This window comes from Camelus bactrianus, chromosome 29 (assembly GCF_048773025.1).
Source record: "Camelus bactrianus isolate YW-2024 breed Bactrian camel chromosome 29, ASM4877302v1, whole genome shotgun sequence".
Classification (NCBI taxonomy): Eukaryota; Metazoa; Chordata; class Mammalia; order Artiodactyla; family Camelidae; genus Camelus; species Camelus bactrianus.
Window position 1 is genome coordinate 26,667,674 of NC_133567.1, and position 72,089 is coordinate 26,739,762.

Consider the following 72,089-nt stretch of genomic DNA (forward strand, 5'->3'; position numbering starts at 1 on the left):
AGAGCTGCGGCCGGCAGGGGGCTGTGCGGACCCAAGGCGGCTGCGGTGGCGCCGGCCTGTGGAAAATGCCACCAGGCGGCGCTTCGGTTCGTTGCTCGTGTGACGGCCGTTCCCCGCCCCCCCATCCCTGAACCCCCTGCGACCGCCGGGGAAGAACCGGCCCGCGCAGTGAGTACCGCACCGAGACGCTTCGGCGGGAACGAGGCCGACGGCCGGCTGTGCCGGTTGCGCCCCTGAGGTGAGTGCGGGCGGCGGCGGCGGCGGCGGCGGGGCGCGGGAAGGACGGGGGTTGCGGCGGCTGCCACCCCGGGTCCCCGCGGCGGAGGGAGGCCGCGCGGGCCTCTGCGGGGCGGGGAGGGCCGGCGCCGTCAGTGTTTAGTCTCAGCTATTCTGATGTCTAGTTTTGTGCCCTTTGCTATGTCCAATCCTATATGAATTTCTGTTTTTATCTGATCCAATGGGACTAGCCCAGTGGTTCTCCAATTGGCTGGACATTCAAATTGCTTGGAAAACTTTTTCAAAACATAGGGGCCTGCAGCCTTCCCCAGACAAGTTAATTCAGAATTTCTGAAGGTGGGGCTGAGGCATTAGTATTTTCTTAAGCTCCCTGTGTGATTATAATGAGTCCAACAATCACTCCCAACTCTAATAAAACGTTCTGACATTTTATAAAACTTGCCGATTGAGAACCTCAGCATGTGTTTCAAATGAGTTCAGAGGAGAGAATTTCCAGTGTTAGGTGTTGGTGTTTGTTCTATCAGTTGCATTCACAATGTAGGCTGACAAGGGGAAAAAAAAAAAAAAAAAAAAAAAAAAAAAAAAAAAAAAACCAAGAAAAAAAAAATTCACAGGGAAGGTAGACAGGCCATGCAAACGAGAGCTCAATCACAGAAGAGCTGTCTCCAGGAGGCCAAAGTCATGCTCTTTAACATTCTAAGTGATTGGTTTGTGCAGTGAACCAAGTCTGAGCAGTTCCAATGTTTGAAAATGTACTGACTGAAATAGAAATAGTAATATACCCTTCAAGGTCATGAAACAGTTCCTTGGCCTTAGGAAACATGTAACTTCTGTGAGCTCATGTAGGTCAATTTGATGGGCCTCTTATAACCTTAAGATTCATCTTGCTCCTTATCTTTCCTCTGCATTAAAATATGTTAATACCAGTTTTGGAATCAAATCAATTCTTTTCTTTTAAATCTGCCTTTTTAAAACTTCCTTTGTATTTGCAGAATTACAAAGGAGGTGTTAAAAATTACCATATTTTCTACCTCTGAATGAAATTAAGCAAAGACCGAAGTACGAAAAGGTCTTCGAAACAAGAGACTATAAAAGAAACCTGAGAATAGCGGTACCTTGCTAATGATAGCCTAAAATTTAATTTAAAGTCAGTCCTGAAAATGTGTAATGGTTAAGGATTGAGTTTCTATCCTCATCCACATGTTTAAAGAATCTTCTGTATTGGCTATCTCTAACCAAATTAGTGGGAATGGGAGAGGGCGGGGAACAGCTCACTAAGAATCTACTCATCTATAGTCCTTTTATCTTTTCATTTAGAAGGGTAAGCTACAGAATGTCATATATATAATGCGGTACATAAAATGTGATAAATGCTGCACCTAACACACAAAGTCTACAATAGACCATAGATCTACAAAGGACTATGATCTATGGATCAGAACTAGCAGAGTTAACATCAACCCAGTTCCTAGCAAACGTTGCTAACTTATGGCCATAGCTATCATTTCAGGCCCAATACCCCCGTTATAAAAGCAAATATTCTGTAGACCCCCTTCCCTTCCAAATGAGGCACTCTATCTTCAACTATAATTTTTAAGTAAATTTAAATCAATTTAGAATAATGGAATATATGTTATTGTACATTCATAACTATACTATATTCCTATTCCTACACCCCGCTTAATTATAATAAGTAAGTTAGGATCAGGGAAAGCAATATGAGAAATTATCCCACACGGGAAGTTCAGGAAAAATGAAAGAGCAAAGGCAGAGATGGACTCTCAGCTACTAGCAGGCCAGTTTTCTCTGTAGACGATCACAGACAAAGGGGGAAAAATACTTAACTGGAGTATGTATAACATGCTAAGATAAATTACAATCTGTCAATGTTGACCAAGAGTGAGGAAGTTTGATATTCCTGTGAATGAGCTATTTCTAAACGTACTTATAAAACAATTCAGTGTGTTATGACACGAGTTAAGAGTGCCAATGAAGTGCCCTGGAAACATTTCATCCCAGAGCCAGCCACATGTCCAAAGATGCATTCAGTCTGTGGTGGGAAAGAAAAGTGGGCCGGGGACTCCAGATGAGGGGAGCCGTGTAGCAACTTGGGGCAAGGACGCAGATGCCAAAGCTGGGCCTGTCCGACAGGGAGCTCAGGAGGGACTCAGCTGCTGCTTTGGGAGGTGGCAGGAGGTGGGGGGAGGGGATAGCCCGACCCTGGCTCCTGAAGCACCCCTCCCCTCCCTTCCTACTTGGGTCCCACACAGCGCCCCTCACTGCATCCTGCCTTGGCCTACCTGTGCCCCACATACACCCCGATGCTTCCCTCCCCGTTGCCTGACCACGAGCCTCCCTGCCTGCCTTCGACCATCCCCAGTACCCCCATCGTGCCGTGACCTACCTGCACCTGGGGCTCCATCCTGCTTCCCTGCTGGGGACTGGCCTTCTTGGACATGTGCGTCTCCTGGCAAGCTCTGGAGCCCTGAAGTACCTGAAATAACCTTAAGTTCAGGAAAAGAATAAAGCTCAATGATAAAGAAAATCTCTATCATTTTATTCATTGAATCATGTTGTTTATGTTTACATATAAAATATGCATATCTGTGTGCATATGCATGGCTATATTTTGGGTTTTTACGTAATAAAATTACATATTAACATTTTATTTCTTTAAAACATTGACGCATTGTGGCAAAACGTTAGCATTTAAAAATCTTTCTTTTCAGAAATCAGATCGTATACAAATGCTTGAAGTTTCTTTTTCACCTTTCCTTTATCCCATTCCCTTCTTTGCATCCAAAGAGGTAACCGTTATCCTGAAGTCAGTGTTGTTTTACTTTCCCAGCTGTTTTTTTTTTTCGCCAGTCCCGCGGCCTGGGGAGGGTGGGGCTCCGGCGAAAGGACGAGGGGCGGGTTCCCCTCCCGATCTCAGAGAAGCTCCCAAAAGGGCAGCGGCGTGCCCACCTGCCGCCACCTCGGGCGGCCGCGAACCATTCAAATCGCCCGCGCCAAGAGGTACCCGGCGCTCGCGATTGGCTGAGCCGGACCAGCGCCCCTGGGCGGGGCCGGCCCCCTCGCAGCGGCCGCGGGTCCCGCCCCCACGCAGGGTCCGCGGGTCCCGCCCCGCTGGTGCGCATGCGCGCAGTCCCCAGAGGAAAGAGTCTGCGCACACCCCCGCCCGGCCTCCGACTCGCGCCGCGGCTCCCTCCCTTGTCCGCGGAGGCTTGTCTGCTCGGCGAGACAGCAAGAGCTGCGGCCGGCAGGGGGCTGTGCGGACCCAAGGCGGCTGCGGTGGCGCCGGCCTGTGGAAAATGCCACCAGGCGGCGCTTCGGTTCGTTGCTCGTGTGACGGCCGTTCCCCGCCCCCCCATCCCTGAACCCCCTGCGACCGCCGGGGAAGAACCGGCCCGCGCAGTGAGTACCGCACCGAGACGCTTCGGCGGGAACGAGGCCGACGGCCGGCTGTGCCGGTTGCGCCCTTGAGGTGAGTGCGGGCTGCGGCGGCGGCGGCGGCGGCGGCGGCAGGGCGCGGGGCGCGGGAAGGACGGGGGTTGCGGCGGCTGCCACCCCGGGTCCCCGCGGCGGAGGGAGGCCGCGCGGGCCTCTGCGGGGCGGGGAGGGCCGGCGCCGTCAGTGTTTAGTCTCAGCTATTCTGATGTCTAGTTTTGTGCCCTTTGCTATGTCCAATCCTATATGAATTTCTGTTTTTATCTGATCGCATGGGACTAGCCCAGTGGTTCTCCAATTGGCTGGACATTCAAATTGCTTGGAAAACTTTTTAAAAACATAGGGGCCTGCAGCCTTCCCCAGACAAGTTAATTCAGAATTTCTGAAGGTGGGGCTGAGGCGTTAGTATTTTCTTAAGCTCCCTGTGTGATTATAATGAGTCCAACAATCACTCCCAACTCTAATAAAACGTTCTGACATTTTATAAAACTTGCCGATTGAGAACCTCAGCATGTGTTTCAAATGAGTTCAGAGGAGAGAGTTTCCAGTGTTAGGTGTTGGTGTTTGTTCTATCAGTTGCATTCACAATGTAGGCTGACAAGGGGAAAAAAAAAAAAAACAACAACAACAAGAAAAAAAAAATTCAAAGGGAAGGTAGACAGGCCGTGCAAAGGAGAGCTCAATCACAGAAGAGCTGTCTCCAGGAGACCAAAGTCATGCTCTTTAACATTCTAAGTGATTGGTTTGTGCAGTGAACCAAATCTGAGCAGTTCCAATGTTTGAAAATGTAATGACTTGAATAGAAATACTAATATACCCTTCAAGGTCATGAAACAGTTCCTTGGCCTTAGGAAACGTGTAACTTCTGTGAGCTCATGTAGGTCAATTTGATGGGCCTCTTATAACCTTAAGATTCATCTTGCTCCTTATCTTTCCTCTGCATTAAAATATGTTAATACCAGCTTTGGAATCAAATCAATTCTTTTCTTTTTAAATCTGCCTTTTTAAAACTTCCTTTGTATTTGCAGAATTACCAAGGAGTTGTTAAAAATTACCGTATTTTCTACCTCTGAATGAAATTAAGCAAAGACCGAAGTACGAAAAGGTCATCGAAACAAGAGACTATAAAAGAAACCTGAGAATAGCGGTACACTGCTAATGATAGCCTAAAATTTAATTTAAAGTCAGTCCTGAAACTGTGTAATGGTTAAGGATTGAGTTTCTATCCTCATCCACATGTTTAAGGAATCTTCTGTATTGGCTATCTCTAAGCAAATTAGTGGGAATGGGAGAGGGCGGGGAACAGCTCACTAAGAATCTACTCATCTATAGTCCTTTTATCTTTTCATTTAGAAGGGTAAGCTACTGAATGTCATATATATAATGCGGTACATAAAATGTGATAAATGCTGCACCTAACACACAAAGTCTACAATAGACCATAGATCTACAAAGGACTATGATCTATGGATCAGAACTAGCAGAGTTAACATCAACCCAGTTCCTAGCAAACGTTGCTAACTTATGGCCATAGCTATCATTTCAGGCCCAATACCCCCGTTATAAAAGCAAATATTCTGTAGACCCCCTTCCCTTCCAAATGAGGCACTCTATCTTCAACTATAATTTTTAAGTAAATTTAAATCAATTTAGAATAATGGAATATATGTTATTGTACATTCATAACTATACTATATTCCTATTCCTACACCCCGCTTAATTATAATAAGTAAGTTAGGATCAGGGAAAGCAATATGAGAAATTATCCCACACGGGAAGTTCAGGAAAAATGAAAGAGCAAAGGCAGAGATGGACTCTCAGCTACTAGCAGGCCAGTTTTCTCTGTAGACGATCACAGACAAAGGGGGAAAAATACTTAACTGGAGTATGTATAACATGCTAAGATAAATTACAATCTGTCAATGTTGACCAAGAGTGAGGAAGTTTGATATTCCTGTGAATGAGCTATTTCTAAACGTACTTATAAAACAATTCAGTGTGTTATGACACGAGTTAAGAGTGCCAATGAAGTGCCCTGGAAACATTTCATCCCAGAGCCAGCCACATGTCCAAAGATGCATTCAGTCTGTGGTGGGAAAGAAAAGTGGGCCGGGGACTCCAGATGAGGGGAGCCGTGTAGCAACTTGGGGCAAGGACGCAGATGCCAAAGCTGGGCCTGTCCGACAGGGAGCTCAGGAGGGACTCAGCTGCTGCTTTGGGAGGTGGCAGGAGGTGGGGGGAGGGGATAGCCCGACCCTGGCTCCTGAAGCACCCCTCCCCTCCCTTCCTACTTGGGTCCCACACAGCGCCCCTCACTGCATCCTGCCTTGGCCTACCTGTGCCCCACATACACCCCGATGCTTCCCTCCCCGTTGCCTGACCACGAGCCTCCCTGCCTGCCTTCGACCATCCCCAGTACCCCCATCGTGCCGTGACCTACCTGCACCTGGGGCTCCATCCTGCTTCCCTGCTGGGGACTGGCCTTCTTGGACATGTGCGTCTCCTGGCAAGCTCTGGAGCCCTGAAGTACCTGAAATAACCTTAAGTTCAGGAAAAGAATAAAGCTCAATGATAAAGAAAATCTCTATCATTTTATTCATTGAATCATGTTGTTTATGTTTACATATAAAATATGCATATCTGTGTGCATATGCATGGCTATATTTTGGGTTTTTACGTAATAAAATTACATATTAACATTTTATTTCTTTAAAACATTGACGCATTGTGGCAAAACGTTAGCATTTAAAAATCTTTCTTTTCAGAAATCAGATCGTATACAAATGCTTGAAGTTTCTTTTTCACCTTTCCTTTATCCCATTCCCTTCTTTGCATCCAAAGAGGTAACCGTTATCCTGAAGTCAGTGTTGTTTTACTTTCCCAGCTGTTTTTTTTTTTCGCCAGTCCCGCGGCCTGGGGAGGGTGGGGCTCCGGCGAAAGGACGAGGGGCGGGTTCCCCTCCCGATCTCAGAGAAGCTCCCAAAAGGGCAGCGGCGTGCCCACCTGCCGCCACCTCGGGCGGCCGCGAACCATTCAAATCGCCCGCGCCAAGAGGTACCCGGCGCTCGCGATTGGCTGAGCCGGACCAGCGCCCCTGGGCGGGGCCGGCCCCCTCGCAGCGGCCGCGGGTCCCGCCCCCACGCAGGGGCCGCGGGTCCCGCCCCGCTGGTGCGCATGCGCGCAGTCCCCAGAGGAAAGAGTCTGCGCACACCCCCGCCCGGCCTCCGACTCGCGCCGCGGCTCCCTCCCTTGTCCGCGGAGGCTTGTCGGCTCGGCGAGACAGCAAGAGCTGCGGCCGGCAGGGGGCTGTGCGGACCCAAGGCGGCTGCGGTGGCGCCGGCCTGTGGAAAATGCCACCAGGCGGCGCTTCGGTTCGTTGCTCGTGTGACGGCCGTTCCCCGCCCCCCCATCCCTGAACCCCCTGCGACCGCCGGGGAAGAACCGGCCCGCGCAGTGAGTACCGCACCGAGACGCTTCGGCGGGAACGAGGCCGACGGCCGGCTGTGCCGGTTGCGCCCCTGAGGTGAGTGCGGGCTGCGGCGGCGGCGGCGGCGGCGGCGGCAGGGCGCGGGGCGCGGGAAGGACGGGGGTTGCGGCGGCTGCCACCCCGGGTCCCCGCGGCGGAGGGAGGCCGCGCGGGCCTCTGCGGGGCGGGGAGGGCCGGCGCCGTCAGTGTTTAGTCTCAGCTATTCTGATGTCTAGTTTTGTGCCCTTTGCTATGTCCAATCCTATATGAATTTCTGTTTTTATCTGATCGCATGGGACTAGCCCAGTGGTTCTCCAATTGGCTGGACATTCAAATTGCTTGGAAAACTTTTTAAAAACATAGGGGCCTGCAGCCTTCCCCAGACAAGTTAATTCAGAATTTCTGAAGGTGGGGCTGAGGCGTTAGTATTTTCTTAAGCTCCCTGTGTGATTATAATGAGTCCAACAATCACTCCCAACTCTAATAAAACGTTCTGACATTTTATAAAACTTGCCGATTGAGAACCTCAGCATGTGTTTCAAATGAGTTCAGAGGAGAGAGTTTCCAGTGTTAGGTGTTGGTGTTTGTTCTATCAGTTGCATTCACAATGTAGGCTGACAAGGGGAAAAAAAAAAAAAACAACAACAACAAGAAAAAAAAAATTCAAAGGGAAGGTAGACAGGCCGTGCAAAGGAGAGCTCAATCACAGAAGAGCTGTCTCCAGGAGACCAAAGTCATGCTCTTTAACATTCTAAGTGATTGGTTTGTGCAGTGAACCAAATCTGAGCAGTTCCAATGTTTGAAAATGTAATGACTTGAATAGAAATACTAATATACCCTTCAAGGTCATGAAACAGTTCCTTGGCCTTAGGAAACGTGTAACTTCTGTGAGCTCATGTAGGTCAATTTGATGGGCCTCTTATAACCTTAAGATTCATCTTGCTCCTTATCTTTCCTCTGCATTAAAATATGTTAATACCAGCTTTGGAATCAAATCAATTCTTTTCTTTTTAAATCTGCCTTTTTAAAACTTCCTTTGTATTTGCAGAATTACCAAGGAGTTGTTAAAAATTACCGTATTTTCTACCTCTGAATGAAATTAAGCAAAGACCGAAGTACGAAAAGGTCATCGAAACAAGAGACTATAAAAGAAACCTGAGAATAGCGGTACACTGCTAATGATAGCCTAAAATTTAATTTAAAGTCAGTCCTGAAACTGTGTAATGGTTAAGGATTGAGTTTCTATCCTCATCCACATGTTTAAGGAATCTTCTGTATTGGCTATCTCTAAGCAAATTAGTGGGAATGGGAGAGGGCGGGGAACAGCTCACTAAGAATCTACTCATCTATAGTCCTTTTATCTTTTCATTTAGAAGGGTAAGCTACTGAATGTCATATATATAATGCGGTACATAAAATGTGATAAATGCTGCACCTAACACACAAAGTCTACAATAGACCATAGATCTACAAAGGACTATGATCTATGGATCAGAACTAGCAGAGTTAACATCAACCCAGTTCCTAGCAAACGTTGCTAACTTATGGCCATAGCTATCATTTCAGGCCCAATACCCCCGTTATAAAAGCAAATATTCTGTAGACCCCCTTCCCTTCCAAATGAGGCACTCTATCTTCAACTATAATTTTTAAGTAAATTTAAATCAATTTAGAATAATGGAATATATGTTATTGTACATTCATAACTATACTATATTCCTATTCCTACACCCCGCTTAATTATAATAAGTAAGTTAGGATCAGGGAAAGCAATATGAGAAATTATCCCACACGGGAAGTTCAGGAAAAATGAAAGAGCAAAGGCAGAGATGGACTCTCAGCTACTAGCAGGCCAGTTTTCTCTGTAGACGATCACAGACAAAGGGGGAAAAATACTTAACTGGAGTATGTATAACATGCTAAGATAAATTACAATCTGTCAATGTTGACCAAGAGTGAGGAAGTTTGATATTCCTGTGAATGAGCTATTTCTAAACGTACTTATAAAACAATTCAGTGTGTTATGACACGAGTTAAGAGTGCCAATGAAGTGCCCTGGAAACATTTCATCCCAGAGCCAGCCACATGTCCAAAGATGCATTCAGTCTGTGGTGGGAAAGAAAAGTGGGCCGGGGGCTCCAGATGAGGGGAGCCGTGTAGCAACTTGGGGCAAGGACGCAGATGCCAAAGCTGGGCCTGTCCGACAGGGAGCTCAGGAGGGACTCAGCTGCTGCTTTGGGAGGTGGCAGGAGGTGGGGGGAGGGGATAGCCCGACCCTGGCTCCTGAAGCACCCCTCCCCTCCCTTCCTACTTGGGTCCCACACAGCGCCCCTCACTGCATCCTGCCTTGGCCTACCTGTGCCCCACATACACCCCGATGCTTCCCTCCCCGTTGCCTGACCACGAGCCTCCCTGCCTGCCTTCGACCATCCCCAGTACCCCCATCGTGCCGTGACCTACCTGCACCTGGGGCTCCATCCTGCTTCCCTGCTGGGGACTGGCCTTCTTGGACATGTGCGTCTCCTGGCAAGCTCTGGAGCCCTGAAGTACCTGAAATAACCTTAAGTTCAGGAAAAGAATAAAGCTCAATGATAAAGAAAATCTCTATCATTTTATTCATTGAATCATGTTGTTTATGTTTACATATAAAATATGCATATCTGTGTGCATATGCATGGCTATATTTTGGGTTTTTACGTAATAAAATTACATATTAACATTTTATTTCTTTAAAACATTGACGCATTGTGGCAAAACGTTAGCATTTAAAAATCTTTCTTTTCAGAAATCAGATCGTATACAAATGCTTGAAGTTTCTTTTTCACCTTTCCTTTATCCCATTCCCTTCTTTGCATCCAAAGAGGTAACCGTTATCCTGAAGTCAGTGTTGTTTTACTTTCCCAGCTGTTTTTTTTTTCGCCAGTCCCGCGGCCTGGGGAGGGTGGGGCTCCGGCGAAAGGACGAGGGGCGGGTTCCCCTCCCGATCTCAGAGAAGCTCCCAAAAGGGCAGCGGCGTGCCCACCTGCCGCCACCTCGGGCGGCCGCGAACCATTCAAATCGCCCGCGCCAAGAGGTACCCGGCGCTCGCGATTGGCTGAGCCGGACCAGCGCCCCTGGGCGGGGCCGGCCCCCTCGCAGCGGCCGCGGGTCCCGCCCCCACGCAGCGGCCTCGTGTCCCGCCCCCCCCAGGGTCCCAAACTGGGACAAGAAGCCTGCCAAGGCCTCGAGCGGCAGGGCCAAGGGCCGGGGTGGGAGGCGTCTCTAATTCTAGTCCTCACACCCCTGCCTTTGTCCATGTGGAAGACCAAGCACCCGACAGGCGATGGGGCCTGCGGTCAGCTTCTCCCGCCCAGCCCTCGCCCCTGCGTGCAGTCTCAGGACAGTGGGAGGAACTGAGAACAAGTTAGGGTTGTCGGGCGCTGTTTCCCCAGAACCCGAGTGGAAGTGGGGGCTGGCAGCCTGTGGAGCTGTGGGCCCCCTGTGCGGACCCTGGGCAGCGGACTCCCTCCGAGAGGATGCTCTGGCCCTGGCTGGGGGGCTGGCAGGTGCCCGGAAGAATGAAAATCCTCAGGGGCTTCCCGGGGGCTCTGGGCTCAGAAGAGGGTGGCCTGGCTTCCACTGCTGCTCGGAGCCGGCCCTCAGCCTGGGGAGGAAGTCACCAGCTCTCGGGGTTACGTCCCCAAAGTGCCTGGATCTGAGGGGTTAAACAGGCGAGAGAACAGCTCTGTCCAGCTTTTTATTCAAAATTCTTCTACTCAATTAAGGAGATCATAAAAATGCTAAGCATGTCCCTTTCTTCCCGGGAGCTCAATGGACCGACCCATTGTGGTTTCATATGGGGAGCCCGTGGCCTGGGGGGCTGCCGAGGCCCTGAATTGGCCTTTGTGCCAGACTGAGCTCATGGCCGGGCTGCGCTGTGGCCAGATGCCCGGTCCAATCCCCTCCCTGCTCCGTTGGCAAGAGTCCCCGTGACCGTGGCCCTCATCCTGCCCACAGACTCTGCGGAGTGCTTGTCAAGGGCCCTGTTCTGGAACGTTCTCAGCAGACCCTCCTACGGGTCTGCGTGAGCTCAGCCCGTCATCCCAGGGCGGAGGGCTGGCCTGCCCCATTTTGGACTGGGACTCAGAAGAGGCAGGTGTGGCTGGCATTTGCCTGGCGGTTCCTGCCTGGGGGGGCCTGGGGAACAGTCCTGGGCAGAGGGCACCTCCTTGCTAGCCCTGCTGGGCACACAGAGGGTGGTGGAGTTACTGTGGTCGTCATTCTGAGCCACAAATTTAAGAACATTTCTTCTGGGCCGTCCCCCCACCTCAAAATAGCTGATATGCGGCCTGGGCATTGATTTTTTCCAGCTGAACCCCAGGAGCGGAGCTTCCTCTGTTTCCTGGGTGTTTTGTATGGACCCCTACTTGTTCTGTCGGGGGTGCCACTTCTCCCGACGGAAGAAAGCCACCAGAGGTTCTATTGTAACCTCTGGAATGTGCCTTTTCCTGGAAAAGCTGCAGTGAAATTTCAGGGAGGTGGAGGAGGGGAAAGGCCCCGGGGCTGTTTTCAGGCACAGCTGGTCACATGACTGTGGCACTTAGGGCCTTGGCATTTTTTAAAGGTGGACATAGAACTGGCGGGAGGTCAGGGCTCTCAGCCTCTGCTCCCCATCCTTAAACGCAGCAGCTGCAGGGAGACAGGTGGTGAGGGCGTGTCTTCTGCAGCCTGGCGGTGCCCTGGTGGGTGTGAGCTCCTGCTGCTTCAGGAAACAGTGAGTCCAGCCCAGACCTCAGGCTGCCCTCCACATGTGGCCCCCGTGTCCCAGGCGGCCTGGCCTCTGGGGAAGGGGCTGGGAGCCGGGAGCCGCCCGGAGCAGCCCCAGCTGGCCATCTCTGCCCCCCACAAGTCTGGGCTGCTTGTCTCCACCCCCGAGGGGTGGAGTCACGACTTAGAAAGGCAGAGCTAGTGAGGTTGTCACAGTGGAAAAAAATACGACTTCTGTGAGTGAGATTCCCTTACTTAAAGAATAACAGTCATACACGTTCAGCCCCAGATCTGGAAAACAGCCTGTGACCCAGACCCTGCTCCGTCCGGTCCCCAGTGCAGGTGGGAGAGGCTGCCGGTCCCTCCGCCGTGTCAGGGTCACCCCAGGCCCGGTCCCTCCGCCCCTCCCCACATGCTGTGTGCAAGCCCCCACCTGGGGGCCCCGTCCCGCCTGCGGGGCTGGGGGCAGCCCCACGGAGAAGTGCAGAAGGAACCCCGTGTCTCGCCAGGCCAGGAGGTTGGGGCTGGAGTCGGTGCATACGGGGCTGGGACAGGGCGTTTCCCAAGATGAGACAGGCTTCCTGCTCTCCCGGGTTTGTGTCCCGGGCCCTGACCCGCTGCAGACAGGGCTGCAGGCTCCACAGAAAGGCGGTGTTACAGCTGCCGTTCTGCACTGCATTACGCTTCAGATTGCTAGTTGTCTTTCTATAAAAGGTGCAGGTCTGTGAAGGAAGCTCTGGGCTCTGCTCCTCTCTGGGCACCATCAGGGTTGCCTGAGGTTACCACCGCCCTGACCCATCGCTCTTTCTTCCTGTGTCATCAGTGGAAGGCCTGCGAGAGCCAGGCTTCAACCCAGAGGCAAGGCAGGGAGGGATGTTCTTGTTAAGTGACAGCGCTCACCTGGGGCGGGTGGAGAGCGCGGGGCCAGGCTCAGCCCTTGGCCCTGACCAACAGGTGACCACCACACCGAAAAGGGGCTCACAGCCCCACCTAGGTGGGAACCGCTGACCAGAGCAGCCACATCTTCCCCAACCACCGGATGGAGGGCCACCCGTGGCCACATCTTTGCCGTTCCCTGGGGCAGAGAGGGAAATTTGTAGTAAACATGCAGTGACTTTGGGGTCACATGCGCAGACTTGGAAAGTGCGATCAGAAACTTCTTTCCTTCTGTTGAAAGTTGACAGTGTCCTTTCTAATATCGCAAGAAATGCCAGGCCGGGAGACGGCCCAGGTGGCCTCCCTTGGTGCTGGGCGCCACTGCTTGTGGGGACATGCGGTCTGGGCGTGTGTGCCTGTTTCCTGGTGGGGGTGTCACGGGGGCTTTGCAGGTGCTGTGGGGTTGACGGGGGTCATATGTGTACTATGTGTGTGTACATGAAAGCCGCACCTCTGTCTGGTGACCCTGCAGACCCCGGCCATCACCGGGTGTGGCCGTCGGAGAGGCAGGCCATGGTCCCCGCTGCGCACACACTCACACCTCTTTCCCTCCTGCAGCCATCGCCATGCTGAAGGACAAGGAGCCCAGGGCCTTCATCGTCAGGGACAGCCACTCCTTCCGGGGCGCCTACGGGCTGGCCATGAAGGTGGCCATGCCCCCGCCCTCCATCCTGCAGCTGAACAAGAAAGGTGGGTCCCGGACGGCTCTGCTCAGCCCCACCTGCTGCTTAACCTTCCCGCCCATGCGGCCCTGGGGACAGGAACAGCCCTCACGGGTCTTCTCAGCATTTCCTGTCTCGGCTCTGTTTTAGGAAGTGCTGCCCAGCTCAAGAACGGAGGTTAATTGTCAGCTTTATTTTTCTGATTGCTCTGAGCAGGTGACCCAGCCCATGGGTCAGATGCCGGACACGGTGCCCACTCTCAGCCTGTCTGCCTCAGTCCCTCTGACTTCCGAGCGTAAACGTCTAATAAGTTCCCCTGTCTTCTCCCTGGCTCTCTGTCCAGTGCACACAAGCACACGTGTCCTCCCCTCTTACACCAGAGGCGGCTCACCACATGCCTGGCCTTCGTTCCTCCTCCCAGCCGAGCGTTCTGGTGGATTGAACGCGAGCCGGTGCGGGCCTGGTGTCACCAGGTCACCCCTCGGGGGAGAGGACGGAGCCTTCCGCCCTCCGGGCCAGGGCTTCGGCCGGTGCCGAGGGCCAGCGGGTACCACGTGGTTCACTCGGGCCTCTTGCTCTGTAACGGGCGCTCCGTGGCTTGACATCGTCAGGCCCAGGGAAGTGCGTGGTGCCTGCGCACAAGGCGAGCGTTGTCCTGCACCTGGTGGGTGTGCAGTGGACCCAGGCCGCGGGACTGTGGGGAGCCCGCCATGCCCTTCCCTCCCTGGGCATCGTAACCCAGCACCACTGTTCCTTCGGGGCCCCAGGTCCCCCGGCTCCGCCCCGCGAGGCCCGTCCAGCTGGCCCCGTGTCCTGTTGGTGGCCCCCCGGGAGCCTGCAAGCCACCAGCTCCCGGGAACAGCAGACACGCTGTGCTCGGCCTGGCCTCTTCCCAAGAACCCTGGTTCTCTGCCGGGAGCAGTGCCTAGAAACCGAGCTCCAATCACCAGGTTGCCCTTCGCTTCTGACTCTTGGCTTCCCTCCAGACCAGAGCTGGGGAAGACACCATTTTTAAAAATTCCTGAACTAAAGCTGATGCCACCAGCTCGCATACAGGGTCACGAGGTCCTTCCTCGCCTTCTCCCTCGGGGACAGGCTTGGCTTCCAGCAAATCAGTTTACGTCCTCCCTTCTCTGACCCCTAACACTTACTCTCATTTTTCTTTTTCTGTCACCCTCCTCTTTGCCTTTTTTTTTCTTATCGTTATGCTGCAAACGCTAAAGAATGGGAGTTTTTTTTTTTTATGGGAGTTTTTTTTTACCTCTCTTTCCCCCTAAACGGAGATTGTGGATGTCAGCACGTCACATGGCTCTTCCGGGGGGCACCTGGGCTCGCCTGGGGGCAGCGGGCATCAGAATAAGCAGGTTCTGAAGCCCCGGTGTTTAAAAAAGGTGCCGCTGCCCGCTTCCCTCAGACTCATGCCCAGCACCCAGTCCTTGGGTGAACTCTTTGCTTAAAGCTTCCTGGTGGAAAAGCGCCTGGAGTGAGTTACACCCTGCGGAATGTGAGACTCGGTGGCCCAGGGGTTATCAGGACGCAGGTGTTGGATGTGTGCACAGCAGCGGGGAGGGGCTGGGAAGGGGTGAGCCCGGGGCTGTGGTTGGAAGTGAGGGAGGGAGATGCTGTGTGCACACCAGCCAGGAGAGGGGAGCCTGGGACGGGAAGGAAGGAAGGAAGGAGGGACCACCACACACTCACTCCTGAGTGGAAACCAGGGCTTCTGGAGCTCAGGAGCTGCGTCGGCTTGACTGGGGGATGCAGGCGCTGGGCTGCAGGGAAACCCGTGGCTGACAGTTACAGCAGGAGTCTGGAGGCAGGAGTCAGAGCCCCGCAGCTGCCCAGCTCCTCTGTCTCCGCTGAGGCTTTTAAAGCGAGGCCACCTTTACCCCTCCTTCGTGCATCGCCTTTCAGGGAACACAGACGTTGGTGTGTAACTGTCCCCTCCAGGTGTGCAACCCGCCCATCTCTCAGGCTGACCTGCCTCAGCCTTGAGGCAGAGGCCACAAATAGGGGCTCTTGCAGGGGCAGACATCGGTGCTCACCGGCTTCGCCCGGCCCCTGGATGTGGCATTTGGATTTCAGAGCCCAGGGACAGATCTGAGAGGAGAGCTGGCCAAACCCGGAAAGAGGCCCACGGGTCCCCACGCCCCACTGGTTTCCCGGGGAGTGGGCAGCCATGGCCGCACGGCTGGGTTCCCGCAGTCACTTCATGCCCTGGAACCCTTCCTGCCAGCTACCTGTCCCGCGCAGTGCCAGCACTCAGATGGCTGATGCCGTCTCTGTGTGTAACATGCGTCACGGGAGCCAGCTGGTCCTGCGTCAGAAGCATGAGTGGTCATGCAGGCTCATCCCCACGGAGGACCAGGAGCGCCGTGCTGGTCAGCGCAGGGCGGCGGCTCCTGTCCCTTCTGCTCATCTGTGCTTTCCCTCCCTGGACCACCTGCCATTCCCTGGCGTTTCATGCTGTGCTTTCTCTCCGGGCTCGTGGGCCGGGTGAACGCAGGTGTGCGGGGGCCCGCCCTCCGGGGGCTCCTGCAGCTGGCTCGGGGCTCAGTTACCCAGGAGACTGGCACCACCCGGCTCTTTCCCGCAATGAGTTCTGGGGCATCATGCAGGGTCTGGGTCTCCCTGGCCTCCCGCTCAGGAGGGGAAGGAGCTGGAGTCCACATCACTGGCTCTTAGCTGCTTGTCTGGGTCCCTGGGGACGGTTCTGCAGGATGTTGCAAACAGTCCCCCGGGGACTCCCCAGCTCCAGGCATGGTCACTGGAGGCGTTCTGGCCACCCATCCAGGCCATGACCCCCCCCAGCTCAGCTGCCTCCCGCAGGGCCGAGCTCTCCTTCCCATGTCCCCACCTTCCCAGGCGCTCGGTCTGTAAAACTTCTCTTCCTTTTGAATCTCTTGCCCCAGCTGGAGACTTGGCCAACGAACTGGTCCGGCATTTCTTGATCGAGTGCACCCCGAAGGGAGTGCGGTTGAAAGGATGCCCCAACGAGCCGTATTTCGGTGAGTGGCCGAGAGCCCGTGGTCGGCGTCCTGAACCCACAAGCCCGTTCATAGTGGGAGCTGCCTCGGATCCCGCAGGCGGTGTGGCCAGTCCTTTACAGATGGGCGGGGGGTGTCTCTGCCAAGAACCAGCCGCAGTCCCCTTCCCCCGACCCTTCCCCACCTGCCACGCTCCTCAGTTATTGAGGCTTTGCCCAGAGCCCCCCAGTAACAGAGCGTGCGCACTGCTGAAGATAGAAGGGCCCCCTTTCAGAAGGTGCAGTGTGCTAATGCCTCTTTTGTCTTCGCCCGTCCGCAGGGAGCCTGACGGACTTGGTGTGCCAGCATTCCATCACGCCCCTGGCTCTGCCCTGCAAACTGCTCATTCCAGACAGAGGTACGCTGCCGGCTGCCCCAGGGCCGCTCTGGTTGGCTGGGTGGGCTCGCCCGCCCGCACAGATGCAGTGAGAACTATCAGACCGGAAGTTCCTTCTGCTCCCACGCTGGGGGTCCGCCCTGAGTAGCCCACCCCAGTCACGTAAGAGGTGGTCCCTCTGCACACACAGCTCTCGGTCGTATCTTCACATCGTGGGCTTTGGGAACAGTTTCAGTGGAGCAGAGACCTGTGGCTCAAAATTACAACATGCCTGGACTCAGGGACCTTCAGGGCCATTTACGTGTGAGTTTTATAATTCTGCACGATCACCAGCTGTTGATATTGTTGGCCAGAGGTGTGGGAAGGGCTCGGCTCTTTCCCTTGGTGTCTGTCTGAAAACACCCACAACACAGATTTAACACAAAGTGGCGTCCACTTCCCCGGACAGCCTCGAGGTCACAAATTGCATCATGGTCCAGAAAGACGATTCGTTTAAAATACAGGCAAAGCTGACTTGCTTTCTAAGATGCAGTTGTTCGTCTCCATTCACCCAGAGACGAGGAGGGTGTTTCACTGGGCTGCACCTGCCCCGGACATGGTGACGGTTTCTCCAGGCTGGGCTGTTTTCGCCTGGGGAGACCCCTCTCTCCGCGAGCTCAGTCACGGGCTTCCCTGCTGTCACGAGGGTTCTTGCCGGCGAGCCGGACCCATGTCTGTGTTTTCTTGCTCCTCCCGGCAGATCCGTTGGAGGAAATAACAGAAAGCTCTCCCCAGACCATGGCCAACTCCACGACGGAGCTGCTGAAGCAGGGGGCAGGTGGGTCCCTGCTGCGTCCCCCAAACCTCCCGGTCCTGGGCACTGCCGGGCTCCTTTCCTCCCCATGCATCCCGGGAGGTTTCCGTTGGGAAGCTGCACTGGGGCTGGGGGGCCCAGGGGTCGGGGCGGCAGGTCCAGGACTCCGCAGGCTGATCAGGACCAAATTCCGTGGAATCAAGGTCGAGTCCTGGGTTTTGTTCGGGGGGGTGTGGTGAGGCAGGGCGTGATGACCTGCCCCTCCAGCTGCAGGCGTGCAGATGTGCACGTGACCAGTGAGTCCACAGAGGGACTCACGCTGCCCCCAGCCCAGGCTGACCCCAGGCGGCGACTCCCCGGAGCACTGTGTTCTTAGTAACAGGCTTTATTTTTCAGCACAGGTTTAGGTTCACAGCAAACCTGGCAGGAAGGTACAGGGATTTCCCATGTGGCCCTGCCCCCACACGTGCACAGCCTTCATCCCAGTCCCTGAGCCTGCAGGGGCCCGTCATCATCACCAGCGCCCACAGTTTACACAAGGGCTCCCTCTCGGCTGTGTAAGGACACGTGTCCAGCATTGCTGTCCCACAGAGCAGTGCCTCCGCGCTCCACCCACTCGCCCCCCTCCCTCACCCTGGCCACCCCTGGTCCTTGATGGCCCCGTGGTTTTGCCCTTTCCAGAGTGCCGCATAGTTGGAATCATACAGCACGTAGCTCTTTAGACTGGCTTTCTTCCCTGGGTCATATGCATTCAGGACCCCTCCATGTCCCTTCACGGCTCTGTGGCGTGGTTCTTTTTATCACCAAATGATATCCCATCGTCGGGACGGACCACAGTGTATTTGTCCATTCGCTCGCTGAAGGACATCTTGGTTGTGTCCACGTTTTGGCAGTTGCAAATAAAGCTGCTGTAAACAGCCACATTCAGGTTACGACGTGGACATAATTTTCATCTCCTTTGGGTAAAGACTGGGGAGCCCAAATGCTGGATCGTAGGGTAGGAGTGTGTTCATTCTGTAAGGAGGCACCAAACCGTCTTCCAAAGTGGCCACACCGTTTGCATCCCCACCGGCAGTGCTGAGTGTCCTGTGGCCCCACGTCCTCCCCAGCGTGTGGTGGCGTCTGTGTGCTGGGTCGTGGTCCCTCTTGTTGTTTTGATGACATCTCGTTGTTTTAATTTCGCATTTCCCTGGCAACATTTGACATGAAGTGTCTTCTCAGGTGCTCATTTGCCATCTGTGTGTGTGTATTCTTCGCTGAGATGGCTCCGAAGGCTGTTTGTCCATTTTTAAATAAGGTTGTTGTTTTCCTATTGTTGAGTTCCGAGGGCTCTTCGTATGTGCTGAATACAGTTCTCTGTGCGATTTGTGTTTTGCAAATACTTTCTCCCAGGCGGTGGCTGGTCTTCCCGTTCTCTTGACAGTGTCTCTCTTGGGGCAAAAAACGTTTTGTGGGAATGAAATCCATTTTTCAGTACTTCCCTCCATGGATCGTGGCTTTTGTACTGTATCTAAAAATCATCACCAAACCAAAGTCATCGAAATTTTCTCCTTTGTTGTCTTATAAGAGTTATAGTTTTGGGTTTTACACTTAGGTCTACGTTCTATTTTGAGTTAATTTCTGTGAAGGGTGGAAGGTCTGGGTCCAGATTCATGGTTTTGGACGTGGATGTCCGGTTGTTTGAGCCACATTTGCTGAAGAGACTGTCTTTGCTCCTCTGTCAGAGATTGGTTGGCAGTGCTTATGTAGGTCTGTTTCCGGGCTGACCGTCCTGCTCCATTGATCTGTCTGTCTGTTATTTCACGAACACCACACTGTCTTGATTGCTGTAGCTTTTGAGTAAATCCTGAAGGCGGGTAGTGTCAGTCCTCCAACCAAGGTCTTCCCCTTCAGTCCCGTGCTGGCTGCCCTGGGTCTCCTGTCTCTCCGTAGATACTTCAGAACCAGTCTGTTGATGCCCACAGAGTATTGGAATTTCAGTGACTCCACAGATCAGCTTGGGGAGAAACGACACTTTGACTCTGTTGAGTCTCCCTGTCCATGAACATGGGACATCTCTCCATTTATTTAGTTCTTTGATTCCATTAGTGGGACTTTAGCCATTTTCCTCATATAGGTCTTGTACCTATTTTAGCAGATTTACACCTACCTATTTCATTTTGAGCGAGGTGCTAATATACACGGCATTGTGGACTTTTTTTAATTGAAGTATGCTCAGTTGCAGTGTGTCAATTTCCAGTGCACAGCATCACGTTTCAGTCATACACGTACATAAGTATATTTGTTGTCATGTTTTTGTGCATGATAGGTGTTTATAATTCCACATTCCACTGTCTTCTGCTGGTGTCCAGGAAAGGGACTGACTTGTGTGTGGTCACCTTGTACCATGTTGTGTGTGGTCACCTGCAGCCTTGTGCAGTAGCTCACTCTTCTCAGGCCAGGTCACTCCTGCAGCATTGGGTGCCCAGCTAGTGACCCCAGCTTGAGAGGGTTGTGGATGAGCCAGAGACCACAGGGCTGTTGCGGGTCTGCGGCTCTGAGGGACGGACACGGCTGGAGAGGACTAGGGGCCCCATGACCTGAGATCCCCGGTTGGAGGCCTTTCCCACAAGGTGGACATTGACTCTCAGAAGTGCTGGTGAGGGAATCCCTGTGTCTGTGGGAGGCTGGACTAGGCTGCCCCCGTTCTCCACCTTTCTCTGCCTGTGGAGTTCTTCGTAGCTATGACTCCGGAAACAAAGGAATATGCAGGAAACAGGCATTTTCTTGTTGCTTCCTCTGCCCAATGTGCATCATTCTTCTGTGCCGGTTTTCTCAGCAACGCTGCTCAAGTAAAACCTCTCTGTTTTCAAAGGAGACTTTTAGTGCTGGACTCTCTGTAGACCATCCTTAAAGGATACGCTCTCCATGGCCAGAACAAAGGTGACAGGAGTTTGCCAAAATAGCGAACACGCTAGAACCGAGACCCCGAAAGGCAGCAGGGGTCGGTGTCAGTCCCAGTTCCGATCCAGGCCTGCCGCCCCCGCAGGACCCTTGGCCTGCAGACGTCAACATTATCGTGATAATCTCTCCCCAAGTCAGTAGCCACAAAGGCCAGATGAGCAGGTGCCGAAAAGTCCCTCGGGGACCAAAACATGGTCACATGAACCGCCGTGCCCCTGCCGCTCTGCTTTTGTGTAAAAAGGCTTCTCCTGGCCCAAGAGGAATGGCCATCCTCTCTGCAGGGCCCAGTTGAAAGGGCCAGTCCTGGGTGACAGCCCGTGGCAGCTTGGAAGCTGCGTCCCCACGGCAGAGGCCATGAGCTCGCCGCCTGCGCCTTGTTGCCGGGGGTCATCCCCACCCAGGTGCCAGGGCAAATTACGCAGCAGGTGGACAGTCGTCCGGGTCTCCTTGGCCCCAGACAGGGTGACTCTCACACTGGCCTTGGGGCAGGTGTGTCTCTGGGTCGCCACTGTCCACGCCGGTGGAATTAGGAGCAAAGGGCGTTGGCCTCGGCCGCACCTCACCCGGGCCGCGGGGATGTGCGGTTCACATGCCTCCCCTCCGTGTCTTCCAGCCTGCAACGTGTGGTACCTGAACTCCGTGGAGGTGGAGTCCCTCACCGGACACCAGGCCATTCAGAAGGCCCTGAGCATCACCCTGGTCCAGGAGCCGCCCCCCTTGTGCACGGTCGTGCACTTCAAGGTGTCGGCCCAGGGCATCATGCTGACGGACAACCAGAGGAAGTGCGTGTGCAGGGTGGCAGGGGCGGGCGTGGAAGGTGTCATTTTTGCAAATGCAAACATCTTTCAAGTCGTTTCTGAGAAAGACTCAGACTGTGATAGGAGCCACTCCCCTGCCCTTCAGTGTCACTGCTCCTGGCTGGAGGTCATCCCGTCCAGGCGAGCCTGTGATCTTTACGTCCACGTAACATCAGTGATTATGTAATAACATAGTAACACAAGGATGCTTGATGCTAACAGAAAGCATTCATTTCCTAGACGTGAGAGCGCGTCAGTACCGTCTGAACGCCCAGACGGCAGGCACCACCTCCGCCCCCGGGGCTTCCCTCTGAGCAGGGCTTCCGGCGGGACACCAGGGAGGGACACCGGGGAGCCTGGCCCAAGTGTGGGGGCGCGGACAGAATGGCGGCAGACGCGTTCCTCCCCTGGGCGGGGCCTCGGACCAGGGTCAGAGGCATTTCAGAGGAAGTTGCTCTTTGTTATGCAGATGGCCTTGCTGACCAGGGGGCCATGCCATCAGCCCTAAAGGTGGTGGCAGGAGCTTCATGGGGCAGTGGTGGGTTGGGGGGGGCCGGCAAGGAGCACGGCTTCTTTCTTCAGAGCATCTCTGTTGCTCCCAGCTGCGTGCTCTTCCTGTGTCTCCGGCTTCCCTGTGTCCTGATAAATCTGCGGGGGCAGGCTGCGTCCACTGCACTCAGAGTCCTTCCTGTGGCTAAAGACGGGACTGAACTCACTGGCTGATATGGGCAGAGGGCCTGGGTCCCCGGTGACAGCCAGCCTCGGGGTCCCCAGATGCCTGGGCTCCGCCTGTGCCCTCCCTGACGCTGGCCCCTCCTCTCTTGCCTTCTCCTATGAGAGCACAGCCGCCAGCCTCTGGGGACACCACCATGCTGGACTGTGTCATGGAGCCTCATGACCCCAGGCCCATAGGAGCAGGGCAGGCTGTCAGAGAAATGGGGACCTGGGACCATGGACAGAGGGGTCCCCTGGGGAAACGGGGAGCCAGGACTGAGGACAGAGAGAGGGGTCCCCTGGGGGCTCCCCCGCAGCTGTGCGGGGCCCCTGTTAGCAGCACGTCCCTGGGATTTCCTGAGCACAGCCCTCGACAGTTTGGCCCCTGTCCTGGGGCTGCGGCTGGCTCTTCACATGCTGTTTCACAGGCCAGCATCCAGATTGGAGACCGGGGTGTTCCCCAGGGGTGAGGGCAGGCAGTCGGGCGTCACTCCCTGTGACCTGTCCCCCACACGCTCTGCAAAGAGCCCCTCACCCAGGCCCTGCCCACTTTCCTAGAGCGCCAGCTTCAGGTCTGCTCACTTCCAGTGGGTGAAAACGCAGAATACGCTTCTGCCCCGAATCTCCTCGTGGGGGCCCCAGTGCCTCACTGTCCCCGGGACACCCAGTGACGGGCTCGCCTGCCTGTCCCCCACAGGCTCTTCTTCCAAAGGCACTACCCCGTGAGCAGCGTGATCTTCTGCGTGCTGGACCCCCAGGACAGGAAGTAAGGAGTGTGTGTGTGCCAGCCCCGTGCCGCACCCGCCGGGCCAGGGGCCTGAACCTCACTCTCCCTTGCTCTCTGACTTGCCAGGTGGATCACAGATGGCCCCTCCTCAAGGTATGTCGCCAGCGGTCTCCACAGCCTCTTAGTGGATGGTTGCCTCTGAAGCTGAATTCTTTCCCAGATGCCCAAAGAGGAAATGACCCCATAACGCCAACGGGTTGGGGTCTGGCTTTAAACAGAAATGAAAGTGTTCGTAGACAGAAAGTGTCCACAAAGGGTTACCTTTTCTGCTTGCTCTTTGAGCAGTATGTACGTCCAGCCCATAAGATACAGTACAGAGAGCATGGGGCGGTTGGCACAGCATTTCCAGCCTGGCCGCGGGGCCTTGGACCCTCCAGAGCCGTCTGCATCATTCCCCCAAACATGACTGCCACGGCGTCCAACCTCGGGGGTCCCCTTCCAGGATTCCGATTTCACACTCCTCATTTGTCTGGGCATCTGATAAAGTGCCGGGCAGGTGGGGCGTGACCCCCCAGCTCTGGCCAACAGGGTGGACGGCACTCCCCGCTGCGTGGACGGGGCCGCCCCAAGGGGGCCACTTGGCACCATCGGCCAGTCCCTCCCTTGGCATGGAAGCCACTCGGCTTATACAAAAAGATTCCCCGTTTCCCTGAGAAGGAGGAGAAGGACTTTTGCCAAGGATTTGGATTCAGATAATGGTAGTTACTGTGTTAAGTCAGGGCTTGAGAAACCCTGTTCAGATAAAGGCTTCAATTCTAAGGAAAATAGTTCGACCGTGCCGTTCTCTCAGTGTCCTCTCCTGTGTGTAGCCTGTAACTCAGGAGCACGCGGCCTGAGAAGGGGGCCCTGCTGTGTTTTCACCCCCCATCCGCTGGCCCGGGTGTGGGAGGAGTGTGGGCATCGGGCAGAGCCCACCGGCATCCACACCATCTCAGGACCAGAGCTGGGATGTTGTCACTCATGAGGTCTGTGAGGAGAGACCAGGTGGCCCCTTAGGAAGAGCCAGGTCCTCCCCTCCAAGACTCAGGTGAGGCGCTCAGGAGCCGTGCAGCGTCTGGAGGGCTCTGGCCAGGCCTGGGGTAGCCGCTGCAGTGCAAGTCCAAACCCTGTCCCTCGGGCTCCTCCCCTGTGACACCTGGGCTCAGCCCCACCCCCACAGGGTCTGGGAGGTGGAGGGAGGCGGGGCAGGTGGCTGGCGGGCTGGCGCCTGGGATGATGCAGTGGCCGGGAGGGGGAGCAGAGGCTGGCACCCGATGGGACGAGGCCCGCTGCTCGCTGACCCGCGTTCCTTTTGCAGGGTCTTCGGTTTCATGGCCTGGAAGCAGAGCAGCACCACGGACAACGTGTGCCACCTGTTCGCGGAGCATGACCCTTAGCAGCCCGCCAGCGCCATCGTCAACTTCGTGTCCAAGATCATGATCGGCTCCCCGAGGAAGATCTGAGCCTCGCACCGGAAGACCCCAGAGGGGCCGGCTGTGCCCCCGACCTCCCCAGCCCAGGAGGGAAGGGGCCCCTCCAACTTACACACCAGAACGAGCCACCCCACGGCCCAGTGGCCTTCCCGGAAAGACACGTTTCTGCCACCCAGGGCCCCAGCGGAGGAAGACGAGCGCCGGATGGGCTCCCAAAATTGCGTTCTTACATCTACGAGGGGAGGGGAGCCCAGCCCACTTGGCAGTGGCCCGAGTGGCCGCTGTGCCTCGGGGTAGCCGTCTCGGGGGGCTTCTGTCCAGCAGACACCCTGATGCCTCTGTCCTCTGGCGATCACCACGGAGAGGCTGATTGGTGGGCCTGAAAAGGGGTGCATGCCTAATGGAGGTTCGTGCAGGTCAGGCCCTCCGGATCACTGGGGCGTGAACAAGGGGTCGGCATGATGGGCGGCGAGGCCAGGAGGTCCCTGGGTCCCCGTGGAGGGACTGCCTCTGCCTCCGCTCGCCCAGCTCTGAATGGCACGCTGGGCCATGAGGGGAACACCGTTTCCATAAAAGTTACGTTTTACTTCTGCCAAATTATTTATGGGAACAGTTTGCCAGTGCTGTGCAGTACTGGGGTCCAGTTACTGCCGCCTCCCCAGCTGGGTTCTCGGCGGAGCGTCTGCCCCGGGGCGGGTCACCGAGATTTGGAGGCTGTGGGTCCCCACTGGCGATGCTGTGGGCCGTGGCTGCTGCCCGCAGCCTTTCCGAATTCCTGACCACCCGCGCGTCCTTTCTGGGGAGGACGGTTCCAAGGGGTGGGACGCGCTTAGTTGTAGCCTCAGTCCCCACGCCGCACCGTCGTCTTGGGGTGGAGACTGCCCTGAGGACACTGCCCCGGGGACCTCTTGGTTGTCTTGTCCATGCCTGTTGGCTCCTGCCCGGGTCCTGCGTTCCGGCAGGAGGATGAGACCGGACGAGTCTCGGTCCTTCCAGGGAGCTCTGACTCAGCTCTGCTGCGTGTCCGCGGCCCGGATCAGGTGCGCTGTCTGCGCGGATGTGCGCACTGCAGTGCCGTGGTCCGTCCGCCCGTCGGGTGGTGGTCCAAGGTCCCGCGGATGCCACGGAGCGAGAGACGGAGCTGGGCACCACCGTCTCCTTCCCCGTCACCTGGGCGCTCGCCCCCAGGCTCTCCCTCAAACAAGGGCCTCCCGGGCGCCTCCGCATCCCCAGTCAAGCACCAGCCCTCAGGTCACCAGGAATCACCGCAGCCAGCGGTCACCGCACAGGGCTTTGGAAATGTGCTTTGTGGAAGTTCCATTTGTGTCCATTACATGACTATCTCTGTTTCATCAAAAATAAATATGATTAGCACATTTTCCATGGTGAGAGTTTTGGTGTGCTGTTCTGAAATTCTGATTCTTAGGGAAAATTTTTAAGTGTTGTTATTAATATACATGGTTAATATCATTAACGTTTATTTCCAAGTATTTGAGTTTCTAGCAAACCAGTGAGATAATGTAAGTCAGAACGGGGAAAGGAGTCCCTCATGGGTAAAGGGTGATGCGCAATTCTGATTTTGTGAAGAGATGGTTCCAAGCATCAGAATTAGAATAGAATTTAACACAGACTGTCAGTGACAAAATGGAACTACAGCAAACTCCCGTCCATGCTTTTCTGCCCACCCTACACATAAAACTCCTTGAAGATTTATAAGGGAATACAAGTCTTCTAATGCATCCTCTCCTCTGATGCTGGGAAGCCATCTACTACATTTAATTATTGAATCATTTATTTTAAGAATACCTACTACATGAGCATTACTGTTTTAGGAGCCAAAGGGTCATAAAAAACAAATAAGGTAAGGCATTTTGTCTTCAAGAATTAGAGTTTAGTACCAAGGAAGACATAAGCACTAATAATTAAAAACAAAGTTAGATGAAGTAAAAAATACAAAGTGTTACAATTCAGCCAAATTCCTCTACTTGTAAGAATACAAGAAACTCAAAATATTATTACTTTTTTTTTCAATTTTGGCCTATAGATATTCTTACTTTTTCTACAGTTTTCATATATTGATTAGTGGTAATATATGTAAATTGAGAAAAATAGTCCATGACATGTATTTGATGTGCAGGAGTAGTTATGAGTATTAACTATATTGATAAGAGAGTTATGAGAATGCCAAGGAGATGTGGTCAAAAATAATAAAGAAAATGTTGGAACATGTTCCAGCTGGAAGGATGAATTTGAAATGAAACTTGAAGATAGATACATTTCTTTTTATCCAATTGGAAAAATTCAAATATACAAAAGATAAATAATACTATACTGCACATCTATGGGTTAAATATCTAGCACAATTGCATTTCAATAATTTGGCAATTTGCTTTAGATTTATTTGAGGAAAGAAAATATTACAAGTATATTTCTTTTTTTTTAAGTATATTTCAAGACATCTGTGTACCTCTTAGAATAAATATGTCCCCATTCCCTGAAGTAAATAATGTTATTAAATGATGTTTATCATTCCACTACATGGAAAGGCAGAATTCTAAGACGGTTCTCAGGATTCCCAGCACCTGGGATACACATAACTTCTCCCATTATTCAATCATACACTAACATAGGTACTACTGTGATAGGATTTTGCAGATGTAAATGAGGTTCCAAGTCAACTGACCTTTATTTGCGAGTAGCCTGATCTAATCAAGGAGCCTTTGAAAGAACTGTTACTGGAGAAAGAGATTCAAAGCATAAGAGATTTGATGAGGTGGTGGGTGTGGTTGTAGAGAGTGGAGAATTCTCTGCTGTTGTGGGTTTTTTTTTAAATTGAGGTATACTCAGTTTACAGTGTTGTATCAACTTCTGGTGTACAGCATAATTCTTCAGCCATACATGAATATACATATATTCATTTTCATATTCTTTTTCACCATGAGCTACTACAAGATATTGAATATATTTCCCTGTGCTATACAGTATAAACTTGTATATCTATTTTATATATACCAGTCAGTATCTGCAAATCTCAAACTCCCAGTTTATTCCTACCTACCCCGCCTCCCCTCTGGTAACCACAAGTCTGTATTCTTTGTCTGTGAGTCTGTTTCTGTTTTATATATAAGTTCATTTGTCTTTTTTTTTTTTTTTTGATTCCACATATGAGTGATATTATATGGTATTTTTCTTTCTCTTTCTGGCTTACTTCACTTGGACAGTCTCCAGGGTCATCCATGTTGCTGCAAATGGCATTATTTTATCATTTTTATGGCTGAATAGTATTCCATTGTATAAATATACCACAACCTCTCTATCCAGTCATCTGTCACTGGACATTTAGGTTGTTTCCATGTTTTGGCTATTGTAAATAGTGCTGCTGTGAACATTGGGTGTAGGTATCTTTTTGATTTAGGGTTCCCTCTGGATATAAGTCCAGGAGTGGGATTGCTGGGTCATATGGTAAGTTTATTTTTAGCCTTTTGAGGAATCTCTATACTGTTTTCCACAATGGCTACACCAAACTGCATTCCCACCAACTCTACTGTTGGTTTGGAAGAGGGCCATGTGACAAGGAATGAAGGCAGCCTCTAGCTGTTGAGAGTGACCCCAGCTAACAGACAGCAAGGAAACACGAATCTCAGTTTTACACTAAAGAAAATTAAATTCTTCCAATAATCTGAATAAGCTTGGAAGAGAATTTCAAGCCTCTGATGAGACTCAGCTTTGGCCAATGACTTCATGTCAATCTTGTGAGACCCTGAGCAGAGAATCCAGTCACCCAGGGCTCATACCTCTGACATACGGAACTGTGAGCTAATAAATGAGTTTTGTTTTAAGCCACTGTTTGTGGTAATTTGTTATGCAACAATATAAAAAATAACACATAGATGTTTGTCATATTAAAACTATGTATCTTTGTATCTATATTTATATCAAATGCTTTAAAACTCTTGAAAAAGTCATATCATTCTGCAACTTTTTTCCATTGGACGTTATATTTTTGAGATTTAACCATTTGGACATATGTAGCTCCACTTTAATATTTTTTGTACATCCTGGGTCAGCAAACTTTTCTGTAAACACAAGTCAGTAAATATTCTAGTCTAAGTCATACAGTCTCTCAGCTCTGCCTTTACAGGGTGAAGGCAGTTACAGGGAACACATAAATGAATTGGTGACCATGTGACAATACAACTTAACTTACAAAAGTAAGCAATCAGTCAGATCTGTCAATTCCTGGTGTATGGTATTCCACTGTAAACATAGGACACAATTTATTGATCACTCTTGTTTAGCTCCACATTTGTTTCCTTTTTTTTTTTTAATTTGACAAACTTTAAATGTATTCTAACTTATTGTTTTTAAATGTTAGAATTTCTCCAGAGCAATAGTGTTGATACCAATCCTCACTAAGAAATATACTTGACAACAAATTTCAGTGCACACAACAGCATTGTGCACAAGCATGGAGATTTTTCACTGCTCAAATACAGAGATGCCACTCATATCAAGTCCAAGGGGCCTCTTGCCTCATGCCGCTATACCCAGTTGCACAGGCTGGCACTACACACACATATGTAAATTTGATTTTTACAAAACAATTCTCCTGTTACTGTGATAAACACTTTAACATTCTCTTTTCTATTGTATTCTATTCTGTTGCTTTGTTTTATATTCTCAAAAATTCTACTGCAGCCATGCAATCAATTTAATTGCTCGTTAATGGATTACAACTCAAAATTTGAAAATAATTTCCTAAAATAAATGCCTAGAAGAGATTTTGTTGGGTTAAACAGTATGCTCATTTTCAACTTTACCGTAAGCTGTAGAATTGCTCTTGAAATTCTCTCCCACAGTTAGTAAAACTTTCTATTTCTTAAGATCTCTTTTATTATTTTTTCCTTTTTTTCCAGTTTTACTATGTAGAATTATTACAGTTTGCACATACACATTATATTGCATGTAAATACATATATACAGTATACTGCACACTTTTTAGTTATTATTTATCTCTAAATTTTAAATTTTCATTATTTATTTTTAAATTTTAATTTTGAAATAATTTTAGGCTTACAGGAAAGCTGGAAAAATATTATAGAGTTTCCATATGCTTTTCATCTAGCTTCCTTTAATGTTAACATCGTATGTAACTGTAGTTCAATACTTGAAACCAAGAAGCTAACATTGGCACAATACAATGCCCTAAACTACAGACCATAATGCAAATTTCACTAGTTTTTTCTGTAATATTCTTTTTTCTATTCTAGGATTCTATTAAGGATCTCACATCACATTTAGTTGCTATTTTTTTCTTAGGCTTTTTCAATCTTTGACATTTTTTCAGTCTCTCTTTGTCTTGACAGTTTTGAAAAAATACTAATCTGTTATTTTATCGTATGTCCCCCAATTTGGGTTTATCTTATCAAGATTGGAATTAGATTATGCTTTTTGGGCAACAATGCTACAGATATGTCTTTGGTGCCTGGTATCAGGGGATTCAGATGCCAGCACATCATTACTAGTGTTGTTCACTTTGATCTCCTGGTTAAGGTGAGCTATGTCTGGTTTCTTTACTGTAAAATTTTTTCTTTCATTTGGAGTTGATACATATCTTGAGAGAGATACTTTGAAACTATCCAAAATCTGTTTCTCTTCAAACTTTTGCCTACTAATTTTAGCATCTATTAGAGGAGCTTGTCTGCAACAGTTATTATGGTGCTGTTTGCCTAATGGTGATTTTCTATTTCCCTTTTTCCACTTTAGCCTAACAAATGAATATAAAATCATGCCTGTTGTTTTATGATTATTTATAGGTTACAAGTGAAGTTGAATGTCTTTACTTATGATTATTGGCTCTTAGTAATTAATTTTCTTGGAATTGTATTTAATCCTCCTTTACTTTTTTCTTCTGTTCAGTGACTGCATGTTTCATTGGTCTGTTGACACTCTTTAAATATTGTAGGTTCTAATACTTTATCACATGGCTGTGTTGTAAATACATTTCTTGTGCATGTAGCTTGCATTTTTTTAATAATGTATGTTCTTTTTTTCTTTTCTTTTTACTTTTTAAAAAAATTATTGAAATGTAGTTGATTTACAATGTTAGTTTCAGGTGTACAACAAAGTGATTCAGTTATACATATAATAATGTATTTTTGTACCTAAGAATTACTTTTTATGTAATAAAATGTGACATTTTACATTGTGTTCTATAATATTATCCATCTTGTATTCCTAAATCTTTTTCCATCTGAAGTTATAAAATTATTCTATATTTTCTCCTTAAAATTTTTTATTTTAATATTTATGCATTTAATCCATCTGACTTTATTCTTATGTATGGTATAATGTAAAGATATCCTTATTTTTCCTACTGGTTAATCTATTTTTTATCAGGGATAGCCTATTATTTACTCACTGAATGAGAAAATTATTTTTGTCAAATATGAAAAATCTAAAAATATGTGGTGGGTCTACTATTAGGCTCTTTACTTTTTTTTCCAGTGCTGTATTTTGCTACCTAGTGACACTAACACAGTATTTTAATTTATGCAGCTTTATTACATGTCTTCATATGTTGAGAAGTCCTTCTTTCTTGCTTTTTTGCACTAGAAAATCTTCTTGATCTTTCGTATTATATTTAGAATCAGCTACTTAAATTTCATACAAAATTTATTCATAATTTTTGGTATGCATTAAATTTAGCAATTAATTTATTAAAAAATGAATTTTAATACACTAAGTCTTTCTATTTTCGAGCACGATTTAGCTCTGCATTTGTGCAGGTATTCTTTTGTCAAAGTAAATATTTTCTCTCTATGTTAAATGTTATGGAACTCTTTTTGTAATTCTCTATTTTAAAGAGGCTCTTTTCAAGGGGGGTGCCAAGATGCTAGAGTAGAAGGTTGCTCTTAGCTCATCCTCTCCCATGAATATACCAAGAGAGACATCCACAGACCCACCCATTCACTCAGAGCACCTGCTGAACTTTGGCAGAACATTGTCTTCTTCAAAAGACAAAATTCCTCACAAATCTTGTAGGCAAAGAAAAAGAAGTAAAAGGACATGTGTGTGGGACTTGTCCCATGGAGAGGGAGCTGCAAAGGAGGAATAGTGCTCTTACAGTGGGAAGCAGATGAAGAAGTCAGCAGGGATCAAGGGGGAACCTCTGAGGCTCAGAGGAGAGCACAGCAGCCCACTGACCAAAAGAACTGAGAGAAACTAGCACAAAGGGCCCTTGCAATTCCCAGCCCTAGATGCCAGTCATCAGGGGTGGGCCAGGATTGGCTGCCTGAGCAGGGGGAGGGAAGGAGCTAACTGCACAGAAGCAGGCTCAAAGGGCTGGAGTGTACTGTGAGCCGTGGCTGCGAGTGTATATAGAACAGAAGAGCCTGGGTCCCCAATTTAAAAAAAGGAACACTGCTGGTGCACACTAGGGGAGGGGCACAGTACAGCTGGGCCACAGCCACCATCTGTGCAGGCCCATGACACCATCACTGGCACGTTCTGGGGAGAAGAGTGGTGGATGCAGCAAGAGCCACCATATTTGCTGGTGCATGGCTCCCAGGGGGAGGTGGGGTTGAAACCTGAATCCGTACCTTAGGGATCCACTACTTCATACTCAGGACTGAGATTCATTTACAGCCTCAGGCAGAGGGGGCCAGTTTGATCCATGAGTGCCATTGTGGACCCCTGTCTTTAAGACAGACAAGCAAGGAGTGGATTCTGGCACAAAGCTGGGGCCAGTACAGTGGCAGCATTTCCAGCAGGCCTGTGTACCATATGTGAATGCAGTGCTGGAGATGACACTGAGGCATGCACCAGGATCCAGGTGTGTGACCCAGATGTCATCAGATCTGCACTGGTAGCTCTGGGGGAGAGAACCCAGGGGACAACAGAGCAGAGTACTGACATTCCTGCAACTAAAGCAGGGATGAAAAAAGAGTCAACAAGAGTAAATGAAGCACTCCAACCACAGCCACCACACCCTGCAGCATAGAAATGGGTCTGGAAGCCTCCATCCCCAAAAAAGGGAAACAGACTGGGCCTCTGTCAAGGCTGTGACAATCACAGAACAACAACAACAACAACAGCAAAAGGCCCCAGTCAACAATCAGGGTAGGCTCTGATCACCACAGCTCTGACCACATCCTCAATCAAATGGATAATGACCAACAAACATGAAAGATGTGGACCATCCATACTAAAAACAGACCTCACAACAAAATTACAAGAGGCACACTGTCTACCCAGGAATGCATCCTCTACTAAAAAAAAAAGAAGTCCTTCAAGACCACAGTAAATAACTGAATCTCCATAATCCATAGCGCCAGAGAGAAATAAGTAAAATGAGGGAACACAGGAACTACCCCCAATTAAAGGAACAAGAGAAGTGCCCTGAGAGAATAATCAAGGAAATAGACCTCAATAGTCTACTAGGTGATGACTTCAAAAGGGGGTGATAAAAACACTGAAGGGAATAAAGGAGACTATGAATAAACATACAGAACACTATAAAAAGGAAGTAGAAACTATAAAGAGGAGCCAATTAAAAACAGAAAACTCAATGCCTGAGTTAACAGGTGAGCTAAGGCAGTCAAAAGCAGACTAGACACTGCAGAGGGACAAATAATTGACTTAGAAGATAGCATAACAGAAATCAACAGACAGAAAAGCAAGTGAAAACTAATGAAAGCAATATAAGGGACCTACGGGATAATATAAACATGCCAATCTATGCAAAATTAGGCCCCAGAAGGAGAAGAAAGAGCAAAAGGGATTGAAAAGGTATTTGAAGAAATCATGACTGAAAACTTCCCAGACCTAAAGAAAGAATCAGTTATCTAAGTACAGGAAGCACAGAGGGTCCTAAATAAGAAGAATCGAAATAGACCTACATCAATACATATTATAACTAAGACGGCCAAGATTAAAGACAAAGATGATTCTAAAGGAAGCAAGAGAAAAACAGAGGTAGTTTAAGGGAACCCCAATAAGATTTTCAGCTGATTTCTCAACAAAACCATTGCAGGCCAGAGGGGAGTGGCAAGATATATTCAAAGTCCTGAAGAGACAAAGCTGCAACCTGGGATACTCTTACCCAGCAAGACTCTCCTTTAGAATAGGAGAGATAATGAATCTCACAGACAAGCAAAAACTAAAAGAATTCAGCAATACTTTATCTATGCTAAAAAATATTGAAAGGTCTACTTTAAATAAAAATGAAGCTGGATATTACAGAAAGGAGAAAACCATAATGGAAAATGCGATAACTACAATGAGTTGCAATAGAATAAACATGAAAATGTAAAAAGGGACATCAAAATCATTAAAGATGAGAGAGGGGAGCAAGGAAATATAATTTTGTTTCTTCTTTTTGTTCTTTTTAGGATGTGTTTGGGCTTACACGATTATCAGTTTAAAGCAAATAGATATAGTAATGAGTTAATATACTTGAAAAACAAGTAAACCACAAATTAAAAAAATACGGTAGAATCACAAAAATACAAAAAGAAACCAAGCTAATACAAAAGAAAATTTCATACAAAATGAAACCAAAAAAGAAAAAAAAGAAAGAAAGAAAGGAACAAAGAGGAAATACCAAATCAACTGGAAAACTAAGTTCAAAATGGCACTAAACACACATCTATCGATAATTACCATAAATATCAATGGACTAAATGCTCCAATCAAAAGACATGGAGTAGCAAATTGGATAATAAAACAGAACTTACAATATGCTGCACCCAAGAGACCCACTTTAGGGAGAAGAACACACATAGATTGAGAGTGAGAGGATGGAAAAAGATATTCCATGCAAATGAAAATAACAAGAAAGCCAGAGTAGCAATACTGATTTCAGACAAAATAGACTTTAAAATAAAGATCATAAAGAACGATAAAGAAGGACACTATATAATGATTAAAGGAGCAAAACAAGATGAGGATATTACACTCATTAACATATATGCACCTAAAATAGGAGCACCTAAATACATAAAGCAAATAGTAGCAGAGAGGAAAGGAGAAATTGATGGGAACACAATCATAGTAGGAGACTTTAAAACCCCATTAACATCATTGGACAGATCTTCCAGACAGAAAATCAATAAGGCAATGGAGATACCAAATGACACAATAGAATAGTTGGATTAGGTTGATATTTTTAGGACATTACATCCCCCAAATACAGAATATACATTCTTTTGAAGTGTACATTGAATATTATCTAAGATAGATCATGTACTCGAGCACAAAAGAAGTCTCAACAAATTTAAGAGGATACAAATTATTTCAATGCCATGAAGCTAGAAAGTAACCACAGAAAAACTAGGGAGGAAAAAAGGACAGCATGGAGATTAAACAACATGCTACAAAAAACCAATAAATAGGTCAATGATGAAATCAAAGAAGAAATTTTAAAATTCCTTGAGGAAAACAACTGAAAACAAAACCACACAAAATACTTGGGATGCAGCAAGAGCAGTCCTAAGAGGGAAGCTAAGAGCAATATAGGCTTTTCTCAAAAAAAAGGAGCAATCTCAAATAAACAACTGAAACTATCACCTAAAACAATTAGGAAAAAAAAGAGCAAACAAAACCTAAAGGCAGCAGAAGGAAGGAAATAATAAAGATCAAGGAAGAAATAAATAAAATAGAGATTAAAAAACAGTAGAAAAATCAATCAAACCAAGAGCTGTTTTTTTGAAAGAGTAACAAAACTGGCAAACCTCTGGCCAGGCTCACCAAGAGAAAAAGAGAGAACACAAAGTAAGGAAGGAAAATGAAGAAATTACAACCAATACCAGAGAAATAGCAAAAAACAAAAACAAAAGCCCTAACAGAATACTATGAAAAACTATATGGAAACAAATTGGACAACCTAGAAGAAATAGAGTAGTTTCTGGAAGCATACAGTCCACCAAGATTGAATCAAGAAGAAACAGACCACTTGAACAGCCTAATCACTAGAAGTGAAATAGAATTATCAATTAAAAAAATCTCCCTACAAACAACAACCAGGACTAGATGGCTTCACTGAGAATTCTACCAAACATACAAAGAAGAACTCATACGGATTCTTCTCAAACTATTCCAAAAGATTGAAAAGGAGGGAATACTCCCAAACTCACTCTATGAAGCCACCATCACCCTAATACCAAAACCAGAAAAAGAAATTATCAAAAAAGAAAATCACAGGCCAGTAGTACTGATGAACATAGATGCTAAAATCCTCAACAAAATACTAGCTAACAGAATTCAATCACACATAACAATGATCATACACCATGATCAATTTGGGTTCATTCCAAGACATAAGGATGGTTCAACATATGCATGTCAATCAATGTGATGCATCATATCCACAAAAGAAAGGGTGAAAATCACATGATCATCTCAATAGATGCACAAAAAACATTTGATAAAATTTAACACCCAGTTATGATAAAGCCTCCTATCAAAGCAGATATACAGGGAACATATCTCAACATAATAAGAGCTATTTATGACAAGCCCACAGGCAGTATATTAATACTCAGTGGTGAAAAACTGGAAGCCTTCCCACTACAATCTGGAGCAAGGCAAGGATGCCCTCTCTCACCACTTCTGTTCAACATAGTCTTGGAAGATCTAGCCACAGCAATCAGGCAAGAAGAAGAAATAAAAGGGATCCAAATTGGAATAGAAGAGGTAAATTTGTCACTATATGCAAATAACATAATCCTATATACAGAAAACCCTGAAAGCTCCACACATAAACTACTAAAGCTGATAAAAGAGTTTGGCAGGGTAGCAGGATACAAAATTAACATACAGAAATCGGTTGCATTTCTTTACAGTAACAATGAAATATCACAAAAATAAAGAAACAATCCCTTTTAAAAATGCATCCATAACAACAAAATACCTAGGAATAAATCTGACCAAGAAGATGAAAGATGTATACATGGAGACTACAATACATTTTTTAAGGAAATTAAGATGGCTTAAATAAATCAAAAGATATCCCCATGCTCTTGGACTGGAAGAATCAATATTCTTAAAATGGCCATACTGCCCAAGGCAATCTACAGATTTAATGCCATCTCTATCAAATTACCCACAACATTTTTCATGAAACTAGAACAAATAATCCTAAAATTTATATGGAATCACAAAAGACCCAGAATTACCAAAGCAATATTGAAGAAAAAGAACAAAACTGGAGGAATAACCCTCCCAGACTTCAGACAATACTACTGAGCTACAGTAATCAAAACAGTGTAGTACTGGCATAAAAACAGACATTTGAATCAATGGAACAGAAAAGAGAGCCCAGAAATAAACCCACAGACCTATGGTCAATTAATCCTCAACAAAGGAGGCAAGAATATACATTGGAGAAAAGACAGTCTCTTTAGTAAGTGGTATTGGGAAAACTAGACAGCAGCATGCAAATCAGTGATGTTATAACATTCCTTCACACCATACACAAAAGTAAACTCAAAATGGCTTAAAGACTTAAACATAAGATAAGACATAATAAACCTCCTAAAAGAAAACATAAGCAGAACATTTTCTGACATAAATCTTAGCAATGTTCTCCTAGAGCAGTCTACCCAGGCAATGGAAATAAGAGCAATAATAAACAAATGGGACCTAATTAAACTCATAACCTTTTGCACAACAAAGGAAACCATAAGCAAAACAAAACAACACTATACTGAATGGGAGAAAATATTTGCAAATGATGTGAATGACAAAAGCTTAATTTTCAGAATATGTAAACAGCTTATACTAACAACCATTAGAAAAAAAAAAAAAAGCCAATCCAAAAGTGGGCAGAAGACCTAAACAAGAAATTCTGCAATGAAGACATACAAATGACCAATAGGCACATGAAAAAATGCTCAATATTGCTAATTATCAGAGAAATGCAAATCAAATCTACCATGAGGTTTCACTTCACACCAGTCAGAATGGCCATCTTTAAAAAGCACACAAATGATAAGTGCTGGAGAAGATGTGGAGAGAAGAGAACCTTCCTACATTGCTGGTGAGAATGTAGTTTGGTGCAACTATTAATGAAAATAGTAATGGGATTCCTCAAAAATCTAAAAAGACTTAACCATATGATCCAACAATCTCACTCCTGGGCATATATCTGAATGGAACTCTAATTCAAAAATACGCATGCACCCCAATGTTCACAGCAGCACTATTTACAATAGCCAAGACATGGAAACAATGTAAATGTCCATCGACAGATGACTGCATAAAGAAGTTGTGATATATTTATACAATGGAATACTACTCAGCCATAAAAAGGAACAGAATAATGCCATTTGCAGCAACATGGATGGACCTAGATCATCATTGTAAGTGAAGTAAGCCAGAAAAAGAAAGAAAAATACCATATGTTATCACTCATATGTAGATTCTAATTTAAAAAAAAAAGAGGACACTAATGAAGTCATCTACAAAACAGAAACAGACTTGCAGACATAGGTAAACAATCTTATGGTTACTGGGGGAAAGGGAATGGGAAGGGATCAATTTGGGAGTATGAGAATTGCAAATTTTAGTCACTATGTATAAAAATAGATTTAAAAACCAAATTTCTTCTGTATAGCACTGGGAACTATATTCAATATCTTGTAATCTTTAATGAAAAAGAATATGAAAACAAATATATGTATGTATATGCATGGCTGGGACATTGTGCTGTGCACCAGAAATTGACACATTGTACCTGACTATACTTCAATTAAAAAAAAAAAGATTGCATTTCTATTCCCCTTAAACTCAACATACATTTTTATGTAAGTATGTTTACATGCATAAGAAACATATTAAAATAATAATAATTCATTCAGAGTATAAAAATCTGGGGAATCATGTGGTTCTTTCTGAAAGTTTCAGTGTGTAAACATTCCCACTGTTTTTTTTCCTTCTAAGATTTTGTGGCTTAGAGAGGAGAGTGAGCTCTTCAAGAAATAAAATATAGTAATTCTATCTTTGTATAACTTGTGGTTATAAGCTGGTATGTAATTCAACTCCTGCTTTCCAGCTACTAGTATTTAACAGAAAATTCTTACTGAATTTTGAGAAACAATCACAAGAAACCACATGAAGATTGTCCAAGGGTGCAGCAGGTAATTCATTTTTGATGACTGTGTAATTGTAAGCAGCCTGTTTGGGTGTGTTTGTCTCTCTGTTGTTGGCCGGATCTCTATGAATAAAAGAACTTATATTGAAAGGTATTTGTAACATGAGGGAATTTTGCATGGGGATTTGACCTTATGTAACTGTAACTAATATTTACAATAATTTAGTTAGGACTAGCATGCCATATGAGCATATGGGAACAACTGTGAAATACACACTGACCTGAGAAAAAGAATCAAATGTAAATTAAACATACAGGACATGGAAAATTACCAAAGCAAGCTCTTAAGTGAGTAGCTATGATAGGATACTACTTCTGTAAATGGTCTTGAAGGTTGAGTGGTCCAATCTTTCTCATTTTTTAAATAAGTGAAATGAGACATTGAGAAGACAAATGTCTGACTAAATCTCACAGACAACTTTCCTGTTGGTAGTTTAATTTTTTTCTGTTTCTTAACTGCGGAAAGGCTCTGTTATCCCTATGAGCAGGTCTTTCTATTTCATTGGAATATAACGTAATTGGTAAAGACATGCCTGACAAAACTAACCATGGAAGTGAGAGTTTGGTACATTCTAGAACTTTACTGGGCACTACTCTATCATAAGTCCATTTAAGGAGAAGCAAATGAATATGGTATAAAAAGTCAAGGACCTATACGTGGGATTCTGTCAACAAAAATACATCAACAAAGAATGCCAACAAAGACAAAAAGAAATTTCTAAAACAAAAACTGCTTACTTACATGGTTGAATTTTCCTATCTTTGGCATGAGACAGCTCATTACCTGCCTCCATCCTATAAGCCCTGTTATGTATGAGTACACAAGATTTCAGTTCTAATCAACTAAACACCTCTATTTTGTGGTCACTACACTAAGAATTTTGGCTTTTCCAAATATGAGCAAATTATTATACCTGTTCTCAAGGAAGTTAAATTTAATGGAAAAGGCAGATGTAAAAAAAAAATCTATGAAATAGCATTCACATTTATCACACATTGAATGTCTACATTTTTTAAAAGTTCTTATTTCAGACATGATGAATACAAAATTATTGAGACATTTTAGTTATAACCAATGTCACTGCTACTTGAAATAGAATATCTAATGGCTCACAGAGATTTTTTTTTTTGTAGTGGTGAGGTAACACGTGATATTTCCCCAAATTTGTGCAGCAATTGTGCAACTTGCAATAGAATGGTATTTAATTATGTATTTCTTCCCTTCATGGCAGCAAGAATCAACACTGTTACTGTGCTTCATATTGCTGACTTGAAATGAATGTTTGGATCTTAATCTCATTTTAATTAAAAGGATAAAAGTAATACATGCTTTTTGTTATTTAAGGGAAATTTTCATAGAGATATACATCAAAGTAAAATAAAGGAAGAATTTACCATTCTCTTTCTACTCTTCTGTCTCCAACCCAAATCAATACCTTTGTCCCTTAACAAAGTAAAATCTAGATGCATTAAAAATCCAAGTATGAAAAATAGCTTCAGAGCTCTAGGGAACACATAGGATGACATAATATAAAAGCAAATATCTTCAGAGTGAATCATATCCATAATGTTTACTTAAATATAGCTAACCATATAGGAATATTTTATATATTTGTATTAAAGTGAAAAGTTTCTATATATATATATAATCTTCACTTGTACCAAGGAAAATGCATATTTAAATAGTGAGATTATAAATTACATTACTCATCAAGAAAAGCAATTAAAAGTCTGACAATACCAGTTCTTGGCAATGACCTGGAGTAATGGAAACTTTTATATATTTATTGTGTAAGTATAAATAGAACCGACCTATTTGGAGATTTCTTTGGAAATATTTAATATTGATTCAACAATGCCCTTCTAGGTATAGAACAACTACATAATCTTTATCCATGATTCCTTGCTTCTAACAGTGGTTTGAGAAGAACTACCAGAGATGGTCTTAATGACTCCCAAAATAATGTCTACAAGATCAACTGAGAAAATCTACTCTATGCTAACAATAGAAGAAAACCTATAGGTCACTTCTTATCAGGATATAAAGACTTTGTGGCCACTATACATATACTGTGAAGAAATGTTTGCACACATGTACAAAGAAATCCTAGCAATGCTTGCAATAACAAAAGAGAACAATAAAAACAACAAAATTCTTAATGTCCAATGATATAGCAATGGACAGATGTGATTGAATTTATATGTAGATTTAAAATTAATTATCTATTTTGCCATATCAACCTATATATCAATATATATAAATTATTAAACATAGTATTTAGTGAAAAGCTAGTTGCAAATAACTGTGTGCATCCATTTATAGAAAAATAAATACAAACATCAATATTACAGATTCTAAGAGTATATATGCACATATTCATATGTATGTTTATTTATTGTGTGTATATAATATGTATAATACCCAGCAACAGGAATAAAGGTGCATCAGAGAGGCTCTATGTCCCCACTCAGTGCCTAATTTCTATCATTTCAGCATGCTTTCAAAACTATTTCTACCTTCTCCAAGTTGGCAGTACTGTCTCTACTCTTTCTTTTCTTTTGTTTCTCACTTTATTTGCAAATATCTAGGTCTTCTCCTACAAGCCTTTCGATTCTCTTCTTTCCATCTAACCATCACTCTGTATAACGATTAGTCCTTCTTACCCATTTTTTAAGACCTGTCTGTCCTGCTTTCCACAAAGTAAAAGAATAAGTCAGTGTCAGTTCACTTAGATGCCTATGTCAAAAAGAAAAACAATTTGTAATTATATAACAAAAACAAAAGGGGGTTTAAAAAGAGATCAGAATATGAAAATAAGAGATTGAAAAGCCCAAATCATTCATCTGCCTACAAGTAAAAATATTCTCTTATGCCCAGTTCTCTCTCACATAAAGGGAAAAATTAGTTCTTGAGAAAAATGGACTGAAGCTTGAACAGCTGTAGAACAGCACTTGGAGCACAAGTGCAGAAAGCGGCACGCACATGCCGTCCTAGAGGGAAGTGGGGAAGCCAGTAGGGAAGCAGCCTCCTTCCTCACGCGCAGGCATTCACCCTGTTTCCCTCTTGCCCAATCTGTACAGTTGCCAGTGAGATCAAGGCAGGGACCACATCTCATTTGGAAAGTGGGTCAAGTCATACCCAATAAGATTGTAGGACACAGAAGATAAGCAGTCCTTGGAAAAGTACGAAGCATTAATGAACTATATAAGAGGGTACGTACATGGTCAGATTGCAGGAATGATGCTAACAAAGTTAATGGCAGTGTTTACACAGCAGCAAACAGGCAGATGTAAAGTGAAACATTCACCGTTCAATCAGCTGGATAAAGGGGCTGCATTAATGCCAAACAGCTGGGTTTTTGGAAACATTCAGACATTTGATAGCACAGTTCTTAATTTTTTAATGGACTTCTTTTTAGAGACAGAGCATAGTCCATACAAGGAAACTGACTTCTGTCAATAGCTTCCTTTTTTCCTTTTTTTTAAACCATAGTGGAATGACCTTGAATTCTCACCTTCTTTATTTGAAATATCTATTTGAAGAAGCTTTCAACTTTAAAAAAAATTGAACACACCTTTAAAGAGTAAAGATTTATCATTCTTCAAGGTATTTCATAGAATCTTATGTCATAGGTTCTGAGCACAATTGCTAAAGGTGTCCAATTAAGATCCAATAGTAATGTAGACACACAGCTTCCAAGAAGAACAAATTCATTTAAATATGCAAGTTCTGGTTTGTTTAAAAAACTTATTATTGCATGAGCTATCACCTAAACTAAAATACAAATTCTGCATTTTAAAGAAGGAACAATACTGAGTATTCTCCTTTTTAATAACTCTGATTCCTATATACCCATGGGTTAACTTTATAGAAACACATGCTCAATATTTGTCTATAGATTGAATGGTGAACTGAATCTCTTTTTAACATGTACTGGGATGAAACCTGTGATGGAACATGTACCATCTGCAGGGGGAAAAAAAAGCGACATTTTAATTCCAGAGCATATGGTTACTGAAACTGAAGGTCCTTAATTGCATCTTTAGTAAAAGCAAGGGCATCTCCATTTACTAGGCACTTAAATTCACTGCACTGCAATGTCTCTTCTCTTTGCGCTTTCCTCAGTAACTGAGTGTTGACTCTGCCTTCCAGCTAATTCAGTGCTTATGCTGTTAAGATATAGATGCTCTTGTTTGAATACTTCCTGGCTTTAGTCTATTATCTATTCCTTTTCAGATTCCATTAATGAATAGAGATCTTCATTCACTGAAAAATTGTCTTTGAAATTGTTTATGCTCCATGATACCTATTCATTGCACCGTTCCTTTGGTCTTCAACTTTCTAGCTTGTGGTGGTCCAACAGCCTGGTTTACTTTAGAGGCCACCATGTGCTAGAAAGGGAGCAGGGAGCTCTTTTTACCACAATAACCTAATGCTAGTCTACATACATTTTGCACGCATTTATCTAAAAACACCACTTTTCAAAAGTTATCAGTGGGTCTTATTTCTATGGGGCATCATAAAATACACCTACTTGGTTTGTAATGATTTCTATAAACAAAACTTGCAGTTCTTCCATTTCTTTACTTCTGGAATTATTGTCACAGATTTCTGTTGAATATAGAATTTCTTTCTCATTTTCTATGGAATATCATGTTTATTGCCACTCTTATGTAAATGTTTGTGTCATTCTTTCCTTTTTTTTTAACTGAGATATAGCTTACAAAAGTGAGATGCATAGTTTTTAACTGCACAATTCAGTGCATTGTGATAAATACATACACCAGTATAATTCATACTGCTATCAAGAAAACATTTTCATCACCTCAGAAAGTTCCTATATTTCCCTCACAGTATCCCCTCTGCTCTAAATTCTGTCATGATACGTTAATTTTCCTTATTCTAAACTCCATACAAAATGGTTCCTAGAGCATGTACCCTTTTGTGTCCAGCTGCCTTCTATCAGCATGGTGTTTCATTTATTAGTAGGTTATTTATTTTTATTACTGAGAATTATTCCCTTGTATGAATACACTGTAACTTGTTTATCCATTCCCCTGTTGATGGACATCTGAGTCATTTTCAGTTTCTGTCTACTATAAACAAAGCTGCTGTGAACAGTTGTGAGCAAATCTTTATAAAAAACAAGCATTTTCTATTGTCATATGTAAATACATGAGAATGAAATTGCTGAATCATATAGTAAGTGTAACTTTTTAAGAACCAGCATAAAACTTAGTAAACAGAAACCTCAATTAAAATTGAGTTGGGAGGCCAGAAGCGAGAGCTCTTATGCCTAATAGCAGAGCCCAACAGGAAGAAGAAATAATTTTATTCCTTACCTGCTAGGGGCTCAGCCAGTGAAAGACTGTCATACCTGAGTCAATGAAAAGTCACTATGCTTTGAACTTTCGCTTCCTCCAGCGGACTTTTTGTTTAATATAGCCCTCCCAATTTCCTGTTCCCCTCCATAATGAGTTCTTCTCTCTTTGTGGTGTGGGAATTTGCACCTGGCTCACCTTGGTTGCTTAACTCTGAATTAAATTATCTGCTGATCCCAAGTAAATCCATTTTTGCTGGAGAAATAACTTGTAGCTTATTTGTCTAAAGTCATCACTAGCTAACTCTTTATCAAAGTGGTTTTGCCACTGATAGAGATCCAACTCTCCAACTGGTAGAGCCCAGTTTCTCTATATCTTCAATAAATTTGGGTTTATGTTTCTTTATAATTTTAGCAATTCTGACAGATGTATAATGGTACCTCATTGTGATTTTAATTTCAATTTTCCAGGTAATTATTAATATTTGACATATTTATTTGTGTATAATGAGCATTCATATTTTCCTTGTTTCCAGTCATATGGGTAAAGCATTCAGTTTTACACTCTTTAGAATGTTATATGCTAAAGGAGTCTTTTTTTAGTTGCCATTTATCAGACTGAGGTATTTTTCCAACTTGCTGAGTATTTTCATTATGAATGTGTGTTGAATTTTTTCAACTGATTTTCCTGGATCTGACAAGATACTAATACAAGTTTTCCCTTTTATTATGTTAATGCAGTGAATAACATTAATTGATTTTCAAAGGTTGAATAAATCTTGCATTTCTGGATATACAACACTGGTCATGAAGCATTCTTTTTACATGTTACTGGATTCAATTTGCTAATAGTCTTCTGAGGATTTTTGAGTCACTATTCATGACTTACATTAATTTGCAATATTACAAATTTTGTAATGTTCTTCAATGCCTTTGTCAGGTCTTGGTATCAGGGTGTGGTCATTTAATAAAATGAGTTGGGAAGGGTTCCCTTCTCTTGTATTTTCTAAAATAGTTTGTTAAGAACTTTTATTACTTCTTTCATAAATATTTGAGATAACTGGCTGCTCTTTTGTCTAGCACCCAACATTCTGCCTGGTTTTATATCGCTTTCTCCACTCTATACCACTTTGTAATTACCACTATTCTCCCTCTCCTAGTTATCCTACAGTTTCAATCCAAATTAAGTGTTTTCTTCTATTAAAATTTTCTTTTTTTCAAGACTTTTTAATTATCTTAGTGTCTTTTTAAAATTGAAATACAGTCAATTACAATGTGTCAGTCTCTGGTGTACAGCACAATGTCCCAGTCATGTATATACATACATAAATTCATTTTCATATTTTTCCATTAAAGGTTATTACAATATATTGAACACAGTTCCCCATGCTATACAAAAGAAACTTTTTAAAATCTATTTTTATATATAGTGGCTAACATTTGTAAATCTCAAACTCCTAAATTTATCACCTCCCATCCCCTTTCCCCAGTAACCAAAATCCTCAACAAAATATTAGCAAACAGAGCCCAACAGCACATAAAAAAGATCATATACCATGATCAAGTTGGATTCATCCCAGGGACACAAGCATGTTTCAACATATGGAAATCAATCAATGTGATACATCACATCCACAAAAGAAAGGATAAAAACCACATGATCATCTCAATAGATGCGGAAAAAGCATTTGATAAAATTTAACACCCATTTATGATAAAAACTCTCACCAAAGTGGGTATAGAGGAAACATATCTCAACATAATAAAAGCAATGACAAACCTATAGCCAGCATCGTACTCAGTGGTAAAAAACTGAAAACCTTCCCACTAAAATCTGGGACAAGACAAGGATGCCCACTCTCACCACTTCTATTCAACGTAGTCTTGGAAGTCCTCACCACAGCAATCAGGCAAGAGAGGGAAATAAAAGGGATCCAAATTGGAATAGAAGGGGTAAAATTGTCCCCATATGCAGATGCCATGATATTATATATAGAAAACCCTAAGAGGTCCACACAAAAACTACCAGACCTAAAAAAAATTTGGCAAGGAAGCAGGATACAAGATTAACATACAAAAACCAGTTGCATTTCTTTACATTAACAATGAATCAACAGGAAAATAAAGTAAAGAAACAATCCATTTTAAAATTGCATCCAGAACAATAAAATACTTAAGAATAAATCTGACCAAGAAGGGTGAAAGACTTAAACATGGCGAACTACAAAACACTGATTAGGAAAATTAAATTTAAAGAAGCGGAAACTTGTCTTAATATCATGAGCTGAGACAAGTCTATCACTGCCCCCCCAAATCCAGACATTCATAGCCCTTTATCCCATTGATTACTTACCCTGTTTGCCTTTTTATTGCAATAATCAACCTAAATGTTTTATATTACCTACAAGAGAGTAAGCTCCTCAAATTTATTTAAATTTTTAAAAATCTGCAGCACATATTATAAAATGTGTATCTAGTTAGCAATTTATTTTTTATTTAGTTAAAACTAGTGGAGGGTGGACTTTTGTTTCTGATTAATTTACAGTAATACAACAGGGATTGTATTTACCTTATCAACTGAGGCAACATCACTACAGACAAAACATGAAAAAATTGCTTTTAGGATACTACACATCAGCATTAAAGATCAGTGATTCCTGTGAAGTGAAAAAATGAGATAAACCTGATGATTATTCTGTCTGACTGCCTCAAGAGAGTTTCTGGGCCACAGCACAAGGGCTGGAACTCAGGCCAAATCTACTAGATTTCCCAGCTTGAAGAGACAGAGCTGAGAGTCCAGGGAGCAAGGTGGATAAAGTTCACAGCACACCAGAGAAAGGGAAATTCAAAGAGCAAGAGTGCTGGAGATTTCCAAGGGGCTTCCTTAAGTATCCAGCAAAGAGTTGCTCACTGAATTATGTAAGGAAACTACCCAAGTCCAGGGTATTAAGAATGCCTAGTGCTAAAACAGGTAGGGGAATAACACCTATTTTCACAAGTCATACTGGAAATCTTCATGCTTCACAGGACATTGGATAGAAGACCCAGAAGAGTCTTGCATCATTAGTTGGAAGTAGTTACCCCAAGGCTAAATGTTACTCTTGTCCCACCTAACAAATTATAGTTCAGTCATACTACAGTAAAGTTGTTTTGAAAACAGAAGTAAAAGAATTTTTTTCACTATAATTCACTTGAAAATATTTTGGAAAAACCTCCCTTTAATGTCTTCTTTGATTGAGTCGATATTTAAGAGTATTTTAGGTTTATCCTCCAAATGTTTGGGTATTTAGATATTTCTTTATTATTCATTTAAAATTTAAGTCTTCTTTGTCAAGAAAACTATCCTACACAAAACGAATTCTTCAGATTTTACAGAAACTACAGTATTATCTAATCTCAGGTATAATTTAAAGTAATTGGTTTTGTCTCAGGAATGTAAACTCTGTGCTCTGTCTTCATCTATTTTCAGCACTCTCCAGAATGCTACCCTATCCAGCATCTGGTTTTAGTTCAGTTAAGTTCTGATATAAATGTTCAAAACGAGTTTTTTCTTCTTAGCTATGTCCAGTTATGTTTGTAGTGATACAGAGCAAATAATGGTTTTTCTTTGTTAAGATGAGTTAAAAAAAAAAAAAAAACAGGGAGGTGCCCCGATGTCAGAATAGAGAGACTCACAGTTCACCCTCTCTCACAAATACATCAAGAATTACATCTACAAATGCACTGAATAGCACAGAACACCTATTGAACTCTGGTAGAGTGTATCTCGCTTCAAAATACAGGAGAATTGTCAAAAAATCCTGTAAGGAAAAAGAGGGGAAAAAAAAGAAAAAGAAAATTGGTGGGGGACTTGTTCTGTGGGGAGGGAGTGGCAAGGGAAGAAAAGGACCCTCATGCTGGGATGCCCCCTCTCCAACTGGGAGGTCAGCTGGGACATGAACAGAGCTTCTGAAGTTCAGAGGAGAATGTGGCAGCTGCTTGGCAGACTGAACTAAGAGAAAATGGCACAGAGGGTCCCTGTGATCCCCAGCCATAGATGTGAACTGGCAGGGACAAGCCAGGACTGGCTTCAGGAGGTATATGATGAGCCTCAGCAGAAGTCTGGGGCCTACTGCACAGAGGCAGCCTCAGGGGACTGGAGGGCAGTTTGAGCTCTGGCTGTGAGTGTGTGCAGAACAGAACAGCCTCGAACCCCCATAAAAATGCACCACTTCTGGTGTATGTGTGCAGGGGATGGGGTGCAGTGTGGCCATGCCATAGCTGCTTTCTCTTCTGGCTCCATTGTTGGTGTGTTCTCTTGAGAAGAGTGGTGGAGCTCGGTCATAGGCATCACTGCTGTGCAGAGCTAAAATCCATATGCAGGGGCTGTGGAACTTCACATGTGGGAATTGAGACTTGTTTTAGAATCCCAGGCAGAGAGGGTGGATTTGTTCCACTGATGCCTTTGTGAACCAGTGCCTCTAGGATGAATAAGCAATGAGCAAGTTCTGGCACATGGTGAAGGTGAGTGTAGGTATTTACAACAGGCCGGGATACTGGACCATGTGCAGTGCCAGGGATGGGGTCTATGCTAACCCTGTGGTGCACCCTGTGGTTCAAGTGTGTGACTGCACACTTGCTATGTTGGGTCCTAGCACCTGACATTGGTGGATCTATGCTGGTGGTTCTGGGGGCCCAGAACCTAGAAGACACCAGGGAGGCTAGTTAACACTCCAGCAACGAAGGCTGGGACAAAGGCAGCTTTAACAAAGAATACTCTGTAAGCCTGCATAATAAGTGACAGACAACACCACAGAGGGCACTATCCAGTAGATATCTCCTGTGGAAGTATGCTCAGTAACTTTTATTTCCAGCTGAAGTGTTCCAACCCTACCTACCACACACCGCAGTTCAGAAACATGTCTAGAAGCCTCTACTCCAGCAACAGAAGAGTAGACCTGGCCCCTGTCAAGGCTGTGACAACCACAGAATAAAAAAGGAGGCCCCTACTCAACAAAAAATCAGGACAGGCTCTGACCACCACAAACCAACCACACCCCCAATCAAAGGGATAACAGCCAACATACAAGGAAGAAAGACATGGCAACCATCCCTGCTAAGAACAGCCATTGCAAGAAAACTATTAGATGTACACATTCTACACAGGAATGTTCCCATTTTAAATAAAATAAACAAAAAACAAAAAAAAATTCCTTTCAATACCACAGCAGATAACTAATACTCGTAAATCAATAGAACTAGATAAATATAAGTAAAATAAAGAAGCAAAGGAACCACTCCCATGTAAAAGATTAAGAGAAGTCCTCTGAAAGAATGAATAATGAGGTAGACCTCGACAGTCTACTACATCATGACTTAAAAAAGGAGATGATTAAAGCACTATAGGAAAAAAGAAAGAATGTAAATAGAGACAGAGAATACTATAATAAGAAATAGAAACTATAAAGAGAACCCAATTAAAAATAGAAAATTCATGGCTGAGATAAAAGCCAAGCTAAAGGCAGTCAAATGCAAAGACTAGACAATGCAGGGGAACAAATGAGTGACTTAGAATACAAGATAATAGAAGTCACCAAATCAGAACAGCAGACGGAAAAGCAAGTAAAAACCAATGAAAGCAATATAAGGGACCTATGAGATTATATAAAGCATGCCAACCTAGGCATAATAGGGGTCCCAGAAAAGGAAGAAGGAGAAAAGGGGATTGAAGAGATATTTGAAAAACAAGAGCTCAAACAGGCCTACACCAAAGCATACTGTAATTAAGATGGCCAAAGATAAAGACAAAGAAATGAGTCTCAAGGCAGCAAGAGAAAAACAAAGAGTTAGTTACAAGGGAACACCCATAAGGCTTTCAGCTGATTTCTCTACAAAAATACTGCTGTCCAGAAGGGAACGGCAAGATATAGTCAAAGTCCTGAATGAGAAAAAGCTGCAACCTAGGATACTCTATCCAGTAAGACCATCTTTAGAGTAGGAGAGATAAAGAATTTCACAGACAAGCAAAAAAAAAAAAAAAAAAAAAAAGAGAATTAGCAATACTAAACCTATGTTAAAATAAATATTAAGGGATCTACTCGAAATAGAAAAAGAAGCAGGATGCTATAGAAATGAAAAAAAAAACCATAATTAGAAATGCAATAACTACAATGAGTTGCAAGAAAATAAACAGGAAGATATTAAAAAAAAAAAAAGGACATCCAAATCATAAAAAATGAGAAAGGAGGGCAAGAAAATATAGGTTTCTTTCCTCTCCTTTTTAAAATATATTTTTTTTCTTCATTCTGTTTCGGATATGTGTGTGCCTACATGGCTACCAATCTAAGACAAATGTATAGTAATGAGCTAACATATTTTAAAAACAGGGTAACTGCAAATAAAAAGCATACATTAGTTACAAAAAACAAAAACTAAAAAGAAAATAAGATAAACAACAAATAACATAGAAATACAGAATACCATATGAGAATATTATGAAAAAACTTTATGGAAGCAAAATGGATAACCTAAAGGAGATGGACAAGTTTCTGGAAACATACAGTCTACTAAGACTGAATCAAGAATAAACTGACCACTTGAACAAACCAATTACTAGAAATGAAATCAAATTAGCAATAAAGAAAACCTCCCTACAAATAAAAGTCCAGGACTGGATGGCTTCACCAGGGAATTCTCACAAACATACAACAAAGAACTCATACCAATCCTGCTCAAACTCTTCCAGAAGATTGAAAAGGAAGAAATACTCTCAAACTCATTCTATGAAGCCACCATCACCCTGATACCAAAACCAGGCAAAGACACTACCAAAAAAGAGAATGACAGAGCAATATCACTGATGAACACAGATGCAAAAATTCTTATCAAAATACTAGCAAATAGAATCCAACTGCACATAAAAAAGACTATACATCATGGTCATGTGGGGTTCATCCCAGGGGCACAAGTCTGATTAAACATACACAAATCAATCAATGTAATTCCATCACATCAACAAGAGAAAGGACAAAAACCATATGATCATCTCAATAGATGCAGAAAAGGCATTTGATAAAATTCAACACCCATTTATGATAAAAAGTCTCACCAAAGTGGGTATAGAGGGAACATATCTCAACATAATAAAAGCTATATATGACAAACCTACAGCCAGTATAGTACTCAACAGTGAAAAACTCAAAAGCTTCCCACTAAAATCTGGGACAAGACAAGGATGACCACTATCACCACTCCTATTCAACACAGACTTGGAAGTCCTAGCCACAGCAATCAGGCAAGAGAGAAATAAAAGGGATCCAAATTGGAAAAGAAGAGGTAAAAGTGTCACTATATGCAGATGACAAGACACTATATATAGAAAACCCTAAAAGGTCCACCCAAAAACTACTAGAACTAATTGAAGAATTTAGCAAGGTTGCAGGTTACAAGATTAACGTTCAAAAATCAGTTGTATTTCTTTACACTAACGGTGAATCAACAGGAAAAAAAGTAAAGAAACAATCCCCTTTAAAATAGCACCAAAGTAATAAAATACCTAGGAATAAATCTAACCAAGGAGGTGAAAGAATTATACACAGAAAACTATAAACCATTGATGAAGGAAATTAAAAAAGACTTTAAAAAATGGCAAGATATCCCATGCTCCTGGATTGAAAGAATCAATATTGTTAAAATGATCACACTGCCCAAGGAAATCTACAGATTTAATGCAATCCCTATCAAATTACCCAGGACATATTTCATAAAACTAGAACAAATCAAAATAAAATTTATATGGAATCATCAAAGACCTAGAATTGCCAAAGCATTACTGAAGAAAAAGAAAGAGGCTGGTGGAATGACCCTCCCAGACTTCAGATAGCACTATAGAGCTACAGTAATCAAGATAGCATCATATTGGTGCAAAAACAGACATATGGACCAATGGAACAGAATAGAGAGCCCAGAAATGAACCCACAAACTTTTGGTCAACTAACTTCGATAAAGGAGGCAAGAACATACAATGGAATAAAGACAGTCTCTTCAGCAAATGGTGTTGGGAAAACTGGACAGCAGCATGTAAATCAGTGAAGCTAGAACACTCCCTTACACCATTCACAAAAATAAACTCAAAATGGCTCAAATTCTTAAACATAAGAAAACACACTCTAAACTTCTTAGAAGAAAACATAGTCATAACATTATTTGACATAAATTAGCAGTGTTCTCCCAGGGCAGTCTACCCAGGCAATAGAAATAAAAGCAAAAATAAACAAATAACTTATAAGCTTTTGCACAACAATGGAAGCCATAAGCAAAACAAAATGACAACCTACAGAATGGGAGAAAATATTTGCAAAAGATGAGACTGACAAGGGCTTAGCTTCCAGAATATATAAACAGCTCATACAACTTAATAATAAAAAATAAACAACCTAATCTATAAATGGGCAGAAGATCTAAACAAGCAATTCTCCAATGAAGACATACAAATGGCCAATAGACAGATGAAAAAATGCTCAATATTGCTAATTATCAGAGAAATGCAAATCCAGAGCAAAATACAATGGAATACGACTCTGCCAAAACAAAGAATAAAATAACGTCATTTGCAGCAACATGGGTGGACCTGGAGATTGTCATTCTAAGTGAAGTAAGACAGAAAGAGAAAGAAGAATACCATAAGATATCACTTCTATGTGGAATTAAAAAAAAAAAAAAGGTAAATGAACTTATTTATAAAACAGAAACAGACTCACAGACATAGAAACCAAACTTATGTTTACCGATGCAGGAGGTGGTGGAAAGGGGGTGGGAAGGGATAAACTGGGAGTTTGATATTTGCAGATACTAACTAATATATAAAAAATAAATAAACAACAAGTACATACTTTATAGCACAGGGAACTATATTCAATATCTTTAAGTAACATAGTGAAAAAGAATATGAAAACAAATATACGTATGTTCATATATGACTGTAGCATTGTGCTGTGCACCAGAAATTGACACAACATTGTCAACTGACTATACTTCAGTAAATATATATATGAGTAAAAAGCTGTCTGAAATTAATAATAATCATTTTACAAATTAATTTTGCTAGGTTCATTTGTTTTATTAGTAATGTGAGAGAAGAAAGTATCATGTGTTTCTATTTCCTTATACACATATTTCATATCTTCTCAAAGCTTCAGTGCCAGTCACGTGTCTATGGAATCACTGTATCACAGCAAAGAACTTTTACTTAAGCTAACACATAATGTCTTTCTGAAAATATTCTTTAATAGGATTGGGATATTAAGTCGGCTATCAGTAATTATCATATTATTTCTGATTTTATTTTATTCCAACTATCTATTTTACTTGGGACAAATGGCTTTTTTTTTTTTAATCCAGGCCCCATTTTCCCACCAATGAAGTGAGAATCTCAGCAACTGGTTTCTATTATTTCTCTTAGTTCTTGTAATCTGGGACACGATGAATCTGCAATTCTATGTTGTCTATCTTACTCAGGAGAAATTATTTAAAAGCAAAAAAAATTTTTAATCCCTCAATTAGTTCCTTGTTATGTGATCAAAGAAGGCCCTGGATGAAAAATTTACCAGCTGTTGTTATAAAACTACATGCAGTTTTGATAACTGAGTTTTTTCCTTTTTAAAAATCTTGAAACTTTTGGTGCAATCATTAAATTCAATAATGTGGTGGGGGTGGGAGAAGTGTGTGGCAATGATCAAAAGGCACAAACATCCAGTTACAAGATAAAAAATGTTCTGGAAATGTGTGTACAGCAAGGCAACTATAGTTAACAATACTTTATTGTATATTTAAAAGTTTCTAAGAGAGTAGAACTTAACCTTCTTATCACAAAAATTGTAATATGTGAGATGATGAATTGTAACTAAATTTATTGTAATCATTTTGTAATATATATATATATAATCAAATCATCATGTGTATACCTTAAACTAATACAATATTATGAATCAAGTATATCTCAATAAAACTGGAAAAATTAGAGAGAATTTATTTAATACAGTAAATCCTGAGTTCTCATCACAAGGAAAATTTTTTCTTATTTTATGTCTGTATGAAATAATGGATAATAAGTTCACCAAATGTATTATCCATCATTTCATGATATATTTAATTACAATCATTATGCTGTATACCTTATATAGTGTTGTATGTCAATTATATGTAATTAAGCAGGAAGCAAAATTTTAAATAAACAAGCAAAAACTCAATGACTTACTAGAAATTAGACAAAACAATCCAAATCAAGAAAAGACTCCTGCTTTGAGTCCCTTCTTTCCCAACCCTAGTGCATTTCAACCAGGAAAGCCAAGGCATGACCTGGTAACAGTGGTTAAACAATAAACGGTCTCTCCTTAAATGTTCAACAGGTTGCTAAAAAGTCAAAACGATAGCTTCATCAATCACATGTATATGAGTTATACATCCCCCCCATGATTCCTGAATCTTTTTCTCACCAAAGGTTCTGTTCAAGTATGCAGTATTTTTAGTGGATGAAAGGACCCCCAAGTTGGCAAACCCACCAAAAGTGTGGACAAGCCCCCACCAAGACATGTGGGTCCTTTCCTGCCTACTGAGAAAGAATTCTCAGTAGAGGCAGAGGGACAAAGTGAAAACAGAGTTGCTTTTATAGCTGAGAGAGAGAAGAAAAGTAAATATTTGGGAGGGGAGCCATCAGCCAGGTAGCTGATCAAGACATTTCTAGCCCCTAATGGGGCCTTGGGGTTTTTTATTGGATGTCTCTTCCATTGTTATATTCATTCCAATGATGCCAATCATCTTCTAATATTGGCTCTTTTCTCCCAAGGACCTTGGCCCTAAAACAGAAAGATAAAGAGATACTAGGGTATGTCCTTGGAGTTAATGCATCAATTGTGGAACATAAATTGTCCTGTTGTAGGACTATGTCCTTGGAATTAAGGAGCCAGCTGTGGGGTAAGAGAAATGACCTGCCTTTCTTCAGCCTGGCACTGTCTTTCCCTTGTTAATCAGCCAGGGTCAGTAAGCCTGCCTGGTCTCCTTTCTCAGTTTGCCCCTGAGAGACTTCACGCTCAAGAATTTTGGTGGGGGAGTGGATGGAGGTCTCTACCTTCCACAGCTTCTCCTGGCTGCACAGGGGCATAGGCCTGTACTGGAGTACAAGTCTTCCTCTCTCTTGTCTAACTCTCAATAACCTGACCTTGGGGTAGGCTTCCAGCCATGAAGCAGAAGAATCTTATTTTGAAATTGCTGGGGACAATTTGAAATAAAGCAGGAAAGTTCTTGAATTAAGAACAGTCCAAAAAGCAAGGCTAACAAGATAACTATGGCAGGGCCTGAGAAGGGCAACAGCCAAAACAAGACACTGGGCATTTGCCAGCTCAGTACATCACTCCATTTTCTATGCTTTCTGCCTGTTCTAATAGACCTCTGATCTCTTTGTACCTGATCTGTTGTAGTAGAAAGTGTTCTTACCTTACATAGACATAGGCTCCTCCCTGGCTCATGATGAGGAGCTCTAAGGAGATATTGCCACCACAAGGTCGCAGTTGTTTTGAGAGTGGCTAGAGTGTCCTCGAGTCTGATACAGTTCAGAAAATTTAAGTTCTCGACAAGACAGAAGCTTGTTTGAAATCACATCCATATTGGCCATTTAGTTTTACCTTGGATGCCTGAACAAATAGTTATTCTGTTCTGACTTTTAAATGTATTTTTACTCCTTAATGTTATTCTAGTGTTTTTCTAGATATGGGGAGATGCAAGAATTTAGGCTCATAAAATCTTCTTCTGAAAATAACTAACCGTCTGAAGACCTGTTCTTGCCAGTTTTCCCCAGAACACCTAGTGCTTTATTCCCAATCTTCACCCTGAATTCCTTTTAGGGTGTGCTGAAGGCTGGCAACTGCATCCTTGCAGAGGCAGATGGCAAGTGCCAATTTTAACTGGCAGGGTCCCTCGTGGTCATAAATTTGACCATGGTTAGGGAGGCATTTCATGACCATTTTGTCCCATGGTGCTAAGAATGCTTATTCCTAGGTCGTATAGAACTATACATCTGGTTAACTGCTTCAAGTTGCCTAGTTATCATTTTATCAGAAGCTCGGTCACATAGTTGGTAATGTAAGAAACAACAGTATAATAAAACTAAGGCAATACACAAATAATATATCTAGCAGTACAGTAAGGTCATAGTAAGAATTTAAGTTAGGAACTTTCATTAGGTACAGCCCCGTATATTCGCAGGTTGTCTGGCTTAGTCTGTTTTGTACCCATCTTCATCTTTAAGGGAAATTACATGTTGTCATTGTCCATAAGGCACACAGCCCAAGTTTTTAATGCTATCAGGTTAGTTATTCTTAGTATGGTTTAATTGTTCCCAACATAAGGGAGCCTTAAAATTTAAGTGACCATAGCCTGGTGGTAATCATATAAATTTATCCCATAATTGTGGGAGGCTGTATTCTTCAGGTGAAATTTTGCTTGTTGCTCTAAGTGAGCTTGAGCAACTTCAGAAGAAAACTCATATTTATGGCCAGGGTCAGAGCGGCCAGGCAAGCGGATCCCACCTAGTGATGTCAATAGTGGCCTGAACAGAACTCTAAGTTCTTTCTTTTACAATAAATTTTTATGGGCCATCCAACTAGAGCCTTGGAGTGAAGAAATCCACCAAGGTAACCCAGAAGTACAGGATGTAGGTAACTGACCATAAACCTAACAATTGGATTGACTTTAACTCTACATGAGATAGTGAGATACATTTAGATCAAAAGCAAGGCTGTGAGCAATTATTGGAGTAATTGGTAAACAGGCCTAGTCTGGGATCTCAGGTCAGTTGTTCACTCCAGATGCTGTCTCCTTCTTATCCTGGTCTGCCGGATTCCTACTCTGCCTGAGCATTATTTCAAGATGATTTTGAGGTTAGCAATCCTCTCTGATAAGTGCCCTTCCATCTAGGTTGGAGATAGTCCTTAAAGTAGGTCTTTTTCAGTATGTATAATCTACTGGTTGCAAGCCATCTGATCTTCACCAAAAGCTATATTTCTGAGCTTCAGAAACAAATTTAGAGTGTCCTTTTAATGATTCAATTAAACTTTGCAACAACATCACATGACAGCAAGGAACTATCTAGGCAGTGAATTTTGGTAGATACAGACCTCAACAACACTACAATAAAATACCCATTAAAACATAATGTTTTTCTCTCTATAATCACTCTCTTTTATATCAAATGAAGTCCAGTCAAGATTAATTTGTATGCAAATTAAGTCTGATTAATCGATCATATAAGCACTTTTAAATTGGTTGTGCCAGAACATTTGTTTTTCATTATAGGTTATTACAAGATATTGAAAATAGTTCCTTGTGCTATACGGTATAAACTTGTTATTTATCTGTTTTATTTATAGTAGTTAGTATCTGCAAATCTCAAACTCCCAATTTGTCTTTTTGATTTACAGCTTCGTCTGGATATAGGCCCAGGAGTGGGATTGCTGGATCAGATGGTAAGTCTATTTTGTTTTTTTAAGGAATCTCCACACTGTTTTCCATATGGCTGCACCAAACTACATTTTCACCAAGAGTGTAGAAGGGTTCCTTTTTCTCCACACCCTCTCCAGCATTTATTGTTTGTGGAATTTTTAAAGATGGCCATTCTGACTGGTGTGAGGTGATATGCCATTACAATTTTGATTTGCATTTCTCTGATAATTAGTGATATTGAGCAACTTTTTGAGAGCTATTGGCCATTTGTATGTCTTCATTGGAGAATTGCTTGTTTAGGTCTTCTGCTCATTTTTGGATTGGGTTTTCTTTTTGTTATTAAGTGGTATGAGCTGCATATTCTGGAGGCTAAGCCCTTGTCTGTCGCATTCTTTGCAAATATTTTCTCCCATTCTGTAGGTTGTCTTCTTGTTTGTTCATAGTTTTCTTTGATGTGCAAAAGCTTGTAAGTTTAACTAGGTCCCATTTGTTTATTCTTGCTCTTATTTCTATTGCCTTGGTAGACTGCCCTAGGAGAACATTGGTAAGATTTATGTCAGAGAATGTTTTGCTTATGATTTCTTCTATGAGGTATATAGTGTCTTGTCTTATGTTTAAGTCTTCGAGCCATTTTGAGTTTATTTTTGTGTAAGGTGTCACGGTGTGCTCTAACTTCACTTATTTACATGCAGCTGTCCAGCTTTCCCAACTCTACTCACTGAAGAGACTGTCTTTTCTCCATTGTATATCCTTGCCTCTTTTATCAAAGGTTAATTGACCTTAGGTCTGTGGGTTTGTTTCTGGGCTCTGTTCTGTTCCATTGATCCGTATGTCTGTTTTCATGCCAAAACTATACTGTTTGGATTACTGTAGCTCCGTAGTATTTTCTGAGGTTGGGGAGGGTTATTTCACCAGCTTCATTCCTTTTCTTCGGTATTGCTTTGGTAATTCTGGGTCTTTTACAATTTCATATAAATTTTAGAATTATTTGTTCTAGTTTTGTACAAAGTGTTCTGAGAGTTTTATCCTTGTTGAGGTCCCCCAAATACCTTGACCTTTTTCCATTTGTTAAGAGGTGGACTTCCTAATTTACTTGATAAGCTGCTGGGAACCCAAGAGTTTTTAATCTCTGGAGGGATCAAATAGAGAGAGAGGATAGATGTTTCAATTTTGCTTAAAAATTATACTTTATTAAATTGTTATGAGTTAAATTTTGCTTCAGGGGAAAGTTTCTTTATATCTGGAAAAACACAGATTAAAAGCCAGTAATATTTTAGACAAAATAAAAAAAAAATTACAATCACATTTATTAATTTATTGAATCCCAAGTAATTAATCCTCTCTGTTAACAGTTTTATGAAGCATTCAGACTTCCATTAGAATTTTTAAATTTCTTACCCAGTTCAGTGTTATGGTCTGAAAGTTATCAGAAAACTTACATTTGTCAAAAAGTCCTTGCTGTGAATTTTCTTGAGGAAGAGGCATTTTGCAAAGGAATTAGAGTAAAACCCTAACAGTCTATGAATGACAAAGGACTTAAGAAGTCACAGTTAAAAACCTGATTACAATGTAATTGACAAGGAACTTGGTTACTGGTGATACATACAACATTTTAAGACAATAACTAGAATTATGACTGATAGCATACTATCAAGAGATACTAAATCTTTAGGAACTCCAAACAACTTTTATAATATCTATATTAATAACATTTTCCCATACAATATGACCTGAGATTTATTATTTATTTGATAATACTTCCCATATAATTAACATATCAAATAAATCTTGTTAGTTTAAAATCTCTTTTTGGGACACTTCAGGAGTCTTCCAAAGCATCCTAAAGTTGGTTGGAGGTCAAAAGAACTTTAATTAAAATTTGGTATTTGAGAAGCTTGTCAAAAAGTTTTAAAATATTGGGTCAGATAAGATTATACACAGGTCACTGTGAAACAATACTTATGAAGCTAAGATAACAATAAAATATTTTTAAGGCAAACATAGAACAGATCACCCAAGAAGCAAAGAAACTTTACAATCTGTTACTAAAAACATATTAACATTTCAAAAAAAAATTTGTTGTCTTGGTAGAGAGGAGTACCAGCAAATTAAAAGGATCTGCTATTTCCTAGAGCCTCAATTATGCTTCAGGCTTGGGCGTTTCCAAGTACAGAAGCATATCTGGTTTGATCTGGTTCACTCCATAGCAAAAATTTAAAATATTGATTGGGCTGTCCCTAATGAGAAAGGATGACTTCTGCTGGGAGAAAAATTTTATAGTCTGTGTTCTGTTTAGCCCCAAGCACTTAGCACATCTCTGTGATGGGTCATCAAAGCCGCTATGTAGATGATGCCTCAGTCAGCCCAGGGAATCAGATGCCACAGAAGGAAAGAGAGGTGATTTGCAGACATCAGGATGCATACGTTTTTTATTCTCAGCACTGTTGGAAGAATTCTAAAATCCCTCTAGAAGCTTGGGTTTCCACTGAATCAGGAATTCAGTTACAATCCTGCTGAGCTTTGCTTTATTCTTCTAAAATAGGGTTCCCCAAGTTGTAACCTGGGAACTACATATTTTCCAATTTTTTGCAGTGATGATTAAATATACAAAGTCTCAGGCCCTGCTGCCAGATCTACTGAATCCAGTGTGGAAGTATGCTGAGAAACCTACATACTTAAGAATTTCCCCCAGGCTCTTTTCCATGTGTTATTTTTTTATAATAAACAATAGTAGCAAGAATCTACTTTTTGACAGAGTGTAAACCTTCCTCAAACAAATGAAAATGCACTTACCTTCTCCTACAATGAAATGCTGAAGTATAATCTGTTATTCCTGCTAAGAATTAGAATTAACTTCAATCTTATCTTTAAAAACCAGTAAAGCTTGCTAATTATCACTATCATTACAACCTATAATAATGGTAGAAAAAATTAATTATACACACATACACACAGATGTATATTAGATAAATAGATATATAATATATAAATATATTTATAAATTAGATCTGTATGCTTAAATTTTATATATATATATATATATATATTCTAGATAAGAGAGATAGCTAGCTAGCTAGCAACACAAAAAATGGGTAGGTTTTAGAGTTCTCTTTTTCACAGTAGGTTTCTACATTTAATTAATGTTTTTCACTGTTCTTTTAATATTTCTCTCTCCCTTAACTAGAACCTAGTTTATGAGGATTCTTTTACTAGAGGGACAGTCTATATTATAAACCCTGAAGAACCTGAGACTCTGATGGATCATGACATGATTAAATCACCATATACCTTGTATTTTAATCTGAGACATTTTTGAGTATGAGATTTCTATTAATTATACTAGTATAAGACGTATAAATGAAGACAGTCTTAGGCAAACCAGGACACATGACTGCCCTATGTATATGTGGGTTTCTATGTTACCCCATTGAATTTAACTGACAGGCACCGCTGTACTAGGAAAAACGTTAGTGTCTCACGTGTTCTGTACATACTCCTTCTTACTTCCATTATGTACTAGTACATTAATTTCTCCACAGTAGTTAAATTTAATTGTCCCAACAAACATAGGGGGCGTAGAAAAGATGTACTTCTATGTCAGATGGGTCAATGTCATGAGGAATGAAAAATAGCTGAGTGTCAATCCAAATTCCCACTTAAAGTGTTGTACAGCCTTCTAAAGATGAGTTCTTTCTTGGGTGCTGTGAACAAAAAATACTGCAAACCATATCAGTAAACAAAGAATGCTGAAGCCATCAAGTCATCAGCCGCTGCTGCCACCCCCCACTGAAGACAAGCCTGCAGCCCAGTCTCTGCAGCCACTCACAATGGTGCACCCTGAGGGGACTCAGAATAATAAAGGACAAGATACTTGCCGTAGATAGCGAGGAGCTTGTCAAAGGAATGAATTCAATGAGCCCAACTGTTTGCTTCCTCTCTTATATAGAAAAGCGCTAAATTCTTTGACTTGAGATGCCTGGTTTTCTTTAGTTAACAAGTAATCTTTTATTGTTCCAACTACCTGGTCTTTGTTGTAAAGCTCCTATATATCCTAGATCCTCCCCTACCTCTTCAGAGCAGTCCCTTAGAGCAATCTGAGAGGCTGTCATCCCAGCTAGAGTCCTCCCACCAAAAAAAACACAGCTATCAACTTTTAGGCTGTCAACAGTACAAAACCTCTAAGCCAGAAATGCCTAAAGTCAAGTTATTAGTTAGCAAGCATTTTATGACTAGTTCATTATATGTAATACTGAAAAGAGCGCATCACATTTCCATCCCATGTTTCTCTGTCATTGTCCTTTGGTTATGGGAAATTGTATAATGGGTAGTGTACATTGTACATTGGAAAGCAACTCCTAATTATCTTTGTAATTGATTTTTCAAAAGGCCGGTCCACTGTATATTAGCCTAACTTTTCCTGAGTGATGTAAAGCCAGTGAATGGCTTCAGCATAAGCTCATTGCTATACTTTTTTGTTACCAAGTAAGTTTCTTGATCAGAAGCAATGTAGTCTGGGATATTACGGTGGTGGAAAAAAAAACATTCTGGTAGTTCACAGATATCATTGCTGGCAGATGTGCCTTGGAAAGTCAATGCATATCCATATCTAATAAAAATACAGCCCAAATGAGGACGAATCACTGTCCAATCCATATGAGTCATTTTCAGTATAACTGTTCTGGCAGTAAATGGCTAGCTGGTCTCCTAAGATATGCTGGTAGATTGGACATTCATTAGTAGTGTCCAGATTGATCTTATTGGGGCTCATCCTTGTTTTTGGACCCACAAATAATTTTTCTCTTTTCATTTCAGTCTCTTTTTCGGGAGCCAAATGAACAGCACAGAAGTGACTGAGGGTGAAATAATATGATAGATAGATAGATAGGTAGATAGATAGATAGATAGATAGATAGATAGATAGATAGATAAATCCTCTTTCTTGAAACGGGGCTCCTAAACCCTTGTAAATAAGAGAATCTTTTGTTCTAACATTTAGTCTTTGATCAGTTCCCAACACAGAGCTCCTGAATCTCTTGTCATTTCCTGTGATAAGAGCACAAGAAGTACCTTTTATCCTGGTATTTGTTATTTAACTTGGGTTCCAGATACAAAGCACCTAAATCCCTTGGAATTTTCTGGGTAATGGGAGTGCCTTTTGTTGAAGTGAGATGACTCTGAGTGGGCTCCTGGATGGCTCTGGCATGGATGCCGGTTACCAAAGATCAAGTCTTCATTAAAGCTTGGAGTTTTCAGTCCCCTCTCATTCTCCAGAAAAGGTAGGGGTTGGAAATAGAGTTAATAATCTATCATGTGTACCTGATGAAACCTCCATAAAAATCCCAGTAGTATGGGGTTTAAGAACCTTCCACGTAGGTGAATGCATCCATATAGGGTAAGTGACACAGCCTAACGTCCCTGGGACAGAAGCTCCTGTGCTCCCAGACCCCAGATCGTCCTCTACATATCTCTTCATCTGATTATTCGTGTGTATCATTAATCACATCCTTTATTATATAATAAACTGGTGAATGCAAGCATTTCCCTGAGTCCCGTGAGCTGTTCCAGCAAATATTCAAATTCAAGAGGGAGGACATGGGCATCTCTGATTTGCAGCCAAGTCTGATAGAAGTTGTGGAAACTGGGGACCTACTACTTGCAATTGGCTTCTGAAGTGGGGGACAGTCTCCTGGGACTAAGTAGTGTCGCAGTCGTGTGAGTGTCACAGTAGTGTGACAGGACAGGAGAAACACACAAGGAAGAGAGCTGGTTTTTCTCATATACTGAGGAAAAAGGTGAAAGACTTAGCTGGTTTACCAGATTATTAAGAAACCAGTGAACATCTCATAGAAATACATTATTTATGTCATTATATTATGGGTTTACTGTTATTTTAAATTAACTATTAAATTAAAATTTTAATTTTTGTCTATTTTAGTTTCTAATACAGTAAGTATCGAAAGATACAATCCACATAAACAAAAGCTCTTTGAGGTTTGCAGTAAATTTTAAGAGTGTAAAGAACTCCTGAGACTAAAAAGTTTGAGAACAGCTTCTCTAAAGAATAGTAGCTACCCACTGAGGACAGCAGAGCCTGGCTCCAAAGCTCTCGGAGCCCACACTGTGATTCTCTTATCAGGACTCAGCAGAGCCTGCTTACAACATTCTAACCTGCATAGCATCAAAGGAGTCAAATGGCAGAGCTGATTGAATTGCATCCTGGAGCAGGTGAAAAAGCTTATTTCTTTTTCTGGATCATACTTAAATTTGACAGTTTGCAGACTTCTCAATAAATAGTGAGAAGCAGAATGAACAAATAAATCATAAGTGGCTTCTAAAATCCTAAAATCCCTAAAACAATTATACTTAGACGTCGTGGTTACAAGGTGCTACAAATTTTCTTTCCTTTTTAACAGGAATGTCTAAACAGGCCACAGATGAATGATTTCTAAAAGTTTTACCAAGTTGGCAGACCCATGGATTTTTAAGGGGTTTATCGTCTGACCTCTGGATGTAAAAAATGCAAATTACCAAGACATGATATTTCTTGCTGCATTCTGCTTACAGAGTCCTGTCAGCATGAGAAAATCAATGTAGTAGACCAATGTGTCTGGTGAGATATGAGAGGATCAAATTTCCTACAGACTAATTATAGCCCAGAGTTGATATAATCCTGATATGAGAGACTGAGATTGTACCATTGCCCAAGTCAGGTGAAAGCTAAACTATGCCTATTTGTATAGAGGAAAATGTACTCAAAATATCAATACCTATTTACCAGATTTCACTGATGCACTGATTTGCTCTGCTGGGGAGATTACACGTGGTTTAGCAGCAACTGATGTCACCAACTGACTAAATTTATGATACGCATTCTCATTCTTCAAGATCCATCTATTTCCTGCACAGTCCACATTAGTCATTTAAAGGCAGATATGATAAGCATAACCATCTCATATCTTTTAAATGATTATGCCACTAATTTCCAAGAAGTGCCATGAATGACATATTGCATTTGTTTTATTATTTTTTCATAATTACAGGGGGACTCTTGGGTTCTTTATTTGGCCTTTTCCAAAGCTTAAATCCAACGGGTTAGAGAATCAATATAGAAATTATACAACTTTCTGAGTACATCTGGTCTAACTGCATACATTAGGATTGGGGAATAACCATATGGTAATTTTACTTTGAAGTGAACTTGAGCCAAAATTCCATTTACCACCTAACCCCATAAATTCTCACTCTGACCAGAGGACCAATAGGGATTTCTGGGTTCCCAAAGATTAGCAGTAGCTCAGATTCCGGATTCAATTATTCCAAAAATTTCTGCATATTTCCCTTTCCCAGGTGCACAGCCATCTCCTAATGCCTGTAACAGGCACCATGAAAATACCAATTACGCTGGAGAGAGCCACAAAAAAAAGTTGAGTAAGTGTTCAGGACATTATCACAATGGTCTTCCTTAAGCCTCTCCGGCATTTCTTTTTTTTTTTTTTTTTTTTTTCCAAAGAGAAATTGATCTTACTGTTTAAGATACAGCTATTGGTGGAGAAGAATTGGTTGAGGAGGTATGACTCAGATCAGATTAAGTAGGAATTTGTTTCTAGGGACTTCATAATCAATGAGATACCATCAAAGATCTCTTTGTGTCAAAACATTCTAATTACCACCCTTGTCTCTGACAGCTAAGTGCTGCACCTCCAGGGAGTTTCATTATCTGCCCTATAATCAGGAAACCCATCTCAAAGGCAGCATCTTTTACTTTCAGCTACAGCCTGCAGAGAATAAATACACCGCTTTTCAAGGATGCTAAAATTCCTCTCAGCAGTTCACCTCTCAGACTTTGCAGAGGGAATTCTAACCGCTCTCAAAAAATGAAGTTTGGGGGTGGGTGAGCTTATCACATGCAATAAATTCCCCCCAGCTGTTCTTGATTATAATAATAATAATAATGATAAGAGAATATTTAAGATAATAACTTCCCATTTACAGGACTTCTCTGCTTTGACCTTTTCTCTCCAAAGATCAGACTACTCATTTTGTTCGATTGATCTGTCTACACATTCAGTAAACTGAAAAGATAAGCAACAATCAAAATATACTTAAGCATTCTACTTATATTGTTCAAATGTAGACATAATTGGAAATTAATTTGTGCCTTCTCAATTCAGATCACTTTTTTCAAAAATAGACTTTAATTTTTAAAGAAGTTTTAGATTCACAGTAAAGCTGAGAAGAAGGATCAAAGCCTCTCTTAATTATCAGCATCCAGGATCAGCACGATACATCTGTTACAATTGATGAACCTATATTGACACATCATAACTCAACATCCGTAGTTTATATTAGAGTTCACTTTTGGTGTTGGACACTTTATGGGTTTGGATAAATGTAGAATGATATGTCTCCACCATTATAGGATCAGACAAACTTCACTGCCCTAAGATTTCTCTGTGTTCCATCTATTCATCCTTTCTCCCACTCCCTATTCCCTAGAAACCTTTTGACTGTCTCTACAATTTTGCTTTTTCCAAAATATCATAGTTGGAATCATACAGTATGTAGCCTTTTCAGATTGGCTCCTTTCAGTTAGTAATAAGCATCTAAGTTTCCTCTTTTCATGACTGGATAACTTGTGTCTTTTTAGAGCTGAACAATATCCCACTGTCTGGATGCACCACAGCTTATTTTTCCATTCACATACTGAAGGCCATCTTGGATGCTTCTGAGTTTTGGCAATTATAAATAAACCTGCTGTAAACATCCGTGTGTTTACAGATGTGCTCTATAAACATCCATGACACTTTTGTGTAAAGTTTTGTAAAAACTTATGGATATAAGTCTGTCCGACAGGAAGGGAGTTTCAACTCCTTTGTGTAAATACCAAGTCGCACAATCACTGGATCGTATGGGAAGAGTGTGCTTAATTTTGTAAGAAACCACCGAACTGTTTTCCAAAGCGGCTATAAATTTACATTCCCACCAGCAACAAGTGAAAACTCCTGTTGCTCCACATCCTTCCCACACGTGGGGTGTTGTCAGTGTTCTAGATTTTGGCCATTTTAATAGATGTGTAGTGGTATCTCATTTTTTAAATTTCCATTTCCCTGGTGACACAGGATACGGAGCATCTTTTCATATGCTTACTTGACATCTGTACATCTCTATGATGGGTTGTCTAATAAGGTCTTTGGTTCCTTTTTTGTTATTGTTGTCATTGCTCCTTTTTAAAAATATGATTGTCTGTACTGTTACTGTTGAATATTAAGACTTCTTTGCATGTTTGGATATTTGTTATCCAAATACACAAAAGATGTTTGATAAAGTCACCCTTTATCAGATATGTCATTGGCAAATATTTTCTCCTAGTCTGAGACTTGTCTTTTTATTCTCCTGACAGTGTCTCTTGCAGAGAAGACATTTTTAATTTTAATGAAGTCCAGTTTATCAATTCTTTCTTTCCTGGATTGTGCCCTTGGTGTTATAATATGGGCCATTTTTTGACTGAAACATTCAGACAATTAAGCAGGTGAAGGATTTAAAGCATAATTTATCTGAATTATCATTGCCCTAGTCGTATACCATATGCCAGTGATAGATATCTTTACTATGCCTGTAATTCAGCAAGTCCAATATTAGTGTTAAACTCTAGCTTCTTGCATTAATTCATTTAAGCACTGAAATATCATTGTTAAGAGCACTTTATAAATTAAAAATATAGGCTAGATATATGTCTTCAGAATATTCAAGTGAGGAAACACATTTTCACTATTTACTCTCAGGCTCAGTTTTACTTCAGGGAACCTCTTTGCAAATCCCTTTAAAGTGCTGAGTTAAAGGAAGGAAGAGAAGCAGCTAGGAGCTTAAAGCTGGCTAAATTTACATATGTGAGTGAGTCTGCAAGGCTTGTCATATTCCATACACCGTCGGTGCGATCTCTGTCTTTTTTCCCCCTTCTTACTCTACTCCAGTTAAATGAGGAGTTCAATTACAGGGCCAAATTCCCATTGACTAGCTTTTTCATATTATGAGAGAGATTAAAAGCCTGTTACAGCACAAAAGAGTGTCAATTAGGTCTCCTGTGATCAAGGAGTGAATGGTACTAGCGCACAAAGGTGGACATTTCCACTCTGCTAAGTGGGAAAACATGAACTGAATTAAGGAGAATCTTCTAAACATTATTATCCCCTAGAAAAGGATTTGCCATTTCTCCTAGAAATTGCGTACAGTCCTAGGATGAGGCTCAAATAAAATTACTGCAACTTAGAGTTAGATTGGAAATTGGAAAAACTTACACAGAAACTCTGCCCTTGGAACAAATTAGAGCCACTGTAATGAGATAAAAAGCTCCCTCGGGCACTCTGAACAGAACTCTCATGTACTGCAATGTGTTACTTTAGAATCAAAGCTATTGGCTATATAAGGACATAAACAAAATTATTGTTTTTAGCCTTATTTCAAATGTTCAGGTGCTTAAATAACAGTGGACCTTTTTTGTTGCTGTTGCTGGTAACAAAGAGCCTATCAACCTCACTTAAGTAATGGGGATTATATAGCCAGGCTAAATATCAAAAGATTCAGAAATACAACATAAAACTAGCAGAGACCCAAGTAAGTGTACAGGTTGGCTGATAATGGAGTCTCTTTCTCATGGCATCTCTGATTTTTTTTTCTGAGTTCAAGTCCCTTCTCTCTTCTAACCAACTATCTCTACTAACTCAGTATTTTTGTTCCATCACAACTTTGACCTTCATAAGGACTCTCGGCTCTCCACAATCCCAACTCCAGCTTGCTGCATTGATTAAACTGCATTGATATGGTTGTAACTCCCATATTCCCAGGAGTGAACACGGGAGGCTCAGCTAACCATGAAGGTTCGTAACCCCTAATTATATATAATTGCTCTGCCCTAATTTTTCTATCAAACGTTGTGTTTATTTTACAGCACTAATTCCAATCTGTAATTATTTGGTTGCTAAGAAGACTCTGGGCTTCTTAGTTCACAAAACGTGTGACTTACATTATTTTTCTATTATTAAGCCATATCGCCCTGGGAGGTACCATCCCTTGCTCCTGACATTTATCCTTCTTGGCTACAGGGAAACATATGGGTCTTCCTTCAACTCACTAGTGGCTAGAGAACTTGGAGATGGCCTCAGACCAATAGACTGCACATCTGTATAGGTCAGCTGTACAGCAAACCATTTCCACACTCAGTAGCTTACAATGATGAGCATTTACCTCTTGCATGTGTGTGTGTGTGGGGGGGTGGTCAACTGAGAGTCAATGAATTCAGGTGAAGCTGGGTTTGGCTTCAGACTACAGAGAAGCTCTATGCAGTTACCCAGGGAATTTTCTTCTCATGGCAAAAGGAAGAGCCTAAGAGGATATGTTCAACCAGAAGTTACATTTTCAAGCATTTGTTCAGGTTGTGGTTGTTAACATCTCACTGGAAAAAAGCAATTTTCACAGCCAAGCCCAAATGCAATGTACTCCAACCTCCATGAGACCATGGGGAGCATGAAGGCATACAATAATATAATGGAAGAGAAACAAACTGGGGCCAATAATCCAGTCTAAAATAAAAGCCCCACAGCCAGCCCTCTCTTACTGCTCCACACTGTGAATAGCTTCTAAGCTCTTAAGATTTGCTGCTGCAGGCAAGAGGATTATGGCTTTCTTTTATCCCCAGTCTCCTACTTCTTCTGTTGTTTCCACTAAACTCCAACTCCAAGACTTGGAAAAAGGACAGCTGGGCCCCTTCTCAGCACTCCCTACTCTGACACAGCTCTCTTATCTATGTCTACCTCTACGCAGGTGGGTAGACACAGTAAATAGTTAGGTTCTTGGCCTCTGGAGGAAACTGCTTATTCTGTTTAATTTTTATTGTTTTATTTCTAAATGATTTTCTAAAATGAATATGCTGCTTTCAAACTAAGGTAAAGAAAACCCAGTTGATCTACATTTTACAACGTGCTTAGTGTATGATATCTGAGTCAATCTGTCCATGTCATGAACAGGAGGTGGACGAATGATTTATTTTATAAATAAGTCCCTAAAAGTGTGACATTATACATTTAGGGAATCCCATAGACAGTCTAATATCACCTGGAAGAAGTCACTCTTTTCTCCTTTTCCTTAACTAGTGAGGGTCGTGGTTCCCTCACAGCCCTTTGACCACCCCCAACTCCAGCCAGATTCTCTGTGCCTCTGTCCTGATCATTATGACCTCACATCAGAGTCTGGGCAATCAGCCGGACACCAGTAAAACACTAGTGAAGAAGTTTAAATACGCTCTAATTTCTTCTCTTTCAAGGAATAATTTATCAAATGTTGGTGTTTCCCAAATATGTATTCATCTTACTATTGCTGCCTTCTTAAACATCAAAATACACTGTCAAGAAAAGCCCTGATATGTGTCTCTGATGCCTCAAAATGAATGTGAAACTTCATTATCCATTATGGAAGGAGGACTCATTTTGGACACACTTCTAATGGTGGAAAGAGAGACTTTAGTTTTATTAAAAATAATTTTAGTCATCATTCACCCACCAGAGAATATATTTTATGTAGGCCTCAGTCACCCTAGAGCTTTACAGATTTCTCCCTTAGGGAAAATTTCACTCTAAGTACCGTACTGACTCTGTTAGTATAATTAGTCAAGGGAAAATAGGGTAAATGCTTTAAAACTGAGGGGCCTATAAAGTTAATACAATAGCAGATAGTTAACCATCAATGATTTAGTAACTGAATGTGGGCTCTTGGCAACTGACAATCACAGATCAGCTTTACATTCCTCTCTTATACACACTCCTCCTGATGAATGTAGCCAGGTAATACTCAAACAATGGTGCCCAGGTGATAAAAACATCAAGATATCTGTGTCAAATATCACAGATCTCATACACAGGAAAAATAATTTCCGTGTTTCCATCAACTTAATTACTTTATGGTAAAATAGTACATAGATACCTGGCTTTTGTAGTTGAATAAATATATTTGAAATATAGAATAAATATGAGTTGAACACCAATCATTGGAAATACATAGAAAGCTACTACACCTTATGGCAGGAAGACTAACAGCACTCAAAGACTTTTGTGCTGAGAGTAGGTTAACTGACTTTGGGGGAAAATCACGTAAGTTTGAGAGTTTCCTTTTAGCTTTCAGAAGAAAGTAAATGGCTACACACTTAATAAGAGACAATTAAAGACAAAGAAATATGCATATCTATATACATACATGCATAGTAATATGTTTGTATTCACATACACAGTGTAATGCATAATCAAGAAATCACCAGTTCTTTTAACTCCACCATTTGTCTGAAAAGAAGACTAAATGAATCTTTTTCTATATCACCATAAATATTGCAGTAAAGTATGGGAACAGTCTTTCCTATTTGTTCCAGGGTTCTCAAATTCTCTGGAAATCTTGAAAGAAATAAACAAGCTAGCAAATAAATTTCAAAAACACTTTTAAAACTAAGAAAAAGTTTTCGCATATCACAAATCTCACCAGCACACCAGCAAACTCCAGGAGGGGAGGGACTTTGTTGGTGGGTTAGTTCTATTGCTGCATCCCAAGAGCCTTGATAAATTTCTAGCATATGCTCAACACTCAGTAAATGTTTGTTGGAAGAATAAATACCTCATTAATAAATCCTTTATGATATTTTTCACATAATTTGTGGTCAAGAAAACCCTATATGGTTGGAGGCATCCACATCAGTTCTCCCCCCTAGAAAATATCTATTTCCCAGACCAAAGTATGGAAAGAATTCGGTGTCACTAAACCAGGACACTGACCATCTTCTTACAATTCAGGTAGAGTGACGGACCAGTTTGGGGTCATATTATGGAAGAGGAGATTAGAAGGATATTTTCAATTAAGATGCTCCCTCTAATTATGGGAAGAACACTGTCCCTCTGAGCAAGTAAAAATTGGGAGGAAGTAGAGACATATGTAGACAAAGCCAAAGTATAAGTCCTTTAGCCAAAGGATAGTCAGCATCAGGATTATGGCCTAGAGACTGTGGGAAAAGTAGCAAAAAGAAAGAGAAAATAAGAATGTGGGGGACCAGCATGAGAAAGGGCAATGGGGAGAGATTCTCATATCACCAGGTTTCCAGCATGACTGGTTCCCAAAAGGAGTTGAGGACCTGAATCACTGAAGCACAGCTCAATGTAAAGTGTAGATCCTGGCATCCAGCACAGTGTTTGCAATTTCGGAAAAGCTCTATAAATATTTATTGAATGGCGAGATGACATATTCCTTTATTCTCAGTTTATTTGACTTCAGAAATCCTAAGAAAGCATGATTATAACAACCAAATTATGATAATAAATGAAATAGTAGTACTCTAGTTCTCCTCCATCACTAATGCTTACCATCAACTGGCATTTTTCTTGTTTGAGTATTGGTTTGTCCATTTACTGATTATCGCTGTTAGATTAAAAGCTTCACATGTGCATGGACTTAAATCTGTTCTATTCCTGTTGCATCCTTAGTGCCTTGAATAGTGCCCGGCTCACATACAATGCTGAATATTTGTTAATAATAACAGTAATAATCATTATTGTTATTATGCATTTATAATAACAAAAATCATAAATACAATGGACTCTAATATTACTTCTCCTGGAATCATCCCATATTGTTATGACATAATACAACGCCCCACACCTGAAATAGTTCCTTCACGACTTCTAAACTGCTAGAATATGAAAATAATTCCTTTAGATTAAACATTATTCTTTCCCTGTAAGCTTCATTTAAAATGAAAATACTCATTAAAGGGCTAACAGGATAAATCCTTACCAGTTTCATATTAAACTGT

The 72,089-nt window shown here is 42.6% G+C and overlaps 1 protein-coding gene across 2 annotated transcripts; it reads left to right on the plus strand.

The window, feature by feature from the left end:
* The first annotated feature begins 6,475 nt into the window (after positions 1-6,475).
* Positions 6,476-30,604, plus strand: LOC141575572 (tensin-3-like). Of its 2 annotated transcripts, XM_074355072.1 has the most exons (6): positions 6,476-7,210; positions 13,394-13,525; positions 16,407-16,502; positions 16,801-16,878; positions 17,597-17,674; positions 21,207-30,604. In XM_074355072.1, the coding sequence occupies exons 2-6, from the start codon at positions 13,402-13,404 to the stop codon at positions 21,575-21,577; spliced, it is 747 nt and encodes a 248-aa protein (XP_074211173.1). In that variant the 5' UTR covers positions 6,476-7,210; positions 13,394-13,401; the 3' UTR covers positions 21,578-30,604. The 2 variants fall into 2 exon arrangements, with proteins under 2 accessions (XP_074211173.1, XP_074211174.1); XM_074355073.1 differs by lacking the exon at positions 6,476-7,210 and having other exon boundaries at positions 9,970-13,525.
* Positions 30,605-72,089: the final 41,485 nt, after the last annotated feature.

Bases quoted from the DNA above. Each gene is read 5' to 3' on its own strand.
- LOC141575572 (XM_074355072.1), top strand. From the start codon at position 13,402: ATGCTGAAGGACAAGGAGCCCAGGGCCTTCATCGTCAGGGACAGCCAC. The intron at 13,526-16,406 runs GTGGGTCCCGGA...CTCTTGCCCCAG, and splicing joins CCTGCAGCTGAACAAGAAAG to CTGGAGACTTGGCCAACGAA. The intron at 16,503-16,800 runs GTGAGTGGCCGA...GCCCGTCCGCAG, and splicing joins CCCCAACGAGCCGTATTTCG to GGAGCCTGACGGACTTGGTG.